At 42.8% G+C, this 65709-nt stretch overlaps 2 protein-coding genes and 2 non-coding genes across 7 annotated transcripts in view; 3 read left to right on the top strand and 1 right to left on the bottom strand.

The window, feature by feature from the left end:
• Nucleotides 1-6477: 6477 nt before the first annotated feature.
• On the bottom strand, nt 6478-40376 carry fgd5a (FYVE, RhoGEF and PH domain containing 5a). The gene is made up of 21 exons (XM_071532371.1): nt 40210-40376; nt 34940-37790; nt 28237-28351; nt 27005-27063; nt 26551-26581; nt 23295-23446; nt 22291-22447; nt 17454-17544; nt 17221-17271; nt 16916-16974; nt 15936-16007; nt 15653-15721; nt 13475-13558; nt 13267-13346; nt 13051-13147; nt 12208-12345; nt 11688-11790; nt 11424-11560; nt 10257-10385; nt 9669-9823; nt 6478-8192 (listed from the first exon to the last, which is right to left on the bottom strand). The coding sequence occupies exons 1-21, from the start codon at nt 40217-40219 to the stop codon at nt 8156-8158; spliced, it is 4677 nt and encodes a 1558-aa protein (XP_071388472.1). The 5' UTR covers nt 40220-40376; the 3' UTR covers nt 6478-8155.
• trnae-cuc (transfer RNA glutamic acid (anticodon CUC)) lies at nt 9506-9577 on the top strand. The gene has a single exon. It is a non-coding gene; the product is annotated as a tRNA-Glu (tRNA).
• trnae-cuc (transfer RNA glutamic acid (anticodon CUC)) lies at nt 10587-10658 on the top strand. The gene has a single exon. It is a non-coding gene; the product is annotated as a tRNA-Glu (tRNA).
• Nucleotides 40377-61877: 21501 nt separating the features above from the next.
• The window catches only part of uba3 (ubiquitin-like modifier activating enzyme 3), a 5059-nt gene continuing 1227 nt past the window's right edge, over nt 61878-65709 (top strand). The window contains exons 1-14 of one of the 4 annotated variants that reach the window (XM_071532368.1): nt 61878-61897; nt 62021-62059; nt 62795-62915; nt 63040-63120; nt 63228-63310; nt 63407-63487; nt 63828-63871; nt 63977-64041; nt 64241-64396; nt 64522-64624; nt 64786-64899; nt 65208-65261; nt 65458-65494; nt 65596-65677. In XM_071532368.1, coding sequence (XP_071388469.1) covers nt 61878-61897; nt 62021-62059; nt 62795-62915; nt 63040-63120; nt 63228-63310; nt 63407-63487; nt 63828-63871; nt 63977-64041; nt 64241-64396; nt 64522-64624; nt 64786-64899; nt 65208-65261; nt 65458-65494; nt 65596-65677 — 1080 coding nt within the window. Of the gene's footprint in view, nt 61898-61960; nt 62060-62794; nt 62916-63039; nt 63121-63227; nt 63311-63406; nt 63488-63827; nt 63872-63976; nt 64042-64240; nt 64397-64521; nt 64625-64785; nt 64900-65207; nt 65262-65457; nt 65495-65595; nt 65678-65709 lie in introns of those variants that run through there. The other 3 variants (XM_071532369.1, XM_071532366.1, XM_071532370.1) reach the window with 3 other exon arrangements.

Raw genomic sequence — 65709 nt, 5'->3', positions numbered from 1 at the left:
GTGTGTGACGTCGACCAGGTGAATTCCCAAATACACTGAGAGAGAGAGAGAGAGAGAGAGAGAGAGAGAGAGAGAGAGAGAGAGAGAGAGAGAGAGAGAGAGAGAGAGAGAGAGAGACAAACTACATGAACATGGTGGTCATATAGTGTGTCATACAAGTAGAATGGAGGTTTATTGTTATGTGCTAATTATTTATTTTGATTATTTTTATTTCATTGTATCTATAGGCTTTGGCAAGACTGCTCATCTAACATTTATGCCAATAAAGCAACTAGAATTGAATTGAATTGAATTGAATTGAATTGAATTGAATTGAACTGAATTGAATTGAATTGAATTGAATTGAATTGAATTGAATTGAATTGAATTGAATTGAAGTGAAGTGAAGTGAATTGAGAGGAGACACACACAGAGAAAGGGGGCAGGGGGGTATGGGGTTTGAGAGAGTGGATACTGGTTATTTCAGAAAGGCAGTTTACAGCTGTGTGATGTCAATGTGTTGTTTCAAGTCAGATCCTGGGTCTGCCCAGGATTCACTTACTGCACTACAGTTTGTTGTAATACATTTATCTGTTCTGCCTTTATGCAATATACTGTGCGCTTGCTTGATATCAGAGAACACATCAAAGTTGAAATGCAGAACAAGGAAGTGAGTGTGAAGCTCAACAGTTGCACTGAGTGTTAATTGTACTCGACAATGTTTCTCTCCAGGAAAATGTGGATTTGGCGGGAGGCTCAGCAAACCAGGAAATCAAGGCAATGTGTGTAGGATACACATCTGGGTGTGCACGCACACACACAAACTCTCTCTCTCTCTCTCTCTCGCTCTCTCTCTCTCTCTCTTTCTCTCTCTCTCTCTCTCTCTTTCAGACACACACGATAGACAGGTTTGGTGAGAGGACAGTTGGTGGGCCGGTCTAAACAGCCATGTATTTACACATTGGCCCTGCCCACAGTACCTCCACACTCCCAGTCCCTGGTGCATGGCCCCGTCCCCCTCCTTCCTTCCCTCCCTCTCCACCTCTCCTTTCCCCTCCTCTCCTCCCCTCCTCCCCTCCTCTCTCGTCACCCACGCAGGGCAGAGAGATCCACGTGGTGCTGAGTCATCAGCCCCCACCCTCCCTCTGAGGCTATAAGAGAGAATGGACCGGTAAATTTAGACAATCTGTCTCAGCTCCTATGGGGCTATTTATAGCTCTTAACAGAGTACAATGACATACACAATGGGAGATTTGGTTTGAATGCTGATAGACTGAGTTGGACTAGAAAGGGTTACTCATCACCACAAACCATTACCTCATCACCACCACAAAGCCCAGAACTATAACGCAAGCTTGATAAGACAATAGAGCTTGCTGCTAATAATCCCCCCCACACACACACAAACACACACAAACACACTCCCCAGGGAGCATTAGTGACTCGACATTGAAGACTGTAGTGTCACACACAAAACCTCCAAATTTGCAGCCAAGTACACACACGACTTAGCAACTTAAATCTGCACTTGGAAAGATTTTTATGTGAAAATACACCAGTCTTATCAGTCTAAATTATAATTTGGGGCTGCAACAACATCCCATCTCCACTAATTGAGACCCCAAAGATTCACCATATTTGCCTGAATTAATTTCAGATATCAGATATGGTCACTGGTGGGGAATCTTTTCGGTGCACATGGTGACAATTCAAAACTTAAGAGTGAAATACAAAACTTTCTCTGAAACAGCAGCAAGCGAGCAATGAATTCACCAATGATGATTGAACATGCTGTCAAAAGATTTTTTTCACTATCTCTGCTCCTATCAGACACTAAGAAGAATAAATGTGGTGCACAGTTTACTGATGCCACATGCTACATGCTTTCTGGGTAATGACGTCCCACGAACTTTCAAAAGTTCAGTTATCTCTTGTTGCCACTTGGGGCCACCAAAGTGTGAATTTGCCTAGCTTTAAAGTCACAATGAACCGCATTTTGAGAGCATCTTTCTTCCTTAATGTGATGCATTTTCTGTTTAAACAGGATATTAGTGTGGGCCATGAAGCAGGGAGGGATCATTCAAAAGTGTAAACCAATGGATATGGGGTGACAGACAGTTTTATTTGATGGGAGAGGCAGGATTGTTGAAAGAAATCTGTGATGTCACTTTATTGGTTGTAATTTTTATGTACACTTCCTGGTACACAATGAAGTCATCACTAAAGATTTTTTGGGGGGCATAAATTGTCAAATAAGTATGAGCCAAAAAGGTTTCAGTGTGAGTATATCTTTAAATGTTGGAATCCCATCTTGAGGCCCAGTTGTTGGATTAATTTGAGATTTTGTTTGTGCACTTCTAAAAGGGATAAACCTGACTGGTTCTCCTAGGACTATGTAATTTCCTTGTAAGAACAGCGGTAGCATGTCACTATGTGCCTGGATCTGATTGGTTTCATATCTGCTGAGTGAATACGGCTTGTATGACCGTGCCCCTGACAGTCTGGCAGCAGTTGTCAGGGCAGGGTACCCAGACGGTTCCTGTCCTGATGCCCGTTTCTCCCATGCCAGTGGTGCCAGGGTAAACATCAGAGTGAGTAATGACAGGAACAGAGAGAGGGAGGGAGGGATGAAAAAACAACCTCTAAAAAAGGAGAGAAATGGTCCGTTCATCAAGAGACATGCCACCGACTAAATCTGCCTATCTCCATCTGTCCCCATTTCTCTCTCCGTCTCCCGCTCTCTCTCTTCAGCTCTCAATTCCTTGCCTCATGCCGTCTTTCTTCTGCCTCTTCTTTGCTGTATGTTTTTCATGTTTCAAGGCTGAGCACTTAGACAAGGAACACTTCAACAGTGAAAAGTTTCTTCGTTCAAATGGCCTTGAGGTGAACCAGACCAGTTTTCTGTCCAGAAACAGGGCTGGTTTTACCCCTACATGGTGACATGAAGCTAAACCATTGGTTAGAGGGTGGGTTATCTCTAAAAGCATAATACTTTCCTCTTTTAGCCACTGTCAAAGTGACTTTCCTCTCAAGCTGTGATAAAAACGGCAAAAGCACATCCAGAAGTGTTTTGCCCATGTTTTTTCCTCTGGTTTTAAATGTCGTTCCAGCCACCAGAGCAGATAACAGACACAGCCTGAACACCAACAGCTCTCTGGTACATGTTGTTCTAAAACAAAGAATGTGTACCAGCCACTTATTTCATTTCGTATTTATCCCTCATAGTGTTACGTAGTCTACATTTCTGCACTCCTGAATTGGAGCATTTCACAAAAGCAAAAATCAGATGACATGCTTCCTGCTCAAATAACCCGTGACCTCGAAGTTTGGTCAGGTGTTTCCTGTCTACAGTATCCAAATGGAACAAGATTTTAGATTACAGCATGGAAAGTTACTAACCTGGCTGACACTGGCCCTGTGTTGGACTCCTTGTCAATGTAGGCTACTCAGCCAGGGAAGAATGATCCCATTGACATTCTTGCAAAACTATCACTGGAGGGACCTTTAATTGTAATTAAAACATTAATCAGTTTTTCCAATTAAATCTCACCTCGCTCTCTTTGTCTTTGCTCCCTCCATCCGCTGAGTTCCTGATTATCCACTTTCTCTGTGTTTTCTAAATTTTGAACATTATCGTCTGCACTGGACTGGCGTTTTGGCAGAGCAATAAAGTCACACTCTATTCAATTTGTGACTTATTATTGGTCTGCTGGATGTGGATTAGAAAGTTTCCGTGGATGGACAAGGAGGAGTTGTCCTTCCCTATTTTTAGAAGTCCTTCTCTTACCTTTTGCAGAGCCTACAGAAAATGAAGGCTATTGATTGGAGTCTGCTGACGGTGACCTAATCACTCTCTGCATCTCTGGTTCCCTTTTCCCTGGCTACTGAGGGAGAGATTTTGTGTTTGTGTGTGTGTATGTGTGTGAGCGAGTGTGTGATTGAGTGAACAAGTGCATGGTCCTATCAAGATGAAAAGTGGAACAAGGTGTCTTTAACTTTCAGGTACTTGAAGGAAATGAACAACTTTCCCTGCTTTCAGTGCCTTTCTTTGTCTTGCTCCTGTCTCTCTTTGTTGCTGCTAACTTAGTATTGGGTCATTGACGCTCCTGGGATCGCGTAACTAGAGCAACCCCAATTTTCCTATTTTTTGTTCTGCCTATTTTCTATCTGACATGCCATGCCTTCATCTTTATTCATCTATTTGGAAATTATCTTTTAATCTTGATCTCTGTATCCAACAACGGTGTCCTCCCCAAGCCCTCTCCTCCATGGTTTCCAATGTTCCCTTTTATGTCTCTTCTTATCTTCATTCTTTATTATTTTTATACAGTCAGTAGTCTGTAATTGGTAATGATCAAATCGGATGCCAGTTTTGAGGTTTCAGGGGACCTGTGCTGGCCACTACATTAAACGCAAAGCTGTATTTGTTCTTGAGGAAGTTCTCACATTGGGCCTGCTCTGTTTAACTCACGGTCATTAATATTGCAGCCGTCGAAAAAGAAATAGGCCAAAATGTTTTGTGCTGTTTCTTTATCTTTAATTATTCATGCCAGTCACTGCTTTCCTGGTTGCGGTCCGCTGCCGTCTTAGTTGGTTGTTGTGGCTCTGTGGAACTCTTTGATATAACTAATTAACTTATCTGACCTGGGTCATATTACGCAGCAGTCTGGCCGTAGCTGGGAAGTGAAGAGACTGGAGTGATAAAGAACTAATGACTGCCTGGATTGGCAGTGGATTTGAATATGTGTGTGATGTATCGGGCCATGCTGTCAGGCTACCTAACAACAAAGTACGTTTAAAACAAGGCAACAGTAAAGATGTCCTACCCCGCAAATGATGCAGACCCCCTCTGGGGCAATCAGGAACAAATATGTCACCTTGATTTGACCAATAACGGCCAAGCAGTGTAATTTTGAAAATGATGGAAGGCAGTGGTGAGAGCCGCCCCCATTTTAATTCTTTTTACTTTCTATTACATCATTAAAGCTGTTTTTTGTCATTTAAATGTGATTTTAATGTTATTGAAATGTAGTGTCTCTAACATGACTAACGTGTACACTAAATGCCTACACAAAAATGTATTTAACAAGCTAAAGAATCACATTGTTTTTAGCGGGGGCATCTTACTCCTTTAAGATAACTTATATAGAGGCTGACAAGGCTCTGTGGCCTCAGGACAATATTACAGTGTAGAGTTCAGCTGACACTCTTATCCAGAGCGATGCACATTGAGTGAGCAGCAAGTAAGGGTTCGGTGTCTTGATCAAGGACACATGGCTGTTAATGGACACAACATTCGCTGTTGTGGGAGTTCAACCTTTTGATTACAAGACAGTGGCCTGGGCTCTAATTTCCTGCATCAAGAGCATTAAGGTTAGTCCTCTGACAAGACGAGTGCTACAAAAGGTGGGTGCTGTACTTGTAAAAGATAAATTACAAGTAAAAGTACCACTCAAAATGACACCCCACAGTACATACCTTCAAGTCTTCAACATAAAAGCACCAACCAAATTGATATCCTAACACACACACACACACACACACACACACACACGCACACAATGCAAACCCCACAACTCAAGTACTAACAATATAATCTGATATCCAAATAAAATAAAAGTCACAAACATAACGAATAAAATAAAAGCACAAGTGACATCTAAATAAAAACAAAGCACCAACCAATTTTAGGTATTCCAACTAATCAGTATTTCCAGAACTACAGGACTAACCCTCAATTTTCAGGAGTTTGGTTTACATATGTAACGTCTGAAATCACTGCGCTAAAACAGAACCGTGTGTTGAGCTAGGACAGGTTTGATATATATAGGCTGTAAAAATGTGTTCCATCCACAAGTCAGTCATGTCTCTCTCTGTCTAACGCAATGAATGTGTTCAGCAGGAGTCTGATACTGAAAAGTAATATGTATTCCTATTACTTTAACAGTGAGATATAGAAAAAAGGCCTTTTCTGAAGTGTTAGGGCCCGCTGATAAGTGATCGACCAAGCTTCACTTATTTCAGTAAAATTTTAACTTTTGTAATTGGTTTGCATCTTATTGCTTTGTTTTCTTTGAATTTTCCAATGTCAAACACACCGATCCATAACCCCTACACCAACTGCACTGAGAAATTAGAGATATACAGAGAGAAACCCTCCCATGTTTTTTTCCTGAACATACAGTCCATGTCAAGATCTGTTTGCAATGATGTGCTGCTGCCCCCTATTGGACATATGCTAGCATAGAACAATACTGTGTTTACCAATACCTATAAATACTGTAACAGCATAGAAACACAGGTATGCATTTATTTCAGGGACATCTTAGTGTTTATCACTTATCTTTTATCCTTCAAATACAGTAGAAACAGGTTACTGTAAAATAAAAAGCAGCTTGGTGCATTTTGTCGGCTGGGAAATCCTACTGTGGAAGCACAGATAGAGTGAACTTTTCCAAAGAGTTTATTTTTGTATGTATCTATATACATAAACATTTACATTTACAATGCACTTTATGCAAGAGGTACAATCCATAATAACACTATAGGTATGCCCCATAATAACCACAGGTAAAAAGCCAAACAGTACTTGATGAAAGAAAGAAAGTGTGCTTTAGAAATGATGCAATTTAAAAGGTGTGGAGGAGCATTGTGTATAGCTGCTTTCTGAATGGAGCAAATCATGTTCTCAGGTAGGTTATTTAGGAGAAATTGCTGATGTCTGATGATCATTAGAGGAGTGACTCTCCTTTGACATCTCTGGTAATACTGCTGTGGAGAGAAGTGGCTCAGTTGACACTAACACTGGAAGGTTAATAGGTAGTTTGACAGTTGCTTTTTTCAGCAGTTGCCATGAAGTCCAAGAGGTTAAAGTACAATTCCACATGGCAGTATATATACAGCATGAAAAGGGCATTAATAAACATGGCACAATAGTATATTCTTATCAGACTGTAACTGGACATAGTAAGCTCTCATTGTTCAAAATACTATAACGTTAAAGGATATAAGAGTAGATAGAAAGCAAATGGTATCACGGTCTCTTCTGGAGGCATGATAGTGGTACAGTACTGTGATGACATTAAAAACTAATGAGGAGTACAGTTTCATATCAGGCACATTCATCTCTACAATTGCAAATTGCACTGCATTCAGCTGGAAGAAACAAATTGGCACTTTAAAAATGTGTGACAAATTTTGAAAAGTTTTGAAAAGCCACAGATTCAAATACAAACTATTTTTGAAACTGTTCATCATTATAGAAATACTGTTTAGTCAGTCGGCATGCTGAGGGTCGCTCCAGTAGCTTCAATACAAGAGTAACATTGTGTAAAACTGCACAAGAAATATAATGTACACACACTGTGATATTTAAAATGACCTCTTCTTCAAAACATTGTGTAACATAATTTCTGTACAAATAAACCATATAATTCACTTCAATATCTGCATCGTATACTTCACAATATATATTCAAAATACCAAATATCTCTTAGATATTCTAAAATGGTGGCAATTATTTTTCCCTTATACTAGCTGTAAATACTAATATGGAGCAAAGTTTGTTTTGAATATTTTTGCATTTGTGCTGCATCAAAATGCAGTTAAATCCATTACAGGACACAGATTGAAGATGTGTCATGTACAAAAATGTAGGATGTGATGTTTTCCTGCAGGATCAAAAGAGCAGGACGTTCTTGATAGTAGCTGCATAAATACAGCAAACCTTGACTTGTAAAACAAAATGTTGTCAGATGGCCCATGTAAAAAGGTGCAACTGTGGGACTGATGTTCCTATCTCAGGCTCTTGGATGAAGCGTGCAGCATATCCAAGCTGCTCCTGTACAGTAAAGGCTCCTGTGATCTGAACAAGAGAGCTTTCATGTGTTAGATCACTCTCCAACAAGAGGTTTCCACTTCACTCGCTTCTCCACACAGTTGCATCTCAGGACTCATTCCACCATACTGTGTTCCTACCACTAGGTGGCAGGCTTGTCAAAGATCCCCAGGTAATGTAATTCTCACACAGTAATCCGCAACAGGCCAGACATAATTTATCCTTACTGGTGTTCTGATTTCAGGTGCAGCAGGTAGCTATGTTGTACTCCATGGAGGAAAGGGGTTTGAGTTCAAGCAGTCATGGACAGCAGGGCTTGTGCATTTAATTGGGTAGGTGCTATAAAACAGTAGCCTCCTCCATGGCATTGACCCATCTGAAAAACAAGAAAGAGAAACATGAATCCTTGATCCTCCATGATCCTGTTCACGCAATGACACATGGGACACATAAGCTGCAATAGCGTATCTAAAGCACATACAAATCACTTTCTGTTACAAAGCAGCCTTGAATGGGAGGGAAGGGTATAGAGCTACAATAGTAGTGTGACAAATCACTACATGGTCCAAATGGGGTTTTAAATTTGTTTGTGTAAGGAAAGAACACTTCCTGAAATATCCTGATCCTGTACACCTGAAAATAAAAAGCTATGACGCAAAGCATTCCCATGTCAACAATAACTGCAGAGGGCTATAAATTACAATTATGATAAGCCTGTGTGATCCTTACAATATATATACTATTTTTATTACAAATTAATAAACAATGACGCAAAAGTGGAATTGGTGGAAATAATCAAAATCAGGTTCCTGGACAGAAAAAGAGTAAAGAAATTCAATGTATTGTTCAAAATGTTTTGTAAATGATAAAAGATGGTGTCACCGTGATTATTTTACCACACTGACGATACAGTATGAAGTAGGCAATAGCCCATCTGTGATTTGTACTTTTTACTCCATAATAATTTTTCAGGACGGTCAATACTTCCCCTTTTGTAGATCATTAAATTTAGCTGAGAGGTGCTTCTTTCAGATGGTGATGACAGTAAGTAACGACAAGCCATTCCTGAATAAGCTGTCAACACCTATTGTGCCAGTTTGCGCCTTTTGTGCAGGAAAGATTCAGTTGGAAGAGATAAATGCAGGCAATGGCCTTTTATAAGAATGTTCTGTCAACCTGAGAGGTTACCAGCGTGAATGCCACTATTGGTCAGAACTGTACAATGTAAGAGGCCTATTGTCATTTTTCACCAGTTACAGACTTTCATTTTCCCTTGTCAAATCAAATCAAGTAAAAGTGCGTCTAACAAAAAAATCCCAGTTTTAAAAAGCAACAAAAGATACAGATGAACAACACAGATGAAAAATAAGAGAAAACAAACACACCACAAAAATGAATTTTACTTGCTGTCTTGAAAAACAGACTGGCCAGTGAGGGGCTAGTGTGGCCAAACCAGATCCACCACTGTTGAGGCACCTTATGTGGCTCCATTCACAAACCATATGGATGTATTCTCACCAAAAATGATGTCATCCATCTTCGATAAATGACAGAGGTCATATGGGACTGGGAGGAAAGTGCTCTCTGGTGGCAAAGTGCTGCACTACACACCAAAGAGTTGATCCTCCCTGCCGGCTGTCACACATGCCAGAAATGCCAACCAGCAAGCAGCTGACACCACCTCACCTCTCCCTGGTGGTCTAGTGGTTAGGATTCAGCGCTCTCACCGCCGCGGCCCGGGTTCGATTCCCGGTCAGGGAACAAGCTTTTAACAGCCTCTGCAGCTACAATACACATAAATAACGAATGCTGTGGTTCTGTCTACCTATATGTGTTCAGTGGTGCTGCTGACCTGCGTGCGGTGTGTGGATCGTCCGCTCTAAAGGTGTAGTAGAGGGTCTTCTTGTGGTAGAGCTGGAACACGCTGCTGCTCTCCTCTCCCTCCGGCCTCTCAGACAGCTTGACGGTGAAGCCCTGCAGAGGCAGACTCTCTGAAGCCACTTTATCCTGAGGAGACCAGGGAAGAGGATACACATCAAGTACAGACCTGGCATATAAGTTAAAAACACCAATCATATGTATAGAGATATGTCAGTTACAAGTATTTCATGCTGTACAGAATGAAGAATAAAGCAGCGCAATATTCAAATGCATACTTGCCAAAAGAAACAGAGAGAGCACAGAGATTCCCATGATTAGGAAAGTAATTAGTGTTGTGCCCAGAGGAAAGGAAAAGATAATTGGGCTGTAGAACAAGCTGCGGAAGTGTGAACGTTAACTTGCTTTTAGTTTTGTATGGCTCTGGCCAGACTTGAGGAGGGAGAGGGATAGACAAAGGTTGTGTGAGTGTGTGCGAGTGTGTGCAAAGGCCTCCCTGAATCAGTGATGATGAGCGAGTGTGTGTTTCGGGGCTGGTGTGGGAGACTCTGTGCCCCCTCACCTCACGGGCTGTGAAGGTGTAGAGCACCTTGTCTTTGAGGAGGAACCACAGCCGCTTCCACTTCCTCTTGCTCTTCTTTCGGCGCTGCAGGCTGCCGCTCATGGTGGAGCCCTCCGCCCCCAGTGACACCTGGTGTTTCACATGACACATTAGATATACGAACAGATATAAACCCAGATTGATAGATAGACAGACAGATACATAGATAAACAGTGCACCCTAGAGGCAGTTGTTTTGCACTACATGTTGGGATCTAGATGTCTCCCTTGCTGCCATACATGCCAGACATTCCAACACACAACAGGCTTGTCACACACATACATGTGCAGCTCCCTGGTGGTCTAGTGGTTAGGATTCGGCGCTCTCACCGCCGCGGCCCGGGTTCGATTCCCGGTCAGGGAACAGGTCTTTATTTACTTGTACAGAATAAACCCATTTGTTCATATAAGGCTGGAGCAAACTGAGGATCATTGGGTTGATTTAAATCAGATTTACCTATCTTGACAGTTGGAAACCCTGTTCATGGCCAATGGTTGGTTTGACTGAATCTTACCCACCCTGATCAACTCAGACTGATCTGAGCGGCCCTAATAATGTTTGATATTTACCATCCGACATCCGGACGGGTCCTTAAGTGTGTGGTGATCACGGATTCATTCCAAGAGTGGAAACCGACAATATCCAATGACAAGCGAGTTTATAGTATGGTGAGGCGGAAGCATTATATTACATAGTTACATAAATTATAACAATTCACACCTGTTTAAGGTCCTTGAAATTAAAAACTTAGGAAACCTGTCCTACAATGAATGGAACTTACCTTTTTTCTGACCTATACCTCAGGCCTTGTTGACAGCATCTCTCCAGCCACAGCTTGACCCAAATTATCTTTTTTGTATTTTTACATTTTTTTTGTTGAGTGCATATTAATGCACATTAATTTTGATATACCTCATCCTTGCCTAGGAGACAAAAAAATCTGTGAAATCTGTCGTTATGTGTACGATGCAACGCGTTTTCAAAATTGTTAAGGATTTGAAAAGTCTTCGAGTGTGTCCCCAGCCTAAATCCACTTGCACAAAAGAAGGCACAGGTGGAGGGAAGGAAGGATGCTGCGTTAGACATGTAACAGAGGTACAGATGGCAGAGAGGAGGTGTATAGTCCACCTGGTTGAGAGGGGAGGTGCACTTTCTGCTCTTCCACAGACTGGGAGGCTGCAGGCTCTGGAAGACAGCAGAGAGGGGACGGCTGGCCCGGTGAGACCGAGGGCTGGAGTTACCGCAAGCCCCCGACACACTGCCACCTGCACACACACACACACGCACACACACACACACACAAACACAGTTAATACAATTTTCTGGGGAACAGAAAGCCTGGTGGGCAAACTGAAACCAGCACACCTCTACGTACAGAAAGCCAAGACTCACCTCTTTTCCTGAGCTCGGCGTAGCAGTGGTCACACACTTTGACCACCCTGTCTTTGAGGTACTTCAGTGGGTATCTGTTCCTGGAACAAGCACGACACACCACCTGCTCCGAGAGAGAGAGAGACAGAATACAAGGACATTTACAAACCACAGAGAGACAGCATCCAATTGAAAAAATCGCACATACTCTCACAAAATGATCAAAAGCACAAAAGTACAAATTATAGTCTATTTTAAAGGAGAGCAGGTTACTTAAGTCTTTGGCTGATAGAAATTATAACTTTTACTTAGAGATATTTAGTAATGAACTTCACATAATGATTTTATTCCAAAATGGATATATAGCATTTTGAACGAAAGCACCTCATTTTATTTTATTTCTATTACAACGTTGTGCTCTGATTCTGGCCAATAATTTCAATTGTATACTCTACACTGAACCAAAACTGTAATAAATATCGATCAGAAACAAATCAAAGTCGTTTCTATTGTACAACGTCTATTGTGCTGTGTGTCTGACCTTGCCGCAGGCGTTGCAGTGGTGTCGTCTGAGTGTGAGGCTGAAGTCGGAGGTACAGTTCATACACATCATCACATGGGACACCGGCACCAGAACTGGAGCGGCCTCACCCAGAGCCATCCACAGCTTCTCACGGGCCTGCACACACACATTAGATAGTGGAGACAGCCAGGTCAGGATGATGTTAAGGTGGTACAACCACACACTGCATGACCTTTATGGTAGTATGTGGCAATACACAAGAACAAAGCTGGGGCTAATAAACACACCTTATCCTTATTGTTAGTTACAGTGATATTTTTAATTTTACATTATAGGTAGTGTCTGAAATTGTTTCAATTTCAGTAGTTATATTATTGTTAGCTAATAAAAAATATTCATTACCGTTATCCAAAAACAGAATATTCACATCCACCTATTTAGTCGTCTCTCTCTTTCAGTGGTTGCAAGTACGTTCTGAAGTAGCCCAGATGAAAAAATGGCAAGAAGTTTTACTCTTTCCAGGTGGAAGTATTTCCACTAATGTGATTTCTTTGAGCAAAAGGAGGACAAAATCATTGGACATCAATGCACTTTGCTTACCCTTATCATTCACATGGAAGTGCAAAGGTGAGGGAATTGAGTTATCTTGACTTTTGAGGGTAAAAGAGGATGCAATCACCAATTTTAGGGCTGCAAGGGACAACTAACATAACATCTACTGTTAAAATTACTGCGCCCAGGCAGTAATGACTGTGTGTCAAGCTAACACTACTTCATTATCCAGTGAGTTAAATGTGTGTTTTTAACTTTTGACCTAAAGCATTTGTTTTTTGTTATCTACCCAAAGTTTGTCTTTCTTACCTCACTGCAGGGTCCACCAAACGTACAGAGTCCTGCAGCATGGTCCGCTATGGCCCGACTCAGCGTGTGGAACCAGTCCTCCCTCTCCCCAACCGAGCTGAGGAGAAATACAGAAACACTGTCGGACCTGATGCTTCTGAAAGGCTTGTGTCAGTCAGTAAAGATTCACGGATCTTTGAATTCAGTGTCTTGTCAGTCAACCAGTCAGTTGCTCACCTGGCAGAGAGTGTGATGGTAATGTCGGACACCTCAATCTTCAGACAGTTCAGCACATTGTCTAGGACAGGTTTGCTCACCTGTATGTGTGGGGGGCAAAAAACACATCACAAGTCCAGTCAACAAACTTTGTGCACAGAGACGACATGGGAGGGTCAGAGGTCATGTGATCAGTGGAGATTGTCATAGAAGTGAAAGGTCAATGTACCTTCATCCCAGACAGAGATAAGGTGTTCTTCAGCCTGTATTTCCCATCCTGCTGAGGGTAGGTGTACAGCATTATATCATTCATCTGATGGAGGAAACAGAAATTAAGAGAAAATGAGGGGTATAATATATGAGAATTCATTCATTCATTCATTCTCGCCACCTGCTTTTGAAAAGTATAACATGGTAGATAAATGAGAATATTAAATCATTTTTTGTTTAACTAAAATAGTACCCTAATCCCCAATTATTTGGAACGTAATAATGCCAAATCACCACAAGGAGGCGGTGTTACCCTGAGCAAAATATCCAAAACTGCTTTGTTCCACAAATCTCATTGTTTAATCCTCCTTGAAACCGACTTGTTGGGCTCGGCTGCTTGGATTATGTTTCCTTTCACACTATTCACACACCTCTGTGCGACCCGTCAGCCACCAGTTCCCATGTAACCACACAACAAAGTCAGGCATTCAAAAAAGGAGAAAAAAAATAAAAACCCTCAGCGTTTATTTGCTTGTCAGACCAAAACTATTGTGATCCCCCAGAACATACTTGGAATCCATTGTGTTCTGAGAGGTATTTTATTTCTGCCCTGACAAAAGAGATGACATCATTGGTCACACCTAATGTGTGCTCTAAACATCCGCTGGGGCCGTAAAGGCAGCATCCAGGAATTCTCCACCCTGCTCCGGGCTCCTGGCTCCAGGCCGGCCCTGGCCTCAGGCTGTATACCGCTCTCAGCTCAGCTGCTGTGAGAACCAGGCCTGGGTGGAACCGAACTCCTCCACCACAACAACAACAGCCACAGTTACTGGTCTCACTGGCTGGCTGGCTGGAGACAAAACAGCACGTGATCGCCAGGCCTGTCAGCCCTGACCGCGACCTCTGGGCTGCGGCCGCCGCTGTTCGCCTGCCCCACCCGCCGCTACTCATTTACTCTGAGGCTCCTTAAACACAGATCCCACACTAAATAAACCAGAGCGCCAACAGAATTCACAAATGACTTTTCCAGAGACACAAAATGTACCTACTTGACCCTGTGGCGTCTTAGACATTTACTCTTTCAGCAGCACCGTTTCATCTCAGCCAGCAACCCTTCACCTCCTTCACCTGCCTTTCTCACTCATTCTCTCTTTCCTCTGGCAGTCCCCTCTATCTCTCCGCTTCATCCTCCCTTTAATCCCTTCCCTCACTCACTCATCCTGCTTCCCTTTCTTCTTCGAGGCCAGGCCCCGACGGTGGTGTAAGACGGGTGTAAGGGTGCGGCTTCTCTCTGTCGCTGAGGTGAATGATGGCTTTCATCTTCGCCGTTGTTTGGATTCCCTTTCGTTAAAAGCCCATAAATTTACACCTGACCCTTGGAAGTCATTCACTTCAAGGGAGCAAATGGCTATATAACCTTTATAGCCTGGAAGCATCAACCACCAAGCCCTTTCTGCTATCGCTCAACTACAATCCTGTTTAGAGGGATTGGGGGAAGGATGGAACAAAATGAGAGAGAGAGACAGAGAACCTCGATTTTTGTTTTCTATTGGGATCAAACGGTATATGGCAAAATCATAGTGCAGCTCCTTTGGATACATAACTCAAACGTAATTCATACTACGAGACAGCGCGGATTACACATGGAACAATAGAGTGTGCTTCTCTATTTCACGTTGTGCGTTTGTGTAACACCCTCACCCCTCACCCCTCAACCCCCACCCCTTCCACCTCCTCCTCCCTGCATTCTACAGGGTGTCTGGCCTTCACTTTGCTGTCAGTCCCCTCCCTATACACAGGAAGCCGGCATCCAGTGACCCACACCAAACATCCTGTAAGGAAGCGGGGCCCTGGAAAACAAGTCCTGAGAGAGGAGGAGAGCAGAGCAGAGGAGAGGGAGGCCCTCGCTGGATGGGTGTGGTGTATAGTGGAGGTCTACGGCCTTGGCCTCCTCCCCACCCCCCACACCTACCCCCGCAGGGTGACCTCCACCCAACGTTCCCCCATATTTTCGCAGATAGCAGCTATCTGTGTTTTCGCTATTGTTTCGAAAAGACGGCAGGTGCTTTCTGCTGCTGTACCGGCTGATCGACACGCCACTTCAAAATCACGGATGTAACAATGACATAACAGCAACTTTATGGTCTGGCAACGTGTCTGGAGGCTACAGTGGTACGGTAGGCGATAGAAATATTACCAGAAACAGGTGTCGGGGCTGCCTGCTTTTTCTGGAAACCTTCATGAGCGTGCCCTCTTTGACGAACACCTGCCAAAAGAACGCAGCAGAGAGAGAGAGAGAGAGAGAGAGAGAGAAAAGCATGAGAAAAGCATGTTAGCCTGTCAAAGCGCTGCCTACATCCGCTCTGGGTCATTAGATCCTGGGTAGGCCTATGAGGACTGGCATTCAGATAGCATTACAGAGCGATGTGTTGTTGTGTTTTGATAGTGAAACAGAGTAACGCTGTCCAGACGGTGCTCACCCTTCCGGGCTTCAGGAGGTCCCTCTTGCCTTTGACACTGTACTCTATGTGGACCAGACGCAGCAAGTTCTCCTGAGAGAGAGAGAGAGAGAGAGAGAGAGAGAGAGAGAGAGAGAGAGAGAGAGAGAGAGAGAGAGAGAGGAGGGGGAGAGCAGAGAGATGGGGGGTGATTTTCCAGTGATTGACGGAAGGAGAGAGAGAATGAAACTGTCCCTGTTTGTTTGTGAATGAAAGGGAGGGAGACGGAAAGGGATGTGATACTGGAAACTGACTGGGAGACAGAGATAGAGGGAGCCTGTGTTTCCACTGTCTGTCAGTCTGTGTGTGTGTGTGTGTGTGCGTGTGCGCACAGACGCGTGCATGTTTAAGAGAAAGAAAGGGAGTGTGATAGACAGAGAAGGCAAGAGATAGTGAGGCACAGAGGATCTTGACAGCGAGAGGCGAGAAATACGGTGGGGGGAGGGTTTGTGTGTGTGTGTAGGTGTGTGTGTGTGTGTGTGTGTGTGTGTGTGTTTGTGTGTTCGCATGCGTGAATTATCTGCATGAACTGTGCATGTGTGAGGGGAGTGTAAGTCATGTCCACCCTCACACTGCACCCTTTGTAACGATGCACCTGGGACCTTTTGATGACATCATCTTTCCTGGCCCTTGCATTAATCAACAGGCTGCAGAGGCCAGAGAGAGAGAGAGAGAGAGAGAGAGAGAGAGAGAGAGAGAGAGAGAGAGCAGAGAGCAGAGGGATAGAGCTCTCCTTCACTTCACCATGAGACTGTCATCCAGAAGAGGGATTGATACACAGAAAAACCTCAGCTGTCTATTTTTGTCTAATTTCTTCACGCTTGACCTCCATCCTCAAATCGCTCTTTCATTGCCAAGCAAAATATAAAGATGCATCTCAATAACAGCAACGCAGCGCTGTGAATAAGTCAAACTAAACAGTCTGAATTTAAACACATGGGGTGTGTCCGGACTAAACTTACCCCCTGTTTGAGATTGTCATTGGCCTGGTCTGCCACCTCGGACACGATCACCAAGGCAGCTGCAACACAAACAGAGAAAGAAAGAGACAGGGAAAAGATTTATGCGCAGACCTATTCAGTGAAGACACACTCTGTGACTGTGTCTCAACAACTGGCCCCTGATACATATCTAGCAGCTGCAGTGTGTGTGTGAGCTAGCTGTGTGTCTTTGACTGCTGAATCATATCAATATTATGGCATATTATGACTGAATATCACAGTGTTCCTAAAGCAGAGAAATAAGAGGCTTGATCCTACAGGCTTACCTTGTGTGTCTTCGTATTCTTTAGAATCAGGAGAGAGGTTGTTCAGGTAATCTGGAAAAGAGGCAGACAGATGAGTCAAGACAGGAAAACATGGCAGACATAGACAGATAAACTGCTTTTATTTGTAAACTGAAAGAGACAGAGAGAGAGACAGACAGACATAGACAGAGGGACAATGAGGGCCCAAAGAAACAGAGACATTGTGTGTGTGTGTGTGTGTGTGTGTGTTTTACCTGTGAGTAGCATGCGGTATTGGAGCACTCTCACTATAACCTGCAGGAGCTGGTGTTTCAGTGGGACTTCAGCTCCGTCTGGGCCCCGTGTCTGCACGCACACACACACACACACACACACACACACACACACACACACACCATCAGTTTGATTTGAAAAGAAGAGGACACAAACATACCCGTATGCCAACATGTTTGTATGAAAGGTGCTATAAATTTACCATCATACAGGACATATACAAACTAATGCATGCACACTTGAACATGCGCCTAAATATCGTGTATATCAGAGGTTCTCCAACATTTTAATTTCCATAAACCCCCAGATAGACACACATGAGTCTATTGGCCCCCATTTGATAAGATTCTGTCCCTGGGATCCTATATGAGAGGGTTTTTATTATTGTTTAATTACAACTGAATTATAACTGTCTACACCTTGAACCTCTGATTAGAAAAGCCATTCTTATGTATTCTCCAACTGGGATAATTTCCAGTCAATTAAATTACAGTGAAATTAAACTCTTCCTCATTTTGATGGGGATCCTCTGGAACCCTCTCAAGGACCCCTAGGGGTCCCTGAACCCCACTGTGAGAACCACCGCTCTATATACCCTCTAAATGAGGATAACCTCTATTTAGATGCTGTGATTCAAGGTCAGATGTGACAAAGGCAATGTTAAGACAACCTTGGCAGACTCAGCTGACCTTTATACATCTTTCCACCACACAAAAACCTCAACAACTCCCATTCTTCCTCTCAAAGCAGTCATTTACCAGGTGAAAGGGGAAAGAAACCGGCACAATAAAAGAGAGATCTAGAAAATCAATCAGGATCTAATTGTCTCTGACAGGTATTTATGCCCTGAGCGGTATGGGAGCAATGGGGGACCAGGCACACACACACACACACACACACACACACACACACACACACACACACACACACAGACACACACAGTGTTTTCTAATCCAATAAAGTCCTATCCTTCATTAGAGAGGCACAGATAGCACCCTGCGGGAAACAGCATCTTCATCAGATTTACACTGCGCGCGCACGCACACACACACACACACACACACACACACACACACACACACACACACACACACACAGTCACACACACACTCACGCAAGAACCCACACAGACGCACACATACGGTAGCTCTGACATCCAATCTCATACACATTCACTAACACACACAACATAGCATTGATGCCCACAGACACACACACACACACACACACACACACACAGGCCAGTGATGAGATAACAGTGATGGGCCCAGTGAAAGGGAGGGATGGGATGCGAGTTAAACACACCACTCTTTGTCTTCATTATCGCAGCCTGGAGTGGCGAGTCAAAAATAAAACAGATAGGCTGGCAGGTTTCTAGTAACGACTGTTGCCTCTTTTAATGAAAGCTCACTTCTCGTTTCTTTCTCTATTCTTTTTGCCTTGTCATCATTCCCGCTGTCCTCTCAGTCGTCTCTGTTTGCTCTCTCCCTTTTTTTCTCTCTCTCTCTCTCTCTCTCTCCCCTCTTTCCTTTTCCCCCCTCTCTTTCGGGCTCTCTCCTGATGGGTGCGTGATTCACAGAGTACAATTATAACAAGCTCTACATCATTAAACCTCCTCTCGCCCGTCAGAACATCCGCTCTCCTCAAGTATCGCTTGTAAATTGTCATCCAATTGACACTTGTTCAGAGGAAGTGGCATTCTGTGCCGCGCCAGAGATGATAATTAGCGTGGGGTTTGTTTGGGTGAGCGAGCCAAAGAGAGGAGGAGAGAGGAGGGAGTGCGATGCCTCATACCAGGAGATAAAGACACACACACACACAAGCACAAACAAACACACTTCTCAGTCTCTGTCACGGCCAGCTGACTTGCTGCCTGTACACACACACACACACACACACACACACACACACACACACACACACACACACACACACACAACTGATCTAATTGGGGAGTTGTAAAGGAGGCTGCTTCTCTAATTAGCTTCTGTCTGCCTCATTGCCCAGCTGCCTTTACAGGGAATTCACTCCATCCCTCTCTCACTCTATCTCTCTCTGTCCACCTGCTGCACAGCCAACTTCCCCCCCCCCCCCCCCCCCCCCCCCCTCCTCCTCCTGGGCTTCTTGCACAAGGGAACATACAGGCCTTATACAAACATGGGCCATGACATGAATACAAATCCACGCTGAAGTGGTTTGTAAAGATATTCAGTATAGAAACAGCTTCACAAGAGCCACACCGTTAATGTATGCCTATGCAGAGCAAATATTGAAAACTCACACACTCTTCTGACACACACAGACACAGATAGACACACGTGTGTATACATGGACACACATACACACACACATATACACACACAAATGCAGTGTATTGGCTGATGTTTATAGATGGTCCAGTAAACAAGCAACTGGCTGTGGAGAGGAGGCTTTAATCCTGTAAGGGTCTAGCAGTGATCTGATCAGGGTCTATGGCTACTTCATCACTGTCATCACCACATCCACAATGAAATTACTACCAGCTACACTGCTGGACCTCGGCTTATAGCACTAAGAAGGGGGGGGGGATAGAGAGAGAGAGAGATGGTGACAGAGGTATAAGGATTAAAGGATTGTGAGAGAGAGCAAGGGAAAAAATGAAGAATGACGAAGAACGAACCCTTCACCGAAATTCACAAAAATACGGTAACAGCAAACAGTGAATGAAACATTCAAGTCACCTATGAATAAGCAGCCAAATGGCTTCCATTCCGGTGAGATGATGACTGGTCAAAGTGCCACTCAGCTGGCAGATAAATGAGCGCTGTCCCTCTCAGTGGAGGGTCTAGTGCATCCAGTGACCTGTATGAACCTCTTCGCTCTCCCTCGGCCCTCCTTCTCCCTCATTACAGTGGGGTCACACACACCCTGGAAGTCCCAAGGCAGTGCTCTGATACAGCACAGCATCCATCACACACTTTCAACTCACACACAATGCCCCAGGCTACAGGCTTATTTGCAATATGGGAAACTTAAATGCAATATGCGGTGCGAGCGAGCAAGTATGGGGAATCTGCCAGTTAGACTGAGAAAAGGCTCTTGAAAATGCCTCTGGGTGTGTTTTTTTGTATAGTTCGTTTTAGATGAACCACACTCAGTCTTTGGATGGATCAAAAAGAGGATTGAGAGAAAACAAACTTAGCTCTCTTTGCACTCACATTGTGTTATCTATTGGAATAAAAAACAACCACCAACTCCTTTGCTGGTTCAGCTCAGCTCATATAAGATCCTTTCATACCTACATCTTTCTTTGCAAGTCAATCCATTTGTGGCTATTATAGATAGCAATTAGTGCTTTATGATGTGAAAAGGGGCTAATATCTACTTCATAAGCCTAAAAGAGATAGGCACATTATTGACTTTGATCAAGGTTATCATGAGCTGAATCTAATCACTTTAATGGCTGAAACAGACCAGGTGTGAAAACACCCTCTGTTATACATGCTGTAAGATACTAAAGGTCAGTGTTTACTGAACATGGCAGTGGCTTAGAGGCTTCATCTCTCACCTCCTCTCTCCTCTTCACACTGGTTGTACTAAAGTCTGGCAGAGCCAAAGTTTTTCTGGAAAGGGGCAGCTGCTATTGAATATTCATGAGAAGAGACAGTTGGTGCCTTGTCTGTTTGCTTTTCTAATCAATATAGAAACGCCTGGAACCATTGTGTCAGCCATTCACAGCTGATCAAAGTACAGCATGGAACTGTTAACTCATGAACTTGGGTATGGAGGTGTTGGACAGGTATAAACCCAAGCAAAAGGTCTATATTAACACATTGAGAGCATTGGCAATACTTCTGGCAATAATTCTTTAGATGTACAGTATGTCAAATAAGCATGAGTATTAAACACTGCCTCTATGAAAATAAACCATCCTTTCATTATCAAACAAAGAATATGGAGGAATATATTTCATTCTATGTCTATTTTTTTTCTATTCAAGGTGACCTGTGTGGCTTCAGCTCCATGAACAATGAATCAATTCTATAGACCAGGACATCGCCACATGGAAATGAGAAATCTATTGCTGCATCTCTATGGTCTTATCTATGGCTCTCTTAATATCCTGTCCTTTAGTTAATAATGGTCAATATCCTTATCATTAGCAGCCTTGCCCATACACATTCCCATTCAATGTAAAGATACAGTGTTGAATAAGAGAACCAGGTGAATTTGTGGACTACTGCAGTCGTATTAGGAAAAGCCTTGCTGAATTTTGATTCTGGCACAATCTTCCCAAATCCTACTCTCCCTGTTCTTCGGGGAGGAGCGGGGGTGAAGATGAGAGTTTGGAGTTGGGTGGGTATAAAATATGAGACTATGACAGTGGAAAGGTCAGTCCCGCGGAGAGGAGCAGGATAGAGAGGGTTTAGAAAGGCCATTATCTCCCCATGGAAGCTGGGTGACAAAACCTAAGCTGAGAGCTGCTGAGTGAATGCCAGGGGAAAAGCCTGGTTCGATCTCTGCTGTGGCAGAAACACCCACAAAGCTTCAGTTTCCCTCCACAAACATGAAAGGTAAACCGGAGATTCTCTGTGTGACACTGTCAAAACAGTTTCTCCAGTTACTCTCTGCAAAGAGGATCTTTGGGTATCACGCAATGCCTTAAACATAAAACCCCACACTTAACGAACACTCAGCACATTATCATAAAAACAATGACATGGAAAGACAATAAGTCCAATGACAGGCAGATGTCGAGGATGTCCAGTGCAGCACAGAAATCCTCATCCCACCCAGCTGAACATCCGGTCAGGTTGCAGTCTTTGTCCAGTGTTTTACCTCAAACTTCTTGACGATGCCGGCGAAGGCAGGGTTGCTCCTGCAGCTCTCCTCCAGTAAGGACATGCTGCGGTCATACTCGGAGATATAGGTGTCAAACACCCCAAAGTCCTCCCGACGTGATAGGACCACATCGACCACCCTCGGGCTCTCCTCCCTACACAGACAGGAAAACAACAGTGTGGAGGAGTTCTTTTTGCAGTGTAATTTTGGGGAGTCAAAGGAAAAATCCACCCTCAAATACAAATACTTCAATCTGCCTCGTCTACTTAGTTAGTGATTTCACATTTCCCAGAATGACTTTTGACAACCCCCACAGAACAAGCGTGTGTTTGTTGCACTCAGCTGTGGGTTATACGAGTAGGTGGAGAAAATAAGTGGAGCGCTCCTTACTTAAGGCATAACATGTTTTGTAGCTGCATTGTATTCTGGTCTATCGAGGCTATTGTCAATGGAGAAATTGTTATCTCTGCCTCTGCTACAGTGGATTTCTCTGCTACAGTGGATTGCTGTATGATTGTTGACGTGTTGGTGCAAAATTGTGAGTCTAGAAAGAAGTCCTTGCTATTTCATTTGACACTAAAACCTGATGTTTACTGTTGAATGGATATTTTTCTGCATCAAACTTGGCAGGAGTAAGAAAAATACACCATCAAATAACAAAATGGGCCCAGCAATGCAAGGTGCATCGCCACTAGCTGTTTTTGTAGCATGTTTGAGGTATTCTAGGGTGAATTTTTCCTATAAGGACAGAGCCAATCAATATGCAGCATTTTGTTTATTTTTTGATATTGATCCCCTGTAGGAGAAACTCATCTCTTCGCAGAATCAGCTACAAATCAGCACACCTAGTGGTAGGGATTGTACTTCAGTGTTAGGGGTGGATTCTTGCTGTCATAGAGGCTTGAACCCTGGTCTTCCAGTTGAAAGACGGTCTCCCGTATCACTACGCCCTCCTGCTGCCCGTTTTGAAACAGCACCATTACCTGCATCGAGTTTCTTACCATTGGCTGATGCGTTCCTCCAGCTCAGTGAGGATGTTGCTGTGGAGGGTGTAGACCTGGGGGAGCATGCCCAAAATCTCCTCCAGCCTCTGCTCCTCCAGCACCGCCTCCCCCTCCTCACTCACTGCCTCAACCACCGCTGACCTGAAGTCCTACACAAGAAAACGAGGGAGAGGATTAGAGAGGAGATATGCAAATGAGAGATTTTTAAGAGGAAGAAAGTGTGTGGGAGAAGCTGTGGCCAAACAGAGAAAGAGAGAGAGAAAGGAATAGAGTAAAAGGTTGGGAGAGAGGATCGAAGGGGAAAGGGAAGGAGACAGAGTAGGAGAAGTGAAAGGGGGGATGAGGAGTGAACGGGGAGAGAAAAAGGGAAGGAAGGAAGGTCAGATCCTCCTAAACATCCTTCCTGCCACCCTCCCTTCAAATTGACTCTCACCTCAGTGCCCCCTCCCTTGCTTTGGGCTCTGTCCAGGCATTCAGGAAAGGCGGCACATGAGTTACATACCAGGTGCTGTTGCATAATGACCTTGGTACTCAATGATACAATGCTATTATTCATAGCCACTATTCATTTTCGCATTGACATACACCTCAATTACACTGATATACCTAAGTTTAAGTCCATTGAGCTCTATGACATAAAACATGTGCAATTGCCAAGTAGAACAGGCCTTAATAGCTGCAGTGTCAGTAACTATGAGGACTAATACATGAGGAGTTATGGCAACTGGGAGTGAATGTCCAGAGGAGAGGATATTTATCTACTCAGCGAATGGGGAAAAAATACAGATGAAAGCATGCGAATCGTTAGGAGGTTTCAACAAAGCTTTAAAAAATATCACTTGTCTCTGTCGGCAAAGCTGTCTGGCTAACTAACATCATATATAATGTAAAGCCATAGCGTGTCAGTAAGGGACAAGTGTCTGGAGCCCATCCATTCCGGCTTTGAGTAAAGCGCAGACATAAAACAAATAGAGATGTCCCAGTCGGCTGGGAGATAATGTGGTGACACCGGACGCTTCAGAGCCTGCCGTTCATCATGCACAATCGATCGCGTCTGAGTTAGCATTCATCACTTCTGCTGCGGATCAGAGCGACTACATTAACGCCTCTGGTTGGCTCTGTCTCCAGGGTTACACAGACACAGACACACATACACACACACACACACGCACGCAGGTGATCCACAAGCACATATACACACTCAGTTGTCCTACCACCATTGACGCATCTCCTGTGAATGAGAGGAGCTTTATTCTCTATTTCGCCAATCAACGCACCACCTTATCCCTATTTTCCTATAAGGCAGATTGAGAAGCAACATAAACAGCCGGTTGGGCAGGCAGTCAAGCTCGGTCAGAACTCAGAGGTTATAAAGGAGAAAAAATAACATGTCTGAGCTTCATGTGTTGAAGCTCTTATTGGGAAAGTCCTATTAGAGGAGGAGCATAGCCTCACTTCCCATGTGGAGACAGGGTCTGGAAATTCTTTGTATTCTTGTTATTCCTTGTCAAACAATGGAACAATAGCCTGTGTGCGCCTCGCACTAACGGTGGTCTTGCTTTTTCCCCCAACTGTGTGTGTGTGTGTGTGTGTGTGTGTTTTGTACCAACGGAGCTCCAGTCATGTAATGCTGACGTGGTGTCTGTCAAGTAGGAACTCATTTTTAAAGTAATCTAATACTAATTATGATTGCAGTCTATAACAAACAAAGTAACTAATATATCAACAGATCACTTGCAGCTTTAAGAATAATAACAACCCTAGTATTTCACCTATGTATTATGCAGCAGCATGATGAAAAAGCCTTGAATGTCACCTTTGAAAGGTGGCAGAAAGATCCAAGCAACTGGTATGATAACAACGAAGAAGAGGGGAAACCAAGGTCATTCAGTTGCTGTCAAAGTGTCTTAATATTCAAATGACGAGTCCACAGAATGTGTGAAAACAGATGATGTACACAGAAAGTACAACAAAAGAAAGAGTTCGAGGTCCACAAGAAGAATACTGTCAAAACATTTCTGACATCCATCCTGACTTGCAGTGTATGAATCTGTCTGTACTTTGGCACACAGCAACTAATTAGTGTAATTCAGACTCATGATGAGATTGCAGATGTATGATCATTAGGGGGGGGGGGGGTCAATGTATAATATTTGCATTACTCAGCTGTTTAATAGTGTCAAATTACATAAAGCAGCTGCTTTTGTATTCAAACCAGGCAATCATAAATCATGGTGAGGGGCACATAAGTAATTCAGGTTATGACCTTGTTCAAGGGTATATGGTGCGGGCTGACTGATGGGTTTCCCCGGATTCTACCACTCTACCTGTCAGATTTGTACTGGCCAAGTAATCACACAGACACACACACACATACACACACACACACACACACACACACACACACACACACTATCCCCTGTATGAAAAAATACCATCAGCTTAATAGCAACTCTTCCGCACCACCTTCTTGAACAGGTGACTAACCGTCTAACCTTTCCTGTATGACTTTCCTTTTTGATAAAAATGAAATCATTGCCCAAACTGTTTCTATATCCACGATATGAAGGTCATTTTTAAGTGTTCTTCCTGGTAAATATCCATCTTTCCACCTAACTCTGCAGGGATGGGGTCTGGGCACTTGTTTTGACAGGCAGGAAATGAGGAATGATGGAAATAGATGACAACAGCTGGCTGTGATGTATGGCTGACCTCCAGATCCTAACCATAGCTCACCTCTAGATCCTCTGTCCTGCTTTAACTATACTACCAACTCCACTGAGCGTCCTCTCTCAGGGGAACTCCTCCATTTCATGACCTGTTTAGTCATAAGGAGCTAAGTCTGTGCATCCCAGACCAGTGTAAAAGGTTCCAACAGCCTGTTTGTGACCTTTGGGTGCCAGATAGTCAGGGGGGACATAGGGACATGCGGACATTAAGGACAGCGTCAACAAGAGAGCCCGCTGTGTACACCCTGCGTCATCCCACAACTGACTACCTCAGAGTCCAGCATGTCAACCTTGTCAAGACCAGGAAGTGGACCTTGCTGCAACAACATTGATAAACCTGAACACAGCCTTGCAGCAAGGGGAGGAGGAGGAGGAGACAGAGATGAGGGAGCAGACACACAGGATATGATGTTATCAGTCGGTTTTCAAGAACCTTTAATTGGCCTGGACACAGGAGGCTTTTCAAGAACAAGCTAATGTGACACACTTGTGATGTGGTTGAATCTTATGACAGATTTTCCTACCTCTTGAAGGTGCTTGAGGGCACTGACGTGTCTGGAAAAGAAGCAGAGAGAGAAACATAAGATGTGCTAAATGTGTGAAAGGGAATGCACTTGCTACATCAACCTTTTGATGCGTTTGAATTATTTAAATTGTACAAAGACTTTTTGATGAGCAAACTACACGAGAAGAGTGGTTAAATGTGCAGAGAGGGCAGGGCCGGTGCTCAATAGCTTACACAAGACAGAAGACACTCATGTAATTGGCTGCTAGTTGCTATGCATGCAGCTCGGTGAATTAGCTCAGACTAGGGGAGATGCAGTCACGAGCAGGAGAGGAATAGGCAAACAGACATATGGGCAAAACAAGAGTGGAAAGAAAGGCAGTGGAACTCCAAATATGGATAGAGCATGTTTGTGTGTGAGGGCATGGAGGAGAATAGTGTGAATGGGTAAGTCCATTAGTGCAGATACTCACAGTGTCTCCGAGTCGACGAGCTCTTTGGCGACGTAGAACGCTCGGGATCGCCCATCAATCTGGGTGACAGGGAGGGAGAACAGTAGGAGATGAATGAACACGGCTAATGTTTAAAGGCTCTCTGCGGGCACTTATTCCTCTCAAACATTAATAGGAACAGCTACGCGGCTGAGACTGAGGAAAAAGCAAATTCACTTTTTTTTTTATTTGTGCTGTCAAAATAAGACTGATTATTTCATTAGAGTGCAGCATGGACGTGAAAGCTTTCTCAAATGCGAGACTTTTAAATTCAGATGCATTATGTATGAGAAGCCATGTGTGTGGTGACAACAATGCTGCCCATTGATTTAGAGGCTAATCACAGGCCTCTAAACACCCGAGCCAAAACATAACATCGAAGCCATTTAAGGATTTACCGTCAAGGCTCCTGAGCTTTGTCAGTGTTATTTTTTCCTATCTGGGACATTTCACAAATGCAGCATTAATAGCACACTGATCCTCATTTCCTCAAAATGAAACCAAAACATACTTCCATCCAGTGGAACTGTTGCTGGGGCCAACTATCTCTCTCTCTCTCTCTCTCTCTCTGTCTCTCTCTGTCTCTCTCTCTCTCTCTCTCTCTCTCACTCTCCTCCTCTCTCTCTCCCTCTTCCTCTCTCCTTTATTGTTCTTTTTTTTCTTTTGAAGAAGAAGAAAACAAGGAAGTACGCATCACATGATGGGAGCGGGGCCTGATATTGTTGTGGCAGAGGGACGGGTGGGGTCCATCTCTGGGCCACTGTAAAATGGCTGCCTGTGATTATAAGGCAGGGTGAGGAGCAGGAGGGGGGGGAGGGGGGGGGGTGGATACAGGCCAGCTGATACATTTCAACTAGCATGCTGTACAGTGAATCAGAGGAAAAAGGTCATGTAGATACTTACTCACAAGCGTCAAACAGATCACTGTGGACCCGTGTATGTCCCCACTGAACATCGCATTCTATCAGGGCAAAGGGACTGACTCTTGAGCCACAGAGCCTCAGTGTTTGTAATGCATCTTCATATAAAACAATAATTATCAGTGATCATCATTCTGCTCTCTTGCTCACTCCTTTCATTCAATAGGATCCAACAGGATTGCCTTGAAGCATTCTTTTGCTCATCATGGCCATTTAGTGGACTAGTTTTGTTCAGAGTTTGGGATTAACAAGGTTCTACTGCAGTTTAATTTGTCTCTGCTTGTCATATCTTACCTGTCGGTCATAGCCTTGCTCCACACCCCCCTCCTCTTCCTCTGAGGTACGCCCATGGTCCTCTTCTGACAGCCCAGCGGAGACAGGGTTCATTGGGAAAGGCTCTGTATAGGCACTGCCATGAATAAGACCGGGAGAGAAAACACATTATGGATACAAAAGAACAGCTTTGGCATGGGCACTGAAATATAAGACATATGAATATTTAATAGTATAACAGTATTAACAGTATAGCCTATCTTTAATAGCACTGCATGAAACTGCAATGAGCGACCACTGAAAAGCGTTAATGTGAAAAGAAAGTTAGCATAGAGGACACAAACTCTAACCTGTGCATTCACAGGGAAAAGACCTTTGCTCTGTCGGTATGGGTACAGCAGTAATGGAAAGCTACAGATAAGAAAAAAAACACGATTGCATAATGCCTTTGCAGAAGCACAGCCACACAACACTGAGCTGTAACCTCGTTGGCCAAACATTCACTATTGGTTACTCCAAGTATAACCACCTGGAGGTTGCTGTTTCTACACTCTACTTCTTGAAATCAGTTTTTCGCTCTCCCTGTGTTTGTCTTTGAGCGAACATTTCCACTCCTCACTCTGAGTCCTCCAGTGACACAGTGTAATCCCTTTCATGATTCATTCTCCTCACAGATGGCACAGTTGTGTACTTACACTGGTAATCCCTGCTGTACCTGAGGGGAGCATGCTGTAGGTCAGTTCTCATATAATCCCTAAATGCTACCTGTGGTAAATATTAATGTTCTGTGGCCCATTAAGGCCCATTCAGTGCGTTACACCAAATTCACACTGTCAGGACGATAACTGCATAGCTGTTTTTCTTGTATTCTAAACCAGCTATAAGACATGAATTATGAATTATGAAGGATGGCATGGAAATAGTTGGCAAGTTTCACCTTTCAGTTTTGTGGAAAGGTTTCATAGCATTCTTTTTATGCTATGGAAATTAATTCCATCACAGGCTTAGAAATAAAAGCTAAATTTTGAATAGTATGTCACATGGTATGGAACATAAATGAGACAGACAGTACAAGGCATAGAAAAAATACCAAGCTAAGAACATTCTGCACTGCCTACAGGTTATAATACAGAGATATTAGCAGCAGGAGTGGAAACTTCTGCTCGGGACCGCTGCCATTAACAGGTTCATCACAGACAGAACTGCCACGGGGACACTTAAATGTCTCATCCATGAACATATGAGCCCTTCTATAGATATAGGCACTGTACATGAAGCACAGAATGATGCTAAACCAAAAGAAACACCATGAATCAGTAAGTGTGAACAGATGTCCTGGTGACTGGTGAGTGAAATTGGCTGTTAGTTATGTGCTTGCAGCATTGTGGGATAGAGTCTGGCTTGTGCTGTTAAAGGGAAAATCCACCCTCGGGTACTCTCAGGTTTGTACTCTCATTTTGTAAAGAAGAAGTTTTGTAATTTACTTTTTTTGGTGCACCCACTTTCCTCAACCTGCCTTGTTTACTTCTTACTTCAGTTATTAATTTCCTACATTTTCCCGAATGACTTTCTGCCTGTTCTACGATGGATTTTTCCCTGTATGATTGCTGGTTGTCAGTCTAGAAAGAAGCCCTCGCTCTTTGATTCTGAGGGACTGACACCAAAACGTGATGTTGACCGTTGATGTATTAGATAGCTGAAATATGCTTTCAAACTCCTTTGTAGCTGCACTGGAAATGTCTCGTCATGACATCACGGTGTCTTTGTTTGGATGGTTATCAACGGGAATAAGAAAAATACACCACCAAACAACAAAATGGACCCAGAAATACAAGGTACATGTGTTATTTTGGGTGGATTTTTCTTTTATTTGTGATGTTAAATGACATCTCCTCTCATTGTTTTCCCATCGTATCTAATAAAGGAGAATACCATAAACCTACTGTAAAAAAGATGTACGAACACACATGCACACCCTTACACAAACTCTCACTTATACCCTTAAGCGCACACACAAACACACACACGCACACACGCACGCGCACACACACACACTCGGCCTCATAATGAGTGCTTGTATTGATGCCTTAAACAGCCCCCAGTGTGTACAGATAGCAGTAGGCTATTAGAAGACTCTCTCAGAACCAAAGGTTAACAGAGTTCTCTGCTGGACTTCATCTTCATTCAGACATACTCATCCTTCATGAGCCTCACACTACACCACAGGCTTACACACACACACACATGCACACGCTCACACACACACACACACACACACACACACACACACACACACACACACACACACACACACACACACCTCAGATATATTGGGTGGGCTGAAGGAAGCACCTTAGGCCATTACTCATGGTTGACCCCAGAGAGGACAGGTCAACCTGGCTGGGGGTCTGATGTTGGGAAGAAAAGAGAATGGGAGGGATGGGGCTTTTTTGAGCTCTGATTTATTGTATGAGAGACAGGAGAATTCCTCGAGGTGCCCAATGCCCAAAAGCAACTCTCAGCCATAGAGCTATCTGGGATTCTCACCTTCACCTTTTCACCCTGGTTTGTTTGCACCTGCGTCCTCGACCAACAACAACACAATCTCTGAAAACTACCCTCTCTGTTGGGATTAGCTGCCTGAACTGTAATGGAGGGTTGTGACGAATTCATGGACCTACAGAAAAAAAACAATTGCCATAAATAGAAATCATTTCGTCCTTGAATTACTTCCTCATTTGTCTTGAACAGAAGAGATTTACTTCTAAACTGCTCTAGTTGGAAGCTCTAACCGCAATAATGTAATTTATTTACCAACCGAACCCATTATTCCACACAAAAAACTCTAAATATGGCTTGTGTAGCTCCAATCAACTTTATATAATCATTCCATACGTAAAGCTAGTAATATGAACAATACGTGAAGCCCTTTAACAAGACCATTAAGGAAGTGCTATTATGCCAGCCAATTGCAATGTCTTTTATAATATGGCCAAGTTAAATCTACTGTGTCAAATTCAGAGGAGCATACAATGATTCTCTGTTAAAAGACCTATATGCCGCCCATTTTCTGTGAATTTGATGATGCTTGTAATATGTAATTCAATTGAGCTAAACATTGAGTATTAAAATATATATTAGGTGCAATCAGAAAGGCCTTTTTTCCACGTGTAATGGCACTATTACAGGAAATAGGCGCAGCTGAATAGGTTCATTAGCCTCTTCAGCATAGAAGATTGGGATACTGATGGGGGGATTAAGAGAATGGGAGCAGTTTTAAATTGTTTGCTGCTGTTTGTGATGACTACGGTTACGCGTAGCCTCTGGCTGTTGTGCTGCTGTTGTTGTGACAATGTGTGATGAGGTGCTTTGCTAAGAGTCTGGCCCTCTGACTGCTGCTGCCCTCCCTGTGACATGGAGGAGTGCTTTGTATAATAACACTAACCCAACATCATCTGACAGGCTTGTCTTCAGGGCCACATATGCAACAACATTATAACCTCTGCTCACTTGGTTTAAATCAATTTATCCTCTCTTTAGCCACTGTAATGATAACAGCCATAGTCAACAACTTACTTTAGGCCTTGTTGTATATGAACGGTGATAGACTGCAGGCATTCCTGACAAAGCAACAATAACAGCAGACCTGGCATTCCTGACAGCACCACACCTCATCTTGTTGTTCCAGGGGGAGTCTGGGAACCTCCGCCCCGCCACGGTGACCCCCTTCTCCTCCCCTCATCCTCCCCATCCTCCCCTCTGTCTCCCGCCAGACCCCCGCCCTTGTCCTGCATTTCCTGTAAACAGGCTGGTGGGAAGCTCCTAGGCTGGACACTTCCTCCCTGGGGATGACCTGGCAATGACCTCAGAGCGCCTGGCACTGGTCCTGGCAAGCCAGCGGCACACCCTGCCCACCACCTCGCCACACAGCACACAGCCACCACCCAGTACAACAATGTACTTAAGATGGTTCCCTCATCACTACTAACACTAACATAACAGTGGGTGGAGGACCTGTTTTAGAGGCCATGGTAGGGCTTTGTCATCACACGGAAGAACTTCATGTTCAACTGTTTTGAGTGAAAATGGTGCCAAAGGGTCACCAGGAGATGCACAATTTTGCATACATTAGCAGTACCTAATTGAACATACTGCTGTAGTGCTATTTAGTTAGTGTACAGGGACAACAGCACATCTGCGTTATTGTGGTGAGTCTACCTGGAACTGCTTAGAGTTGTCACAAAGAACACTGAATGCTCTCGAAATTGAATGCAATCACAAATCCTTGGCTGTCTTTGCTTCAAAGGCTTTTTTCAACACTCATTTGTTGCTACACTGCAATTTGGCAAGGGCAATTCTGCTGAGACAACTTTCTCTGTAGAACCTTCATCTTTGATAAAGCAGCACCGAATTACAACATAGGTACATATGCACACACAAGTGCACACACAAGTGCGTGCACACACACAGGCACACACACACACACACACACACACACACACACACACTCATTAGCAACTCCTTGGCAATGGGCTTGGGATGAATCATTAGTATGCCATGTCTTTATCCATGGTAGCCTATGGTAGCTTGCTAATGAACATCTCTTTGCTTAGCCTTAAACTGTGTGTTGAAGTAGTGTTTGAATGGTGCGATACATTAATCACAGCAGGGAAAACAAACCAACTCTATTGCATAGCAGCTTTGTAAGTTTGTAAGAAACATTTGTCTGCTTCTGTAGGCATGGTCCTTTTGTGTGCAGTGCACTGTGGCTTGCGGTCATTCTGCTCACCACAATAATCCAGTTTTCCTCTGCTACAGAGGAGTGTTGACTGTTGAATGTGTTCTCAATAAATCACTGCCATCATCAACTAGGTGGACTGGGACAGTGGCAATGTCAGGCTTTGAACAGAGTTTAGTGGAAGATGTACACACACATCTGAGCGCAGCACACAAAGGCATGCACAAACAGCCACACAGACAAAACTTAACAACATACAGTAGGCACACACACACACACACGCACGCACGCACGCACGCACGCACGCATGCATAAACATATACCCCGCCATACACACACACCAAAACAAAACGAGAGCAAGAGTGGCCTTGGCAACAGGCATCTCCAGGGGGAATGTGGTGGAGGCGAGGTGACAGGACAGATAGGTTCTTTGGATCATTGTGAGCAGTTTGAGGTTTGAGACACAATGAGCCAGATCGATAATGTCACCGAGAGAAAAAAAGAGACCACACTGAGGGGCCATTGTCTGGGAAATGGAAGAGTTTCAAACGTGGAGATGTGTATTAGTATACTGGAGAGATAAACAGTGAGGATGGATCAGGATATGCCCCTGCAATACAGGTGACTATGAGCGTGATTTGTGTAGAAAGATGGATAGAAATTATATTCTGTACCCTCTTCTACATAAGCAAATAGTTATGAAAGGCAGTAACTGCAAAATAAAAATAGTGAAACAAACATAAAGTAGACAACAAAGGGCACCACCATATAATAAAAATAAATTGAGGCAGAGGCATTCTGGCCCAAGATCATCCACAGCCTTTTAGGGAGCTCTTGGTAATGGTCTGTCTCTTTGACTACACACATCAAACACAGCTATTTTATTAAGACTGGGGGAAGACTGTGGCCCAAGTGGCTGAAGCAGTGCTACAGGCCGGGGTAATTTGGTACGATCTGGCCGCAGTGATTCCTCACTCTATCACACACTGCGGTAAATCTACTGCCCCTCCAGGGTCCAATGAAAGAGAAGCACTCGGGAGAGAGCTACTTTAATAAAAGCCCTCCTAAACTTAACCACAAGTGTCAGGTACAGGAGAGCAATTACACCAGAACTACTCTTGCTCCCTTTCTTCTGTTCTTTCTTTCCCCTCCCCCTCCTTTGCCTTATTTTATCGCTACACCCCCTATTTTTCTTACACTTCTCTCTGTTCCTTAAAAATTCTCCATTAACACATGCCTTCCCTTATTCTCTCACCTTTGCTTGTTCCCCACCTCCCAATTTGAAAAGAACTCTCTGTCTTTGACACCCCCATACTGTCTCACTTTTAATTGCAGCCCATAATGACTTCCTCTATTGTGAATAAACCTGTGCTCTGAGACACCCAATTGCCATGAGCTGTTCTATCCCCTCAGACTTGCATAGGAATCAGCGGCACCAGATGTGACCTCTAAATCCACCAAATGAAAAACAAGAATAAGCTCTCCCACAAGCATTGTCCATCTTCCCAAAGCCAGTGATGCTTGACACAGCAGGCTGCTCATCTCTCACTGAATACTCTCCTAGAAGAGGGAGATCCTGTCCTGCTCAGCCAGATGCCCACTGCTCATCTGAGCTACAGTGTAGGACTATCTGTCAGCTGTTCAGGACTCGAGATTGCACTTCTGAACTGATGGGCCCTGGCCCTTAAAACTCCACTGACAAACATGAAAGTAGTTCAAGGGACAAGCATTCCCACCTATTCTGAAGAAAGCGGTACATGCTCAGTATCCAGTATTCAATATTGGCTAGTATATGAAGATTAACTGAAAGAGCATATACAATGATGAATGATGAGGAAAACTTTAAGGCCATTATGTGAAAGCCATCCAATTTCTCATTTGTCATGGATGGTTCTAATGAGTAGTTTGCACTTTTGCATTGAGGTTGGCTTGGGATGGCACAATTCCAATTACATTTTGTATTAATTCACTGAGATATTACTGTACCTTTCAGTCTCCTCTTTAGGTGACTGGGGTTTGCTGTCAATCCCAGGGAAACTGTTCATGTCCACATAGCCATCGTTCTCATTACAGGTGATTGTCATGCGGTTTGGGTCCTCAAAAAACTCAGTTACAGTGAGGGCTCTGGTGGATCTGCCGGGGATCTGAATGTTCTCATAGTCAGAGTTCATGGCTGGGATGTTTTCATAATCTGAGGTGTCAGCACTGGGAAAGGAGATGGAGCGGGGTTTGGTCAAAGGCAGTGGCATGAGGGGGCGTCGAGAGCGCTCCTCAAAGGACTCCACCCTGGAAACGCCCCTGCCACCATAGGCTTTGGGGTCTCCTTTCCTCTTCTGGTGGTCTTTGTAGAGAACAAAGGTGGATGGCAGGTCTGGAGGACGCTGCTGGGGCATCACCATGCGGCACTGGAGCTGAGGAGAGCTGCTGGTGCTTCTACGGTCCAGCTCTATGACTCTCACTGGGCCATGGTGGCTGGACTCAGAGGAAGAGCGTGAAGAGCGGACACTTCCATCGCTGAAACCTTTTGAATCGGTCTTCCTCTTGAACTTGAGGGCTAGGAAGCGCTTGAAGGAGGACGTCTTCTTCTTAGGTTTATCAATGGTTTCATGCTGGATCAGGAGGGAAGGGGAACTCTTGGTGACTGGTCTCTTGGTGATGTATGCCAGCTCAAAGGGTGGCGGGATGTCTACTAGAGAGGTTGGCGTGGAAACACCGCTGGACGACTGATGGCTACGCTGGGAGAAGCTTCCAGAGGAGGTTATGACACATGGGAGGGAAAGGGTGTCATCTTTCCTCTTCATCCTGCCCTCTCCCTTCAGGGATTGGTCAATCTCTGTGGGACTGGTCAAGGACAATTCTGGGCCCTCTGCAGAACGTGAGTATAAGAGGAAGCGACGAGGCTTCAGAGATGGGATTAGACGGTTGACCCCTTGCTGTTCTGAACGACTGAGAGGTTCACCGTTCTGATCCAAGGCCACTGTGCAGTAGTCATGAGTCTGGTACTCCGTCCCTGTCTCCTCTGGAACAGTCTCAGGAACATAACCTGGAAATTTCCCAGAATAAGAACGTGATCGTGTGACAATGGTTTTACGGTCAAGTGCCACAAAGTTCTCACCTTCTGAGTCAAACCCTGCCTCTTCATATATATGCTCTTCACTATCTGAGTCTGTGTCTTCGTAATAAGGCACAATATGGCAGTCCAGTTCCTCTATGTCTTCTTCAAAGGCCTCAGTGGTGTGGGCGAACACCACCCTATTGGTGAGTTCAGGGGTCCGGCCCACGTCCAGGTCTGCTGGTACTGTGATGTTGCACAGCCTGAGGCGAGGCTGGCAGCTGTTTCTCTGGCTTTGGAAAGCCTGCTCTCGTTCGGCTGTTCTCTCTTTAGCACTCTTTCCTTTTATTTGTTTTTTTTCTATTTCCTCCTCTTCGTCCTCATCCCCTATCTCGACATAATCCTCTGATGAGACACACTCCAACTGCTGGAAGTCATCTGCCTCAGGGCAGAGGGAATCGTCAATGTCTGCATACTCATCCACTGACTCGCTATCCTTTTCTTTGTCTATGTGCTGGTTGGACTGCTCAGTGCCTTCCTGAATCTCACCCTGCCCTGAGAAGGCATGTTTATCCTCTAGCTTGTCCACATCATCTGATGACACATAGTAAGGCTCTTGGTTAGAAGCACCTGCAGTCTCCAGTTCATTTGAAGGTTTGTCATCAGTGTCATCTTGACCCCACTCAGGGTCAGCAGTGCTGGTTGGATCAGTTGGCACAGCTTCAATGACAGAGTAAGGCCCAAACACATCCTCAGTGCTAGCTGTGAATCGAAAACGCCCAGAGGGATCCTTGGTGGCCCGTTCCGGTTGCCATGACTCTGTGTCCCCTGTTTCAGCTGGGTCACATGAGTCACATGTATCACTGGCATCATCTGTGGGGCCAATCACATCATAGGGATACTCCTCATTCACGGTTGGAAGCATGCAAAAGCGAGCTCCAAATGCGAATCCTCTGGCTTCCACCTCAGTCTCATCTGTGAGTAATTCACATTGCAAACAGTCTCCACTTTGTACACTGTCATCTTCTTTAAGTCCACTGTCATTCTCCTTAACACACTGATTGAGCAATTGCCTTTGATTAAGGTTTTGTTCTTCTACATGTTCATCTGGGTTTTCTGTAGGACCCCTAGGATTTTCAGTCTGTTCACTAAAACTCTGTTCCTCCTCCTCTCCCTCCTTCTCTCTCCCCCCTGAATCATTCCTTATTTCAGTCAGATGAAGTGAAGGTGTTAATGTATTATCATCGTCTTTGTGATCAGTGTATGTTAATGTGTCATCCTTGTCACCTTCAGATTGGTTCAAGTCATCGTCAGTGTTTTCCTCTTCAGTAGTGTCAACAGTAGATCCATCAACTGCTTTGATTGTGTCCTCAGAGCCAACACTGTCTGTCTCAGCAGTATTACTTAATATCTCTCCTTCTTCCCCCATTTCTTCCACAATTTCTCCTTCTATTAGATCCTCACAACAGTCACTGTCTCTGGTCCCATTGCCATTAACTTTATCCTCTGCCTCTCTTTTCTCCTCTTTCTCTTGCTCCTCCTCAACCACCTCATGAAGGTCTTCAGTCTCTCCGTCAGAGTGAGTCAGGTCTCCGTTACTGAGGCTTTGTGGGGGGCAGGGCTCCCCCTGTGGGTGAGGCTCAGACAGGGGTCTGGGCTTGGGGGCAACAGGAGGTTTTGGGCCACGGAGAGGGGGACAAGGCCTTGACATCAGCTTGGACTGCACCTTGATGGTTAGATGACTGCGGACCTTCGGTCGGGGGACTTGCAGTGGATTTTGAAAATCTGAACAAAGAGAAAAAATTATTATAACACAGCTGTAGAAGCCACGCAAATAATAATTGTGCTTTTTTAATTTCTTGAGTACTTTTGCTGTAACCATAAAAATGCCTATTTCTGTACAGCATGCAAAGAGGAAGGCAAGCCTTGAGCAAGAGTCAGTGACATGCAGACTACTGTAGGGGACATTATCTGCAGGAAAAACAACAGAGCCACAGGGTACTTAGGGGAGGAACAATAACATCTCCCTGTCTGGGATGTGATACATACAGGTTGGACGCATACAGAATTTCGGCACTTATAACAGGACTGACCTCAACCACTGATTGGTTGATCATAATGTAACACTTTGCAGGTCATTTTGTAATCATAACACAATACTGTAAGTAATGTCCTAATTTTGACATTCATAGGGCCACTGTGCAGTCTCAAGTTTTGCTTTTAAATGTAGTCTTCTTGATGGAGTGCTCATTAACATTCAATTAAGTCTTAAAATTGGTCAAGTCATTCAAGAGCACTGCTTATGAAATTTAGTATTGTCATGAAACACACCCATACTTAACAAAGCGTATACACCCCTGGACTCTTCCTGTTATTTAGTACCTGCCCTGACGCACATCCTATTAAACCCTGTGTGCACTCTGGCTATCTCTGTGCTCTCTCTCTCTCTCTCTCTCTCTCTCCTGACATATTTTGTCTGAATGTAACTTGTCATGAATATCTGCCCTTCAGTGCTACATACTGTATATATATATTTTCTCTCTCTCCTACTTCAACACCACCATACTCTTTCTGGTAAGTCATTGTATTTCAGTCTCACTAGCTAACTATTCCAGCAGAGCCTCCTTGAAGGACTCCACACAGGATGTCCATGGGGGGAAGGACATTAACAGCATGGCCTCCCATCACTCCTCCATGAACCCCTCTAGGAGTACACATTTTCACAACACAAATGGACTTCCTTCTCGTCATTCTTCCCTGATTCTCACGAAACACACACACACACACACACACACACACACACACACACTTTTCTGCTGAAAAGGTCCTTTGAGTACGTCAAAGAACAATAAAACAGGGAGAGAAAACAAGGGTCCCAGTCTGACAAAGTACCAAACTGCAAACAACAGGATATGAATTATGCAACAAGAATTCAATTAAAACAAATGTTTGAAAAACAAAGGAAGAGATAGACACTGGGACCTTGACTGTGCCAAGCTCACAGGATATGATTTCAGACTGTGTGCTGATCATGAAATGTCACCTATCAAGACATAACAATATGTAACTATAAAATTAGTGGAAGGCTATAGTGGAAAGTGGAAAGTCTATAGAACAAAACTGGACTTTATGGTTTAAGATGGAGATGTCCTCTGACAGATTTTACAACATACAAAAGGAACATTGCAGTTTGCCAGTGCATTGACTTAGTTACATCAAAGGATTATAGGATTCAATTTTCACTATGAAGTTTTTTTTTTCCACTTGATTAACTTACAGTGCACTACACTTGCAAGACATGTAGGCGACCTTTCTGCAGGACACAACAGCTCTGGACAATTTCGCAGACATGGATTAAGTCAGAATCAGAATCAGAATCAGCTTTATTGGGCAAGTATTTGACTCCGGTTTTTCGTTGCTCTCAATGTACTTACACAGAATAAATATACAGCTAAAAACAAGGACAACAAGATGAACAGAGGTAAACCTAAACATTTAATTACTATGTACAAATATGCATATACTGTATATAAAAGTATATAGCCTATGTAAACAACCCTAGGACAATAGTGCAATGGTGCAGAGTGCTGGAATAAATATGGAGTTGTTGGTGTAACAGGTTACATTATATAGGCTACATGAGTTAATCCGAGTCTAATCCTATAATAGAACATTTCCCAATGGAGACATCCACGGAAATAAACTTTTTATTATGACTCATCCAAATTCATATGTAGATAGATTTAAAACCGCTCCAAATGTCATAGATAGTTCATCACACTTGCATTGTTATAATGTGATGGTTGCCCCCTCTTGATCATATGACAACTGCCATGGTGATTTCCATGAAAATTTTAGTAGCTATTTGTATGATTAGTCTATAGTTATGTTGATAATTCATTGTACCGGTGGAATGCTATAGGCTACTAATATGATAGGTCATCAAGTCGCATTAGATTCCAACTGATATTGAATAAACACGCGAAAACAAATAAGGGGAATATATTTCCAGATGGAATTAACCGATTTCATATAAAGTATTAGATTTTGTTTCTTTTCATCGACCCCCCTCCCTCTCTCGCTCTCTCTGTCTCTCTCTCTTTCTCTCTCTCTCGTGCACAGAGTCGCAGAGCACTTAGTTGTAAATAAAACGTTTTAAGTTTCGAGTCAAGCTTAACCTGAACATTAGTGATTTATAACAAACCTGCGTTCATTGTGGGACATCATCCGCCATGGCAACCGATGGTTATCCTCATATTTTCGCTCCCACTGTGTCCGTCCAAATGACGTGGAAACTTGCTAGTCCAAATCGGGGAAATCAAGTTGTAGAGGAAGAATTACACAACATGTCGTCTTCGTTTCTCTCCTATAGAAAGCTACTTTTGGAAGACACTTCTCTTTGCAGGGAGGCAACTGTGCGTCCAGCCGGCGTGCATCTCCAGTGCTGATGCTACAGTAAACTGGTGCGCATCTGTGTGGAGACGGGAGGTGCTGCTGGGCGCTTCCTGAGGCAGGACTATAGCGCGGACATGGACCGCTGACCAAACCCACTCACTATGAACAGATTAAAAAATATGATGACCGAATAAATCACATTTTACCTCAAATGTTTTATTTTTGCAATGCACAGCACTCCATCTCAGCTACTGCGGAAATTTTTGCACTGAGAGTTTTGGTATTTGCTGTGGTCACATCTGAGCATGTTTTGGTGCAGGACACAGGTCCATCTACGTGTACAACGTTGCCTTTTAGAGGTAGCCTAGTCGCAGCAGGGAGTATCTTAAGACCAAACCCACTCAGTATGACCAGATTTAGACTAAAAATATATGATGATTGAATAAACCACATTTCATCTCAATGTTTCATTGTGGTAATGGACAGCATTACAGCTCAGCTACTGTGGCCGTTTTTGCACAGAGAAAATGATTTGATGTGGTCAAATGTGTTCATGTTTTGGTGCAGGGAGCAGGTCCACATACTTTATGTGGACAACAGTTATGTCTTGTGATACTTTTCTGCCCTGAAATGAAGGGGGCCAATAGTATAGAGAAGATTATATTTATCAGGTACTCAGAATTCAAAGTAAGATTCCTCTCACTATTTTTTTTTATCCAGCATGTTTTCATACATTGTTTCCTGACTACTAAGAACCTGCATAGAAAAGTTCCTAAAAGCAGTTTCCAAAAACAGTTTCTCTAGGACACCAAAAGCTTTTGCTATTGGCCGGGCTTCCTGGCCCGGCATCTGTTGCATGATTGAATGAAAGCAACCCTTTAAAAACCTCTCTTCATAACAGGAAACCGCTCTCCCTGTTTCCTGCACAACAGGCAACACTTCCTTAGCAACAGATGGACAAGGTTGGCAATGTTAACCCCTTAGGTAGACCTTTAATGGAGCTGATTGACTGGTGCTGTGCTGAGCCTGATGGTTTGAGGAAAAGACAAACTTTGACCAACTTCAATGTGGGACTCTTGGCGGGGGGGGCTTTTCAAGGACATACACACCTCCCGACACACAGGGGGAGGCTAGGATAGCCAGCCACTCGGGGCCCATGATTTGACAGCTCCCAATGCAGGTTAAACACCCACACATTGAGATGGGAATATCTCACCTCTTCTCTTCCTTTCTTCCACACACTTGAAGGTCAAACAATGCAGCAGACCTTGGGGATTTTACGGCGTAGTTGGGGTGGATAGTGATAGAGGAGAAAAGCATAATAAAAGAATCACCTGTGCTGTATCGCTGCGGGGCACCTGTCCTGTAGACTGCAGCGGCATACACACCCATACATTACGCACACAGCAAAACTCCCATTCCAGATGGTTTGGTGCAGGAAGGATTAAACGCTGCTGCAGGTACAAAGCTCTATCAGACTGAGAGGTGCTTTGAGAGCGTTTTATAATAATCACCTCATGTTACCTTGATCACTTGCATTATGGTCATTCATTAAATATTAAATATGTTGGTTTATTGTAACTATATAGTTACTTAATTATTAAGCAAGTCATTTGAGAAGATATTAAAATTGACACAATTATTGTGGAGATTTAGTGTGGTCATTGTGCTTGCTGCAGTAATCAAATTGTTCATTTGCTTAAGTAGGATGCTGACTAATGTATTTTTTTCAGTATGCTACACCAAAACAATAAAATCACTGTGACTCATGTGTTGTTTCCACTTCGTTACAATGTGATAATAACCATGAAGGAGTGTTGGAGCCAAGACGGTTTTTAATGTGTCAGTAGTAGCACATTCACAGCTGCAGAAAGTAACCTTTTGTTCTTGAAATGGATAGCTAAAGATAGCTCCGGTCTGGTCTTTTGGCAGTGCCAATTGTGTTTCTCTCGAGAGTATTCTATTCACAATTGCTAAATCTGACCTTTTTTGGTTTCACTTGTGCAAAATATGTTTTGCCTTTGCATGGTGTGCAAACAGAACCTGTCAAGAGTATTGTGTCATGTGCACGGACAAAAGAATGGCTTTCGGAGTAAATATCCCTCCAGATGTGGCACAGACGGTCAAAACATGTTTTTGGATGGAGGACACAAATTTCCTGGACCGCCTGTAGCTGTGTGCTGCGCTCTGTCACCCCACCTGGAGCACAACTTGACTGGAAGAGAAAAGGGGAATAGAGATATTAGGAAAAACATGCCATAGTACTAGAGTACAAACCGACTCTCTCTCACCTCCTCTCCCCTGGACACACTACACCAAACAGGAAAGGGATCAGGGAAAGGGGTCAGCAACTTGTTCCCAGAGCTGAGACAATCCATAACACCTGCTTTGCCAGTGACTGGACACTGGACTGAATGGATGTGCTGAGTGTTTTTATCCCCCACTGAGAGTAAAGCTATGTGACACTGCGCTGCAGCCGATTACTGGAAAGCACTTGTTTTGGTCTGTGTAAATTTGCCCTTTCATGGCACAATGTGTTCCTGTGCTAAATTATGTCACTGGCACGTTTGCTGCGAAATTCATTTCTAAGAAAATTAGGCACTTAATCATGCTGTTATGCAAACTAGTTTCAGTGTATTAAGTGTATTGATTTATGTGATACTCAAGTACAATCAGGCAGAGGTCTTTAACTCTTAACAATGACCCGAACACCTTTGTAATTAGTGGATGGCAAAGTGTTTGACTGCTGTATGGATCGAAGCATTATTGACATTTTTTATTGATTCCAAACCTGTGAACAACCAATAAGGACCACTGCAGTCTTCTGAGACCTGTGTGTTTGCCCCAAGCTTTACATTCTGATTAAGAGACTTGAGAGCAGGGAAAATGTGTATAACATGACAACAGAGTTTAATAGACTGTCAGAAAATTGAAGGAGTGTGGAGATTATTTTAGTATTAATTGAGTTTGGTCTTTTTTGATGAAGAGCGGTGACAGGCTAGATATGCATTATTGAGCAGAACCAGAGGCAGTGCAACCACTGTCGCCCAAGAAACTCAGGTGTTTCTATGCATGAAAATAGTTTTGTGTAACCCGAGTGAAATAAGAAAACCCTGTTGTCAGCAGTGAATACTCCACTTTGCCAGCAGTATGAAACAGGAACACTCCTCACTCCGCCCCCCCACCCCCCAGTGACACAGCCAGAAGCACAGCTTTGCAGTAAACAGGTGGACCAGGGAAGTCAGCACTTCATCAAAAAACAGCAAATACAGGCCTAAATCCCCACAGGACCCTCAGAATCTACAGAAAATCAATGAAACTAGCCTATATCACTGTTGCCGTCACAATGACAAAAATGTGTAATGTTATATAAAAAAATGTATAATGTATGTAATGCTACAGTGTTTACTCACCAGTATGTTGATTTATCCCATTTGTAAGCTCTTTTTTTTATAATGACACAGCTTATCCAAACACTTTGCATTTGCTCTGCATTTATTACTGTTAACTGACAGCAGACGGCAGCCGTGTATTAGTGGCTCATTAAGTTACTTTATGCAGTAATTTCAGCAATGCTGTTTGTGTTAAGTCTAGCCTAACATAAAGATAAAGTGGCAGCACCACTCCATTAGCAAATAACAAGGTATAATTGCTCTCTAGTATAAAGGGCATGGCTATGGCACAATAGCTGTCACATCCCTGTTAATTAGCCTGAAGCCTAGAGAGTAAGAGGTCAGCCTCTGATAACAGATGACTTTGTTATTCTTTTTTTCTCTATTGATGGAGAGACAATCCTCCAAACTGCACTGTAAAAACAATGATTTATTGGTTCAAAATAACACCTTCAAGAAGCCCTGTAAAACAAGTTGTGTGTGTCCTTTCAAACAAGGCACAATGGCACAGTCAAAACACCAGGCGCTGGCCTTTAGCGTCATAGATTAATGAGCACCGCAAAGGCCTATCCTTGTAAGAGGGTTGAGTTTATGCAGTCTGTGTCTCTCCAGTCTTCCTGCATTATATATTTCCTCAATCTCTATGGTAAATTTGTGTTTATCATTGCAATAGCCATGAACACTCAGGTCCCTTGGTCGTGTGTTGCAGTATAATATGAATTCCCTGGGTAAGATCTGCTCTGTGTGTGTGTGTGTGTGTGTGTGTGTGTGTGTGTGTGTGTGTGTGTGTGTAAGTACACATCATGCACGTATGAGTGTTTGTGTTGGGTGAGAGTGTGTTCATGCAGGTCTGTGCTGTACATGTCTGCAGATGAGTGTATGCAACTTATCAACCACAAGCATTCTGATTGTGTATGGGACTAAGGGATCTAGAGGGAAAACAATAGGATCATGAAAAAGCCCCGAGCCTGGATTTACTCTTCCTGCTGTGTTTTCACATCTCTCGGCTAAAGGAGACTGGGAGGATGCAGATACTACTGCTAGTGAAACAAATGTCTTTGGCAGCGCTTTTACATTATACTGGCCTTACTCCAGCCTAGCTATAGGCCGAGGCACGGCACATTGTATGACTTAACATGTGCCAGAAGAAAATATGTAATGTAAACATAAATATACACACATATACATCAAGGTTAAAATGCGTCAGTAATGTCAGACATGCTTCATGAATCCCAGTGCTTGACATTAGTCAGAGTGCATTCATTGTAACTGTGTAAGGTTTTGCTAAACAATTTATTGTTTTGTGATACTTCAGAGTTTGAAAATGAAATATTTCCTCTGAAAGTTTGTCACTTGAATTGAAAAGAATCACATGCCATTCTGCACAATATAAGCACAAACCATAAGTCAAACCCCTGAATAAATCAGTACTATTCATTCTGAGCAATAGCATGATGAATTGCGTGCATTAGAAAAACAATAATACCCAGTACACATACACCACAGCAGTGAAAATATATTTGGGGGGTTTCCTACTTGCATTGACAATGCATCTTTCATCATACTGCCTGTGTGCAGATATGAGTGAGCGCTGTGACGTCTCTCTGTGTGTGTGTGTGTTCAGTCAGCCTGGCTCTCAGTGGTCTAGATAGCTGCAGCGGAGTGTGGGGAAAACAGAAAACACAGATGGTTGTTGCTTTTGGTTCTTCCGCCAGACCTGCGTGACCTTTACACAAAGATAACAGGGCAGTCTCTTATCCCCAGAACCCCCCCTCCCAAAAACAGCCAGGCCTGGCAGCTCAGACAGAGGACTTCCTCCCTTCGAGCACTCTGATAGAACAATATCAACAGCCAGCGCCACAACCTCTCTTTTGTGTCTCCACAAGCTTTTGTTTTGGATTAATTAAGTCCTTTCTAATCAAGACAAGACCTGGACAGACAGGAAATGAGAGATCTGGGTTAAAATAACATGAGTTTTATGGTAGTGTATGCAACAATGTGAGAGCGCTGCTAACTCATGAGCCATGCTGATTTTGTGCTCAGATGGGACACTGCTGGTGTCTCTCAGAGGTGGAAAGTAACTAAGCACATTTATACATTTACTCTACTACATTTCAGAGGGAAATATTGTACTTTTACTCCACTACATTTATTTGACGGTTGTAGTTACTTTGCAGAATAAAGTTTTACATGCAAAACATACAATAAGCTCATAAAATATGTTGCATTGTTATAGAGTTTAAACTCCCCAACAGTATATGGAGCAGTTAGACCTACAACATTAAAATACTTCTTACAGATTAATCTAGCAATAATTTAACACTCTGAAAGTGACCATTCTTCAGAATGAGTACTTTCACTTTTGATACTTATGTACATTTTGCTGCTAATACGTCTATACTTTTACCTAAGTACATTTTTGAGTGCAGAACTTTTACTTTTAATGAGTATGTATTCATTATGGTATTCCTACTTTTACTTAAGTAAAGGATTTGAGTACTTTTTCCACCACTGGTGTCTGTGAAACACATGTTTGATCATAATTATATACTTAAAAGTTACGTCAGAAACACAGAGTTTTGCTGATGTGAAAGCTTGACTTTCAAAGCCCTTCAAACTATACAAATCACACCAGGCTTCCATGCACATGTAATGCAAAGATAGGAGGAACTTATGAATCTTCAGCTTGCTCTGTGTGTTTGCCCTCATGACAATCACTGTGCACTTTTAAATCTTTGAGTATGTTTGAAAAACAATGTTTGTACTGCACATAAAGTAGGTATTTTTGTGATGGTGGTTGTCGATAATGTAGATTACTTCATTCGTTGTGTTTAGCCATCATGTCATGGGTAAATGAATTTCTACATTTGAGTATATTTAAAAAAAAAGTGGTGTATATGCTCCATGTATTGTAAGGGCACTGTGGATAAAACATCCACTTAATAGATAAAAAGATTCTAATTATTATAGTATTTCTGGTCCCTTATCTGGTAACTTCTTTGGTAAAAGTTCACTCCAAGCAACTTGTTTTGTCCTCTATGTTGCATTGTACGTGTGTGTGTGTGTGTGTGTCGTTATGTCCTTTCCATCTCCATGCTACGCCAGTTGATGCTCAGGTTCTCTCCAGGAAACATGTGTCATTGTGTGTTTTTCTTTGGCAGGATTTCTTCCCCTGAGAACATGGGTGTCCCATGGGTGGACACAAGGTGACACTATAGGGAGCTGTTGTGGCGGCACGGAAAAAGCTTTTTCATATGTATAGAACACATTCCACATACTGTAGTCTCTCCGCCAACACCTCTTTTCCCTCTAATCTTCCTCTTTTTTCTCTCTTTCTCTCTTGGTCACACCCTTATGCATTCACTCTCTCACCATTTTTATCTCTCTCTCTCTCTCACACACACACACACACACACACACACACACACACACACACACACACACATATACAGTGACACATACTCAAGGGGGTAGAGTGGTCCAGTTGTCCTGTCTCTGCTCGGGCGTTTTGCTGAGGTGGTCTCAGCGAGGGCTCTCATGTTTTCACATGCACAGTGAGCCCCAGGGGATGAAGGGGGGGTGGGGGGGTAGGGGGATGCTCCATACACAAACTCCAGGCTTTCTACAAACATCAGCACAAATGGCATGGTCAATTTTCATTTATGGCAGCTGCAAAACCACCAAAGTGTGGAATATGCTTATAAGCTTTTGCATGTATATTTGATCATGTGATTCAATGATCATGATGCACAGGTCACAACATTGCTATAGTCTGGGAAGTGTGGTAAATCTGGTGATAATGCAAAAACCGTTGACCAATAGAGACCTTTAATATGTGTATGAATGCTCATCTGTCTCTCAGGGAGAAACATAGGTCTTCCCAGGAGGAGCTAGCCCTCACAAAAAAGTCACATGTCAAAACCCACATGTGAATTCAAAGCACATGTGGTATTTGTGAAAATAGCATACATTTGTTTTGTCCCCCCTAATTACGTTATTGTACCCTGTAATTATTTTTTAAGTATGCCAGGGGCCAAAAAGGTCAGCTTTGATACAATGACCGATCGTTACTATCTTGGCAAACATTGGCAGGGTGATATTGCCTGAGTTGTCATTATTTGGTGCAATGAAAATCCCTCTTGCTGACTCTCTAGGGACTCACTCTCTCCCCTCACCCCTCGTTGACCCAGTGGCCATTGTCTTTAATACTCACTCTAGGTTTCTTGAGCGGGATCTCGGCTCTGCTGTGTCATATTGGTTTATGTATTCACCACTGTGGCGCCAGTGCAATAACAGAGATTTAAATGTCAGGTGACGGAGGCACTTTCCCCTTAAGTAGGTAATAAAGAGATATTGCTGTTGAGAAAGTGTCTTTTTAAGCACTGAGTGTGTAAAGGGTGAAATGTTTGTTTACCCTTTGTGTGTGCGTGTGTGTATGTGTGTGTGTGTGTGTGTGTGTGTGTGTGTGTGTGTGTGTGCCAGCGCCGATGGGCACATAAGTATACATTTCAGGTGTTTCTTCATTTTCCTCTAATGAGGTTAAGTGGCATCTGAAGGTGAGGCACAGCTGGGGTCATAGCCAGAGCACCAGACAAAATAATTCTGAGCATTCATTCCTGTCCTGTTTTATTCAATTCAGTTTGTTCCCCCTGCAGTGAAGTCAAATTCTCCCCAGCTACTGAGCCGCGGCAAAATATATCTGGCTGTTATTGAGAAACAGATGTGGCAATAGAACTGGAGCAATTCAGACTAAGCTAATCAAATGTGGCTGATTAGATAGACTAGATGTATTCAGATGGCGTTCCTGTCAGTGAACTGAGTTAGCAAGCAGACTGTCATGAAACACAACTGTCATCATCATTACAGTCTCTCTCTTTCTCTGTCTCTCTCTCTCTCTGTCTCTCTCTCTCTCTCTCTCCCTATTAAACTGATTGAACTTTAACTGATTTAACGTTACAGCAAAGAAAAGATTCACAGAACATCTTTGAATGCTTTTAATAAATTTGATCATTTCAAAAGGTAGATACAAAAGCAGCCCAGAGGATTACTATCAAAAAAAAGATTGGATTTTATGAATTGTGTTACAGCGTATATGATAAATGAAGCGGAGAAATAAAATGCAGAAAGTACAAGCATCAGTGATCTTTCCATTGTAGCAGCTATAGGTTCCCACTGTGAGAAAATCTGTACCTTCAAGCAGTATGCACATTTTATGAGCTCCATTACAAAGTTTGTGCTAACACAGACATAAACGGGCCATAAAACGGGGGATATCATCCTTGGGGCAAACCTCGCTATTGGATTCCTGTTCTCCTCAGAATGGACACATGCTTATTGTGCTAAACAAATCCCTGCTCCCTTTAGCAACATACCTTTCAGCATTTTCCCTCCGTGGCTATGGGAGGTGTGAGTATGTGTGTGTGTAGGGAGGTGGCCTACATTTATCCACAACTGCACTTTTCATTACTCTCATAAGGTGAGGTGAAGAGAGGTCTGCTCGGGTCTAAAGTGCAGGTGTACAACTCGTGTCGGTGAAATGAGATGTAATATGTGGCGGAGTGGCTTTTATCAAGCCGTGTGTCCTTGCAGCAGACAGTGAGCGGGGCGGACGCTGACAGGCAGGGAAATGAAGCTTTAGGTGGCCGGCGAGATGGAACAGGAGATGTCTCAGTCAGATAGATAGCAGCAGGCTAATTAAGTCCTCTCTTGGTAGCAGAGCCTCCGAGCTCCCTGCAGAGGTTGTCAGTGCAACACAACACAAACATAAGACATATAGATGTAGTACGCTTCAGTGACTATCAATTGGGAATTTTCATCATCAAATTTGCTCAAAAACACAAGGGGATTAAAGCACATGTATAAAATTGCTGCACAAGATTTTGTCTTCTGCAGCTGTGACCAGCGTTGTTGCGTCTAACCTGTAGAGGACAAGGCTGTCACAATCTCATCTACTATGTGCATCCATTACTGTGCGGAATAATAATGGGACGGAGCCATTACAAGGGCAGTCACTCAGTCAGAGCCAAACACTAACATGATTATGGTAATGACTGCCAGTGGCTATTCCTCTAAGCGCCAGAGAGATGCCCACTGAAATAGCAGCTCCTAACAATTAATCAATACACATAAATAGACATAATATCATTGACTTTCACTCCTGGCAGACAAGCGATTGGTGAACAGTGTTGATATCTCCAAAGCTATTCAATCACTGTGATGCATGGGGTTGGAGGATGGGGAATTTGGCAGGCTGTGGTAATACATTATTTCAACATCCAGTTTACACTTTGTCAGCAAATGTAATTAACCAAAATATCATTTTTACATGTGAGAGACTTGTAGTAGATATTTTTTCCATCCATCTCAGTAACTAGCCTACAAAAAATGTTAATTGGGTGGTTTAATTCCATTGTAGTTCTGATTAAACTGACCCAAGGGATTCCCACTGTGATGGCAGTAAAACTGTGATTATTCTCTGGTTTGATATGACATATATATAGAAAATAGTTCCTTTAATTTTATGAGGTGAAACGAGGAGTCTGGGCGTGAAAAATTGTGTGATTAAAAATGGATTAAATGAAAAAATGGAAAATGAAAGGAAAAGGACATTCTGTTTAATCAGGGCCAAAAAAGCAAGTAAAAACGCTGAAAATATTTCCCTCAGCATGTTATCCAATTTAGTATCTCTGATCACGTTAATATCATATAAATACAGGTGTATACAGTATATCAGTCAGGGAATACTGGATGGATTGGGCTATGATATGGATTGGGCTGTGATATACAATACAGCGTATGGTAATCATTGGCTTAAGCAGACCCTGGGTGAGGTTTAAAGCGTGTTATAACAATGGTCTATCTGGTTGACATCCGATTGAGTGCCACTAAATGTGATTGCGTCTCCTTGCTGAGGAGAGCGGCAGAGCACCCCCCCCCCCCCCTACACACACACACACACAGAGGACATAAATCCCAACACCTCCTCTGAGCCATCAGGCTTTCAGGAACATTCTGCCTCAGCACATACGGTTAAGTGATCTAATGTGCGTGTGATCGGCCGAGCATGTGTTAAAATGCAAGTGTTCAGTAATACCTTGTCCCCGGAGACAGATGGTGACCCGCCTCCCCCTCGCTGTCCCTCCCCCCTCCCATTCAAAAACACAACGGTTTGATTTATGTTCTGCCCCGCAACTTTCTCTTTCTTTCCTCTTTTCTTCTTTTAATTGCCATAATTTTTTCTGTCTCTCTCCTCTTCCTCTCCACGCACAAAGGCATTTGGTTAGGCAATGATAAGAGACAGTGCAGCGACTATAGGTGTAGGCTTTGAACCAGGAGAGGACTAGATGAAACCTATCTTGCCCCACTTGGGACTGGACCCACAGGCAGGACTGGCCGCTGAATGATATCTCAGGAGAAGAGGGTTATATATGTTTCATATAAACTACCACATCCTCGATGCCTCAGGGGATATCTCTATTTGTATTAGTGGGCTTTGGCAATATGAAGATACCAAAACCATGATAAACAATGTTGTTTTGCTTTTATGATTTTATCGCTTTCCGCGCAACACATGGCATGATTTTTCAACCTGAGTATCACCATGGGAAGTATATAACTAAGAGAAATATACGGCTCTTATCAAACAATAGCTTAAGGGTTGCTGTATTTCAAGGAGCGCCTGCACTCAGAGTTACACACCATTATGAAAACTACAGCACTGAAACACCTAGACACATTTGTTTCCTCACATTTCATATCAAGACGCATATATTTTCCTATTTCACAAGTGAATGATTTAAAATACACCTTTACTTTGGCAATCAGAGGCAGAGGTTACAATAGTTCAACACTCACTGAATTCAAGCCGATGATACAGAGTTGATAAGAATAACTGCAATACATCAAATGCTGGAGCTATTTTGGGGTATATTGAGTAGAAAACCCCCAGATGTACAACTTGGATGTGTGTGAGCACATCCCAACCATGCAGCATCCCCCACTGTTTTACTTATACTTTCTGGATTGTCAGTGTGTGCTGAATTTGCATTGGACATGAACATCATCATAAAGTGGTGAATGGGTTGTGTTTATTAGTGGTGAGAGGATGGCTGAGCCATAATAGGGTTGTATTGATCCTCCACAAACACCCGCATGCTAAAGCCTCATCTTGACACCTGTGATTGAAGGCTTCACAGAGTCTTGCCTGAGGTTTGTGTGTGGTATGCTTCATGTAGAAATGCACAATCTGGGGTAAAGTAAAATCTGTCAGCTATGTATTTGTTTTTTCAGTATTATATTCACATATAGCCTTTCCCAAAATCCCACTTGCACTGCTTGCAATATGTTGTGCTCCCCAAAAGAACTGCTTGGAAATTAATCTTTTTTTGTTTTCATCAGTCACTTTAGTGAAGAATATAAGTTTTGTGTTCCAACATGTACAAGTATACACTGCTATTACTGAAGCGTTAACGTGATATAGATGAAATAACAGACCGGAGGTTCCTTCAACTGGTTTTGACTGTTAACACTCTATAGATGTCATTTGTTTAATAATCGTATAATTGTGCAATAACGCATAATTCCATTTGTTTAATAATGCGTATTTCCATTTCCCAAGGAACTGTAGATTCATTATTTGTTCAAAACATTATAGCTTAATCCTAATGATAACCATTAGTCCCCTGCTGTGTCAATAGATGACTTTACTCTGAAAACAGCAAGGCTGAGTGACAATAGGAAGACAATTTGTAAAATGTAAATAGATACACCAATACACCAGCTGAGGGCCGTGGGCTATTGACTAAGTGTTGCAGAGGCGTTAATGCAGTTGGGTGTGTAAAAAGTGTTGATTCTGATCTACTGACCTGTGCACACAAGCATTTTGCCGTGGTAATGAGGTAGACACTTGTCAGGAGACTTTGAGTGTGTTTGACCAAAATAGCCTAATACTGTATGTATTTTGAGGAGTGGCCATGGTAGGGTAGGGCGCAAAAATGGAAGACATTATTGAAATGGAAGCTTTGATTTACTAAACCAAAACACGAATATTATGCCAAATTGCATCAAATCATGCACAGTATTTAACGCAAAGAGAGGAAGCACATCCTAACTTCTCACCCTGAGAAAGCCATGGCAGCTGTGCTATTACAGTAAAGCACAAAGAGGGTGTTCAGTCTGAGAATCTCTCTAAAATGTCAGAGGTTAGAGGGATTAAAGATTAAAAGAAGAGAGTACAACAAATTATAGATTTCCAAATGATATACTACTACTACTACTACTAAATCACAAATAAACTGGCTGAGGATATAATCTCCATTTACTGTCATGGTGGAAGATGAAATCTGTGTTACACCACACAGGAACTCATCTGCAGGCTCAGTTAAGTTACTTCAATAAACAGCGACAACCAGTTTCTCACAGGCTTGAGGCATTTATTCACTAAACACTAAGGTATGGCAAAGTCCCTACATCTAATATGCTTTGCCACCAAAACTTACAAACAGATTTTATTTTATTTTTTACTTTATTTCTATGGACAAGTGCACTGATGAAATGATTAGAGGTAACTAAAATGCTTTGGTGGGGTGGGATGAACCTTTGACAAACATAGAATAGTAATATTACATGTGATTTCAAAATCTTTCTACTCCTAATGTTTAGTTAAGGATGGAGCATTACTTTTGCTTTTTTGAAGAGTTGTTCAACTCTGCCTTGGAAGGGATTCAGTGTCTGTTCACTTTTCCATCTCCAAATAAAACAACTTTTGCTAACTCATTACATCACTTTGCACTCTCATTAAAGAGTTATCAGCTCTCAGCGGTGGAAGATCTCAGGAAATTCATTTATATAAGTAAGCATTGTGGTGACTTTGTGCCAATAATTATGATCGCTAGCAGAACCATTATCTACTTCTACAGAGAGCTGTAAACTTAATGACTCAGCATAATCTCATTTTCTACTTCATTATTAATCTGTTCTCCGGCAGCTGTTGTCAGGAGGGAAAATCTGTTCAGAATGAAGGGTTTTAGTTTGTTGCACACTCTGAGTGAGCCATTCATACTGCAGGAGCTAACTATTACTGAACAAAGAGGGACAGTTATGAAGAGCACAAGGGAACGCTATGAAAAAGTTTCAGTCTAAGATGCAGAATCCTAGAGGGAAGAATTATTCCAGACACCATGCAGTAGCTCTTCAGATCTCTTTGAAGTTTCTGCCATTGTAATAGGCCATTTTCTTTTCTTGCTGTTTCGATTGTTCCTAATGCTCTTACCTTAAAATGTGCCAGAGTGATATATCTCCTCCTTCCCTTCACCTCCCCCTGTTATTGGAAAGAGATGAGAATGTTTACGTTTAACATGCAATCTAATGTCTATATGTCTGCATTCGGACATGATATGCTGATTTATAAACATGTTTTGCAATGTCTCATATCACTGGCTGAGCTCACACTCTTGGTTGGTAGACAGCTAATAATAAGGTGACTTATGATCACGTGAATAAGCAGCTGATGTGTTTTTGGCACCAGAGGACAGAGGCAGTAAGAGATGAGAAAAATGTGTACAGTGGATAAAGACTTGTCCACAGACTTGTTTCACTTCTAGCTATAGCCACATACTGTATGTCTATCTGACTATGACAGTGTGGCAGCTATTACACTAAATTTAGCAGGTTTCAGTGGAATGTATGAAACATATTTTGGTTTTCACTGAAGCTATTACTCATAATAATTTAGTTAGAAATTAACATGTTTAAATTGTACGGAAACACATTTTGGTTGCTTTCCCGGAAGATATCAATCAAATCAATGAGCTTAGACATCAGTGGGAATTGAAACACATTTTGGTGGATTTCACTGAAGTTATCACTCATAATAATTGTGCTCAAACATTAACTGGCCCGGGACACGCTGTGCTCACAGCTTAGCCCAACACTACAGCTGTAGGCAAGCTGTTGTTGTAACAGTAGTAAATCCCCACTAGATGAGGTGTAATGAGGGAGTGGTGGGCTGTGATCCCTTGTGCCCTGGCTTAATATGGTAATACCTGCCCACACACCGTCCCGACCATCACACACACACAACCAGGATTTACTCTCTTTATTACCTCAGTGGAGTGCTTATTTTCCTGGGCATTTTGGTGTGTTAGCGCTACAAGCGGGCGGGTGTCAGGACTGGCAATCACTCAGGGTGATGCTGGGAGACAGTGACACACGGCGGCATCGTTACCTCAGTCGGGAGGGAGGGAGGGAGGGAGAGAGAGAGAAAGAGAGAAAGAGAGAGAGAGAGAGAGAGAGAGAGAGAGAGAGTGAGAGAGAGAGAGAGAGGTCCAAACTGGCCTGGGTGGAGAGAGGGGAGATGTGCATGTCTGTATGTGGTGTGTGTGTGTGTGTGTGTGTGTGTGTGTGTGTGTATGTGTGCCCATGTGTGTATTATGATGTAATGTGGCGGGCATAACTCCATTGATTGGTCCACAGGAGCTCATAAACATCGCTTGGCTGCTGCCTTGATGAATAAGTTGCCACCCAAATTGTTTTTAATCAAGATTTCATTTCAGTTTGTGCTCTAATGAATTCATGATGACGGGCTGGGAATGAGCGCTGAGCTCAACACTCGATGACAAGTTGCATGCATCCTCAGTGGGAGATACACTACTGTCTTTCTGTCGGAAAACAGAAGTGGATCGATGACAATCACAAGTCATACCTATGGGTGTGAACTGTTCTGGTGATTAGAGAGAGGAAGGCACTCATCTGCTTGTCAAACTGTCAGTGTCTCCACTATTCATACAAGGATACAGTAACATGTCATTATGGTTGGTATAGGTGACGGTATGGATGCATGTGTATGCATAAAAGTGTGACCACGGATTAGATTTTGACTCTTTTGAATTATATTTAATTATTAAAATCAAGAGGAAAACACAAATGAATAATCTTATGATTCATTAAAGTGTGACATGTCATCATGAGCGATACTGTGCATATTGTATCCTCAACTAACTGTCTCAGCAGTTATGATTATGGGGGGCCATTTTGGATAAATCAAAGTGCAAAAGCCATAAAAAAACAAAAAAAAAACACATTATAACTCTTTTCATTACAGAGCATAGTGGATATTAAATTTCATGTGCATATAAAAATGACTCATTCTTTCAGCGGATGGGACATCTATATCTCACTGCACCGATCAAGCCTGAAAGAATTAGAATATTACAAGGCTAAAATACATTTGCAAAGACATATATTACTGCAATTAAGGTGCAGTGAAAGAACATCATGTTTTTATAGGTATCCCTTTAACAGTGAGAGCCTCAGGTAATTTAAGCTGAAATGGTCGCCATGTTACCAGTTGGTGTAGTTATGCACCAATAGTGTAGTTAACTGTAGTTACAGTGTAGTTATTCAAATCACGATGCTTTATCTCCAGTAACTGTTCCATATGCATATTTACATCTGAGCCTATAGACAGAGGAGATAAGCCACGAGCCGCTAGCCGTATCTGCGGCCCTATCAGTGGTTCAGGGCCCCAGCCATCCAGCCTCCCCCTCCTCAGCCATGTCCTCAGCAGAGAGGAAGGATACACCCCACTTCCTAAAGCTCCACCCTGCCCTGTGCACTGCAGAGGAAAGAGGAGAGAATAAAATGCAGCTCTGAAGGACTCCCTGGGGGTTAAACCTGAGGGTGGGAACAGCACCGACAAAACACTGTCCGTCCACCGCCGTAACTCTTCCATCGCAAACCATAGGTGTCCGTAGGCTAGGGCAAGGATGGCACTTCCCATACCTTAGCCTGAGTGAGCCCATATTTGATCTTATCGTTTTTCTCATATAGTAGAGAGCACAGATCAGGTAAAAACTGAGATGATACATCTCAAGGGGTTTATCCTCTCAATAAACTTACTTAATAAAATCCCAAGAAATCTATATGGGAGCCATATCCAAAAAATGAAGGTCAGGGGCATTTTCTAGACCAATGTAGAGATGTAGAGATGTAGAGATGTCTAAGCTGTGTGTGGGTATTGAAGTTTTGTAATAATATTAGATACACAGACTTTGCATATCTGAGTGTTAAGTGAACTGACGCCCCTGTAGTTTCCTTTCGGACAAGTACCTTGTCTGTCACGTTCTGCATCCTTCTGGAATGGAAAATTTGCAGCGTGAACGGTCTGTTAATTGCCACTCCATTCGTAGGGGCGTTTCACTCATCTGAGGAAATTCTTGGGTGACTGCTGACAGAATGGATGTTCCCTCCACAATGCACAATGTCTCTCTTCAGCAAGGAGGGGACAATAGTGATGGAGGAACAGAAGGAATGGCAGAGCAGGAAGCATGCCGAGGAGGACAGGAAATAGGAAGCGCAAGCAGGAATAAACGCTGTTGAAATAGCCAGAGAGGAAATTTCCGTTCCAATGTCTTAAGGCTCTCCTGTAGTAATATTCCTCTGCTGTCCTTGAAGGAGGCGCAGAGCGAGCCTCTCCCAGAGATGAAAGGTGTGATAGGAAGAACATATCATGGTTGATATTAACACTGCAGTGATACAAATCAGCAGCAGTGAGACATGGGTCCACAGGGACGGGCAGTTGTTTGTCTTGTGACGTTGGACTGGCCTGTTCCTTGAGCAATAACTATAAACAAGTCTCACAGTGCCAAAACCATGTATCATGTGTATTGTCGGCTACATATGACAGCTATAGCGACTATATGGGAACAAGTCTCCTGGTGATGCAGTAGTCAAGCTGAGGACTTGAGTCAAAGTTGTCTTGACTTTGTGATGAGACTTAATCTTGACAGCAGATGATGGAACTGAAATTAGATGTGATTCGATTTGTGGCTGCATTTGTGACTCAGATTTGACTTGCTGTGATGGTGGAGTGGAAATGAGCAAGATAAGCTTTATCTTACTATGGTTTATTAGAGTTTTTACTTACTCAGCTTTTCCACGCACTATGCATCCAAAACACTCAGTATCTCTCTCTCTCTCTACCAGCAACACTTGTCTGACAACCTAACAAACACCATTTGCTGGCAAGCTGAATCTTTTTGTTTCAATGTTTTGTTCTTTAATGTAGAGAAGTGATCTGTTAATGACTTTGCCAAATCCCCTTATAGAGTGCTTAACGTGTTGATAGATCTGTGTGGAGTGTAGGAAAGGGCAGAATGCGACAGCTGCTGTTGTATCTTCTCAATACATCCAGTAACTTTAGAGGGAACTGAATTAGACTTCATTATATAAAAGGGATATTTTATCATATGTATCAGCTTCATAGATGTGTCCTTCAGACCCAGGGTTTAGTAGTTTGACTACAACACTGCAACACTTACATATCATTCTGCATAGAGTGAGCCAGTTGCTTCAAAGTCATCACATGATCAGTATTTTTGGTCCAAATCTCAGGCCTTTCCTCCATCTTAGAAAAGCTCTTAGGGACTAAACAGCGGGAAAAAAAACATGCAAGGCGAGGTCACAGCAAGCCCTCCACCCCTTCAGGCAGGAAGTGGCGAGCACAAACGGCCTGCGGGGCGCTGCCCGTCAGAAACAGGAAGAACAAAGTGCAAACCAGCAGCGACGCCCCACCCCTCGCACTATGAAGATGGATTGTGTTATTGAACACCTTGGTTATATTCTTCCAACCTGACTTGAGAAGTGACAGTGACAACAGTAGCCCAAGATTAGTTATGGTTGCCAAAATATTTTCCATTTTCAAAGTTAATTCATATGCATTACAAGTAGCCATGTGAAGAAAATAATTTTCAGGTAAAGGGTTTGGATAGTCCGCATTGAGGATAGGCCAAATAAAGCCTGCTTTTTTGCCCATTATTAGTGCTTGTGTTTGACAGGAGATAAACACATTTTAGATTGAATCTCCGGCCCTCATTGGTTCGCCGCTATCTTGCTTCTTCCACTCTGTCAGAATAATGATACCAAGACAAACCAAAACCCACAGACCTGAACTGTCAAACGCAACAAGGATGCGTTTCCACAGCAGATATGATCTATTTACAGAGCTTCTCAGCAGCACTGAAGTTAATACACTCCAGGCAATTCCAGTTAAAAGTAAACACATCCATCACATATTAAATAATTTAATAAGTACCTCATGGACAACAAGGGATATTTCCTGCTTCAATGCAGAAAAAAAAAATGTCAACAGAGGAGGAGGGTGGGGCATTTTCCTGGGAATTTATTCAGAAAGACTTGGCAAGCATTTAGATGTACACCTTCACAATATAATGCAATAATGTATGAAGATAACACACACACACACACACACACACACACACACACTGGCATCATATAGCAAGACGACACTGTTTTGTTGAGTGTATATAGAGAGTCTAATTACATTGTGAGCAGTGGCGATAAATCACTGGAGTCTTAATCAAAGCACTACAACAGGGAGAGTCATCAATCACTCCCTGCAACACAACACAACATCACCCTGCAGTGTCTCCCTGTCTTCTGGCTGACAGCGCTGCTCCGTGCCCAACACGGGACATCACAGTGACACATTATCATTATTACCATCAGCACCACTTTGGAAGTCCTGACGGAGAGCCAACAAAGTGGTAAATGGAATGAAATATATAGGACAGTAAACCTGCCAAAGCCTAATGCCCATATCAATGCATGGCCTGTAACGAAAAGCAAGGAGAAAACAAGATTCTCCTCCAGGTTCTGTGAATCTACTCAAGATGGTGGGAGAGTCAGATGAGCATATAGGACTGACAGAAAATATCAATAGCTCCTCTGAGGTTCCTCTTCCCACCCATATGACTGATAGCCGGCTCTGATCGAGTATTTCACAGGGGTAGAGTCCAACTCTGGTCTCTTCAATCCCTTCATGGATACATTAACTGTCGTTGGCTGTGATGGATGGCAGAGGGTCGGGTCACCTCAAAAGCACGGTGACATTCAGAATGTCCCTCCACAAGGTGTGTGGGGGGGATGATAGATGGCATTTCAATGGAATCTATAAAAATGTGTCAGCACTGGAAGGTATGTTGACTTCCAGAGTCCAGCTGCCCTACTTTGGAACAAGTTTACATTCAACATCACTCAGTGCTGTAGAGCCACTGATGAAAAAAAAGACAAATTTCTATTTGGAGATAAGGAAAGTATAGATAACTGCTACTGCTACTACTACTACTACTACTAATATGTTCACCTCACAGCAATGAGCCTCATTGATCATTAAATAGCATAAAATTGTGTTTCCAGCGCTTAATCTTTTCTGATGGAATTCTTATCACATTGCTGTGTTGTTTAACATACGGGCATCATTGAGATCAAATGAAAGAGAACAAGATCGACAGAACAAATTGAAAGAGAGAGAGAGAGAGAGAGATGGGCTGAGATGGCAGGCAGTCAGCTATGAAGGGCACGGCTGGGGTAGTTATTTTTAGTTATCAGTTTTCAGAGGCTGTCACTCGGAACATCTCATTAAGTTTGGAAAAAAAAGAAAGAAAAAAAACTTGATGCCTCGTCCAACCAGCCAAATATTATCCAATGCTTTATACTGCATGAATACACAATGCACAGACCACTCATGTCCCACACTGATGTTACAGCCTATATGAGCATCCAGTAATTGGACAGAGCCGGGCTAGTGCATACATTAGGCAGATTTTTGGTGACCTCTGCAGAAGGTAACTATTCCACATTTCCTTTAATACAGGTGGGCGTGTGGACAGATGGATTAATGATGTTAATGTGCCCACAGGCATGTCTCTTAAAATGCACTGAGGCACATCCAAGGTTTATTAATCATTCTATGATGAGAGATTAAACACCAAGATTCATTAGCACAATGTGGGCACAGTAAATCAGATACTTGAGGGAGATGTCCTCACTCCTAAAGTCATTAAACGTAATAGTAGGATCTCTATTTCATGTCTTATTCATGATATTCATGCTAAGCGCCCTGTGAAACAATTCAGCAGTAAAAGCAACACAAAGCATTATATTGGATATATCGTTAAATTTCCAATATCAGTTTTTGTTTGTGTTGATTCTTTTAGATGATGTTTGTTACAAGTAAGACACCAAGAGGGATGATGTAAATATATTGGAGGCCTCTGAATTATTGATCCAGCTACAGATTGCATTCAGGCCAATCAGGACAACTAGATTAATTACCACTCTCAAGGACTCTTTCTTCTTGAAACAGATTTACTTCTCTCAGGTGGGCCATTTTCTCTCTCCCTCTTTGACTGTTAGCTGGTTTTATAGATAATTGCTAATCTTATAGGGCTGAACCCTACAAAGCAGAGTAATTATAAAGTAATTACCACAGAGTCACTTTAACCCTCGTTGCCATTATTAAACTTACCATTCCACTGTTCCCCAAATCTTGTAAAAAGTTTGTTACAATAACTCATCATGTAGAAAAAAAAGTAACATTTAGATAACTGTGACCCTGAACCAAATACACTGCTTGAGCATTCCTATTTGTGAAAGAAATATATACTTTGATGAATTAGTCAATCCACCAATTTATACATTTTATACTTGGCAGTGGGACGGAAAGACCCCCGTATTAAATGGTAAATGCTGCCACCTACTGGATATTCAGTGTAATTGCCACAGTATTCTCTTCTTTGTTCCTATTGGTTCAGTGCCGTCTTTGCAATGCATTGTTGATAATGCTGCCTTCCTGTACTGTCGGAAGTTTCAGTAATACCTAACAAAGCAGTAAATACGAGTAGGGAATTAGGAGTTAGTAGGAGTTTTCTATGATATCAAGTCGCCGGGATGTAAAGTTTTGGGGGTGGAAAGCATATAAGACATGGAGAGCATGTAAATCGTGTCAACAAGTGATATTAATAGCGATGTAAACAACAACTTTCAACTGTTAAATTAATTCAAACTGCGATTGCTTGTCTGATGTGCCTTTCTTCTCTTCATTCTGCCGCTGCAGCACACAACAGCAAAAACAAAACAACACGTCCAAAAACTGCTTTTGTCACAGGGCCCATTTTGTTAGTGTTTCCTACCAAACGCACTTGAATACGCGACAAGTCGTATGTTCAACTCGGAAGAGGGACGTTACGATGTGCACGTGAAGCAAGCAATAATAAGTAACCAAAACATGGCGGACTCGGATGAGCCGTAAGTAGCTGCCGAAGAAACAAGCAAGAAACACAGTCATTAACTGCCCGAAAGATGCTTTCAAATCTCATTAACCTACGAAAGCAGAGCATGAATGAACCTTCTTTTATTCTCTCTTTTTAGGGAGAAGAAAAGAAGGAGAGTAGTGGAGCTGACTGAGAAGTTAGTGATGAATTGCTAGAACTGGCGGAAGGTTTGAGGTTACTAGACAGGAGGAAGGTTAACGTTAGCTAACGTTAGCTAAATTAGCTAACCTACCGGTAGTAAAATGCCCTGACAGCTAGGTTAGGCACCGAAATACAGAAACCTAGCCAGCAAAACTGACTAGTTAACAAGTCTACAGTGAATATTTTGTGGTGGCCATGTGACTTTACCTCTCAACCTACCTAACGTCTACAAACGAGCGGTTGTTGCTTATACTCACTGTTGACAGGTTAGCTAGCCACCTAGCCTAGCTAGCTTGAGCTGTCCAGATAAGAGAAGTGCTACCCATCAAGTGCCATAGGGTCAGAAACGCCCTCTTGTCATTTAGCAACTTGCATCTATACACAATCATTAAACAGAAAATAAAACTACTAGCTAACTTGCTAGTCCACAACTTGACATAGCTACGACTGACATCAAAACACAACTGATTGTTTGTACTTTCATTTAGTTTATTTGGCCTCTGCATATTATTGCATGATCTGGTGTGAACTTTATATAGCACCCTCATCAAGGGAAAGTTGGTGACAGTATTGAGTTCAGGTTTTGGTTGATTTGATGTTTTGCATGATCTCACTAGCTCTAGGAGTTCTTGTGTTTTGTCAAAGCCACACATGCATGCTACATGGATACACTTACTGTCAGAGACGATGCTGATGATAAATGCTAAATTTACGTATGTGTTGTCTTCAGGATGGTGGTGGATGGAGGCATTGGAGACAAGTGTGAGTGGGAGGGACGATGGAACCATATCAAAAAGTTTCTGGAAAGATCAGGGCCCTTCACGCATCCTGACTTTGAGGCCAGCACAGAGGTAACATTTATAAGGAACAATGTGATATGCAAAACTCTCAATGGCCCTTGGATCTCTCTTATATCTCTATCTTTTTTATATTGTTATGAAAATATGATAATTTCTTTTTCACCTTTTATCACAGTCATTGCAGTTTATTTTAGAATCCTGCAAAATCCTCGTCATTGGTGCTGGTGGCCTGGGATGTGAGCTTCTCAAAGACCTGGTATGAACTGGTGATCAGTGTTATATGAACATCTGGGAGGTAGTATTCCTAGCTGTAACTAATGGCCTACATGTTTTGTTGTTTCTTGTGCTCATGCTCTGGATCAGGCTTTGTCAGGCTTTCGCAATATCCATGTTGTTGACATGGACACCATTGATGTGTCCAACCTCAATAGACAATTTCTCTTCAGGTCAGTGCAGTTTTTACCTTTTTTCTGTCGTGTATGATTGGTTAATGTTTGTAGCAGGCATTTACTTGCTGTTAATATGTGCTTCATGTTCTCCAGGCCAAAAGATGTAGGTCGAGCCAAGGCTGATGTTGCAGCTGATTTTATTAACAGCCGCATTCCTGGATGCTGTGTAGTCCCGTATCCTTTTGATAGTAATGCATTTTGTGTTAGTGATTAATTATAAAATTAGATCTTAGGTGCTAGCTGCCAAGATGATTGTCTGAAAAGTCCAATCCATAATCCAAACATCAAGAACGAGGTAGCCCTGCCTTGGGATCTGAAAGGATTCTTCAAATTGTGAAAACAAAATCTGAAAGATGCAACAAGCAGCTATTTCCCATCTCCAAATGTACACACTTCAAGACACTATATACTTCAAAAATGTATGCATGTACACCACACTCAAAAACAATCCTGGACTAGGAGAGCCATTTGGCATTCTGTCCAAACATGAAATTTTCCTTAATGCTTTGTGCAGCCATTTTAAGAAAATTCAAGACTTTGATGAGACATTTTACAGACGTAAGCATCATTTGTAGTGTTTTATTCCCAACTTTCCTCACATCTGGTAGTCTCTTTATTAGACATGAGATTTACATTTGCTCATCTCCCTCTCGCTTCATCTAGAATTCCACATAATTGTCTGTGGACTGGACTCTATAGTTGCCAGGAGGTGGATGAATGGCATGCTGGTAAGTTATCCCTGTTCATTGTAATCACAGTGATAGTCCTTATTCTCTTATTACTTTGGCCACATATCTTGTCAAAATTACCTTTATAACATAAATCCACTATTTTATAGCATAAATCCAATATTTTAAAATGATATAGTTGTTAGTTGTGGCAGAGGCAGTATATTTTACTTAATGTACAATCTGTCTTTCTGTGTAGCTGTCTATGTTGGTGTATGAGGATGGTGTCCTGGACCCAAGTTCCATCATCCCTCTAATTGATGGTGGGACTGAAGGCTTTAAAGGCAATGCCAGAGTGATTCTGCCTGGCATGACCGCCTGCATTGACTGTACCCTTGAACTTTACCCACCTCAGGTAAGCTAGCCTTTTCATAAAAGCCAACCCAACCCAAGGACGGTAAGGTTTTGATCAACGATTGTTCCTACTGAAACAGAGCCAGGTCAGTTTGTTGTTTCTAAAATTCATATTTGTCTTCATAGATCAACTTCCCCATGTGCACGATAGCCTCCATGCCACGTTTGCCAGAACATTGCATTGAGTATGTCCGCATGCTGCTGTGGCCCAAAGAGAAACCCTTTGGAGGTATAAAATCACACTGATGTTTTATTTCTGCTGAATGGTCTTTGTTAGGATATAAAACAACAAATAAATGTGACATCAGGCTTAACTTATTCTCTCTGAATTGCAAGACCTGTGAAATAGAAAAGTAAGCCTTTGTATTTGTGTGTGTGTGTGTGTGTCAGACGGTGTGGGCCTGGATGGGGATGACCCAGAGCACATTCAGTGGGTGTACCAGAGGTCTCTGGAGAGGGCAGCAGAGTTCAGCATAACAGGAGTCACATACAGACTGACCCAGGGTGAGCGCACACTGCACCTCTGTCACCAACAGAACACTGCTCCTATTCTGGCAGCTCCACTGGGAAACGACCCAGAATAAACAAAATGGAGCAAGCTGTTGCCATCTGAATGATGTTGGCACCCTTGTAGCTTACTCTGTTTCTGTAAATTACTCTTTCTTTTTGTGTAAGAATAAATAGTAAAATGTTGGAATGTGTAAACAATTCATGTCTGATCAGTGTTTTTGGTAATTGGGTGATTTGTATAGCTGTATTTTGAGAGATAAATCAAAAAGTTTAATATTTTCTTTATCTTATTTACACTGCAGGTGTTGTTAAGAGGATAATCCCAGCTGTGGCGTCTACAAATGCAGTCATAGCAGGTAAATAACTAAAATCGAGGAAAAGTGAACCTGTCTTAGTAGAGACCTGTGGAGCTGACGCATTTATGAAAGGTTTTATGCCCAGTCATAAACACGTTAATCATTTTCCAGGCAGCATTTGGAGTCTATTGACTTTCTGCAAACAGAAATGTCAACCCGGATTTAACTTCTTGTCTTTCTCCCTTATTTGATCCAGCTGCTTGCGCAACAGAGGTTTTCAAAATAGCATCAAGGTGAGTTTTCAGTCTCTGCTCTGCAGCAATGTGTGTAGTGTAGATTAGTGTAAACATGCCTTTCACTGTTTTTTCCATGATGTTGCATTTTGCATCTGCAGTGCCTGTGTCCCTCTGAACAACTACATGGTCTTCAATGATGTCGACGGCCTGTACACCTACACTTTTGAGGCAGAGCGAAAGGTTTGTCCCTGAATCACATCTGCCAGTTCACA

The sequence above is a fragment of the Centroberyx affinis genome, unplaced genomic scaffold (genome assembly GCF_046629955.1).
Source record: "Centroberyx affinis isolate AG114_WGS23_722 - 3 ecotype Tasmania unplaced genomic scaffold, CSIRO-AGI_Caff_v1 ptg002186l_1, whole genome shotgun sequence".
Taxonomy (NCBI): Eukaryota; Metazoa; Chordata; class Actinopteri; order Beryciformes; family Berycidae; genus Centroberyx; species Centroberyx affinis.
This window is presented reverse-complemented; position numbering and strand designations above follow the sequence as displayed.

Bases quoted from the DNA above. Each gene is read 5' to 3' on its own strand.
- fgd5a (XM_071532371.1), bottom strand. The intron at 26,582-27,004 runs GTGAGTATCTGC...CTTCTTTTCCAG, and splicing joins CTCGTCGACTCGGAGACACT to ACACGTCAGTGCCCTCAAGC. The intron at 22,448-23,294 runs GTAAGAAACTCG...CTGTCTGTGTAG, and splicing joins GAGGAACGCATCAGCCAATG to GGAGGAGAGCCCGAGGGTGG.